The sequence below is a fragment of the Denticeps clupeoides genome, unplaced genomic scaffold (assembly GCF_900700375.1).
Source record: "Denticeps clupeoides unplaced genomic scaffold, fDenClu1.1, whole genome shotgun sequence".
Taxonomy (NCBI): domain Eukaryota; kingdom Metazoa; phylum Chordata; class Actinopteri; order Clupeiformes; family Denticipitidae; genus Denticeps; species Denticeps clupeoides.
Genome location: NW_021629784.1, coordinates 660007 through 731202, shown reverse-complemented (window position 1 = coordinate 731202; position 71196 = coordinate 660007). Strand labels below are relative to the sequence as shown.

Here is a 71196-nt window from a genome sequence, read left to right as displayed (position 1 = left end):
GTGCAAAGGTGAAGAGGTGGTGAGGTTCATGTCCATCTGAGGTGTGGGGGTCCGTGTTAAATTTAGTGTTTCGCTGATATTACAGATGAAATGTGCCAAATGTTAAGCAAGTTTTCTAGAATTTCTGAAACTAACAGGTTTTGCCTTCACTGTTTCTGCTTAATTCTGCAGTTATAATAGAAGCTTCATCCCTGGGCAACAAATAAAACTTCAGAGGTGTTTGGATTTGAAGAGGATGAAGGTGCTTGTTGATCTTACCTTGATCTCCAGTCTGATTAAATTCAGTCAAGATCATTTTCAGATTCTCCCTGAATTTCCATGTAAAAGCTCTGAAGCTCTTTGTCTGATCCTCCACATACTTCTCTCCCAGCTCCTTCACCCAGTCCTGCCGGATCTCAAACTGGTTGTTCCTACTGTCGAAGTTTCCAGTCACTTCATCATCGAATAAATTCACACCAACAAATTCAGGAAGATAACAACAACAACAACAATATTTATTTCTTATATAGCCCAAAATCACATACAGTGTGTCTCAATGGGCTTTGACAGGCCCTACAGTTGACACCCCCCACACTTGACCCTTCTGCACACAAGGAAAAACTCCAAAAAAAAAAAAAACTCTAGGAGAGAGAAAAAAGAAAGGAAGAAACCTTGGGAAGGAGTGATACAGAGAGGGACCCCCTTCCAGGGTGGAGTGAGCCTGCAAATGGTGTCAGTGCAGGGTTGGATATGATATAATGAGTCCTACGGTTGTAGGGTTGGAGAAGTCCAGGATGTATTCAGTGTCATGGTCTAGATTACGTGTCCATAATGATGTTACTGGTCCATTTGAAGATCCCTGAAGCTGTAGTTGTAATGGTGGTGGTGGCTGTGGTGACCCTCTGGTTTGTTTTATGTTATGTCCTCGTTTAGCAGTTGTCAGGAACCAGGATGTATCTGCTTGTCTCTTCACTGGGGTCTGCCAGTAGTCTGGGTGCTTGATTCCGTGTCTCGGAGAAAAACCAACAGAAGCAGCAGCACACGGTTGCACTGTACGACCGATACTGAAATTTGTGGTTATAGTGGTATATTGGTGCTACAGTGGCCCGGTACCCTAACTAGGACAGCCTAACTGGTGAATTTAACTTTTGGTACCAGTAGTGACCCCGCACCCATTGATCGGTTCGTAAGGAACCAAAAGTTCACTCAGGTACTGTGGGGCGAGACCATTTAGAGCTTTATAGGTTAAAAGTAGGATTTTGTAGTCAATCCTAAATTTGATTGGTAACCAGTGCAGTGATTGTAAGACTGGGGTGATGTGGTCAAATTTCCTGGTTCTGGTTAGAACTCTGGCTGCAGAATTCTGTACTAGCTGGAGTTTACACATGCACCTACTAGAGCATCCAGACAATAATGCATTGCAGTAATCTAACCTTGATGTAATAAATGCATGGACCAACTTTTCTGCATCATGCATTGAAATTATATTTCTTATTTTCGCAATATTTCTAAGGTGAAAGATTGCTATTCTAGTGACATTATCTACGTGCGAACTGAATGAGAGACCTGCATCAATGATGACACCTAGATCCTTCACTTCAATACTCTGTGAGATAGAAAGGCTATCCAGGGTTATTGTGTAGTCAGCCAGTTTATGCCTGGCTGCTTGAGGCCCAATTACGAGCGCTTCTGTCTTGTCAGGGTTTAGCAGGAGAAAGTTGGTGAGCATCCACTGTCTAATGTCAATTCTCTATTTTGTTCAGCTGCTGCCTCTGATCTGGCATTGCTGACAGATACAGCTGTGTGTCGTCAGCGTAGCAATGAAAGCTAATACCGTGTTTGCGGATGACGTTGCCTAAAGGTAACATGTATAGAGAAAAAAGTAACGGACCTAGGACAGAGCCTTGTGGAACACCAAACTCTACTTTACTATGTGAAGACGAAACACCATTGATGTCCACAAACTGATATCGGTTGGTCAAATATGATCTGAACCATTCAAGGGCTGTTCCCTTAATCCCGATAACATTCTCTAACCTGGCAAGGAGAATAGCATGATCAATAGTGTCAAACGCTGCACTCAGATCAAGCAGGACAAGCAGCGAGATGCGTCCCTGATCAGAGGCCAACAGCAGGTCATTAACCACTTTAACCAGCGCTGTCTCAGTGCTATGATGAGGTCTAAATCCTGATTGATATACTTCGTGGATATTGTTACAGTCTAGATATGTGCTCAGCTGCTGGGCTACAACTTTTTCTAAGATTTTTGATATGAACGGAAGGTTGGATATCGGTCTAAAATTTGAAAGCTGACTGCGATCAAGATCCGGCTTTTTAATCAGGGGTCTAATGACTGCTACCTTGAACGAACTTGGTACGTGGCCGGTGCTAAGCGACGAGTTAACAATTTTGAGGATAGAATTTATAATATTGGGTGCTATTTGCTTAAGGAGCCTTGTTGGAATCGGATCCAAAGCGCAAGTACATTGATTTGATGATGAGATTAATTTGATTAATTCATGCTCTTTAATAGGGTTGAATCTTTCTAATCGGTGGTCTATTAGAAGATTATTTTCCATGGAAATATCGGCGGAGCTATTTGTTGTTCTTTTAATCTTCTCTCCATTTGCGACAATTTTCATATTAAAGAAATTCATAAAATCATCGCTACTATGATGATATTGAGTGGTCGCATCCATTTCTGTCTTATTCCTGGTTAGTTTGGCTATAGTTTTAAACAGGAATCCGGGATTATTTTTGTTTTTGTCTATTAACGAGGACAGATACGTTGATCGAGCCGCGCTAAGTGCCTTCTTATAGTTAAGTAGGCTCTCCTTCCAAGCTATTCGGAATATGTTTAATTTACTTTGACGCCATTTGCGTTCTAATTTCCGGGCGGTCTTCTTAAGCGAGCGCGTGTGATCATTATACCAAGGAATTAAGTTTTTATCTCTTACTATCTTCCTTTTGAGGGGAGCGACTATATCTAACGTACTACGCAGTGTTAATTCTAGACATTTGGTCACTTGGTCAAGTTCAGCGGGGTCTGACGGTGAGTTTATCAGCGTTGATAAATCTGGTAAGGTATTAATAAACCTCTGTGCCGTACTTGATGTAATTGTCCGTTTGTCTCTATAACGAGGGGGATTGAGTTTGTTGTGTTTGATACATATTTTAAAAGCGATGAGGAAATGATCTGAGACCATTTCAGATTGCGGAAGAGTAACTATATCTTCTATATTTAAACCGAAGGTCAACACAAGATCGAGCGTGTGACCACCTTCGTGAGTAGGTCCTGTTACATGTTGGTTAACTCCAACTGAGTCTAATAAAGACAGGAATGCGGTTCTTAGTGAGTCTTCTAATTTATCACAGTGGATGTTAAAGTCGCCGACAATTAGGGCTTTATCCACAGATACAACTAAGTTGGAGACAAAGTCTGTAAATTCACTAAGAAACTCAGAATAAGGTCCAGGGGGTCTATAAATAATAATCAATGGAATGGATCCTTTATTCCTGTAGTTGCTGTGTACAATTCCTGTCCAGGAATGAATCACTGTTGGAGAAGAAACAGGAAATTTAGTAAAGCAGCAAATGAAATTGTAATAAAATCATCGAGTTGTAAGAACAGATCAGGGCAGATGTTGAATTTTCTTGTTTATTAGACATATTTTGTGCTGATGAATCCCGATCCGCCAAGGTGCTACTGAGTATCGTCCCCACACACTGCTCCCCGCCTGTCATGGCTGCCCACTGCTCACCAAGGGTGATGGTTAAAAGCAGAGGACACATTTTACTGTCTCACCGTGTGCTGTGCTGCAGTGTTTCACAATGACAATCACTTCACTTTCACATGGTAGGAGACCAACTGATTTAGTCACTTCTGTGCCCCCCCAACACCAACGCCCTGGTAAATCCTAATTCCTTCTTGTGCACTTGACTGAAACCATTTCCTCACTACTGGTTTGTGGGTTCCTTATCACGGTCCCTTCATAGGGCCCTTCGGCTCGAACCGTGATCCTCCCGGTGAAACTAGTCATCAGGAGCGGCTTGGCCCCTTATTTAAACCCACCGGATGCGGAAGTCACCAGACTCCAACACGTAAACCGAGGTGTTTCCCCTCGTCTGGGGTTTTATGGGTTTTTTCATTTTGTGAGATATTTCACAGTGACCGTGGACCGGAAGACTGAAAAGGGACATCCACACACTGTAAACCCGAACAGTACTACTAACTTGTAAAAAATGAGAACACCATAAATAAAATCGGTTACATAGTTTATTGAACTTAAAACTATAGCATTTTTTGAACAAATGACTTAACCAAGATGGCTGGCACTCATGCGAGGCTTGACGCATGTGAGAAGATTTGTAAGTAAATGTTTTTTAATCTGCTTTTTATTTTATCATAATAACTATATCTTTTAAACATGTTTCATGTTTGGCTTTGCTGTCTTTTTACCGGTATCAATAATGTCGAAAGCTCCACAAGCGTCTCTGCAGTGCTTTGCTTCGCTTCATAACTACAATTTTTTAACCATTAACCCCACTGCCATATTTAATTTATATGTCACGGTTTACTTTTTTTTCTTCACCCTATGTTTTTTTTCTCCTCCGTGGCACCTCCCGGGCTCCGTAGCGACCTGTTCTGGAAAATGTGAATTTATGCTTGCCTTCAGCTGTTAATGTACTTGCGGCTAGCTGTAACTTTTATCCATTACGTTAAGGATAATGACACAACATTAGCAATACATTGGAAAAATAGTTAATAATAAGAGTTGTGAAAACTAGGGATGGTAGAGACACCAGCAAGCTGGCATTAACATGTACATATTTTTGGCCTTGTAGGCTAAAGTGGATGCAGAGTCTGTGAATGTGGTAAGTATTTTTTTTTCGTTTACTTTAGATATTTTTAACAGCTTCACACGCAACCCTGCATTGAATATTACTAATACTAATACTAATCAGACATAATATAATAGTGTGCGAATAACTTTAATTTCTGTATGTTTAAAAAATGTTAATAAATATGCCATGCCTGTTTTCATCAATTGTTTTTTTTGACCTCCAGACGACGACTGACCACAGTTATAATAGTTTTTGATTTTTCATTAGTTTTAATTTTTATTTCGTTTAGATTTTTTTTTTTTTCAAATTCAGTTAATCAAATGAATCAAAATCACCAGAGGCAGTCCCATAGCCTTATCCATCTTAGCTCCGATGAGGTTATTGACTCTTGCAGCTCCGGGTGTTTTGAATTTTGGTTCGAGTGAAGTGGTGAACTTTTTGAAGGTAATCGAGTCACACAGTCGTGTAGAAATTCCAGTCTTAATAAACATATTTACCAATGCTTCTTCTCATTTGTGGTGTTCCTGCGTATTTACTAGCCAGCAGCTACTTGGTCCATTATGGATGCTGTAGTATCACGTTCCTTTCCCATGTTACCTGGCCTGGCTACCGCTTCTCTTTCGGGGGAGGGCGGGCGAGAGGCTAGCTTGTTCAGGTACTCTTGGTTCGCCTTTTTGTGTGAGCTTTTCAAATGGACTTTCAGATTCGTAGGGTTTTTCCCCTTGAGAAGTATTCCACATATTGTATCACCTGCTTCTACAACAAGGCACTTACTTTTATTTTTGCCACTGTCATAATCAAAGAAATCCCAAATATCTTCCGCTTTCTTCCGACTTTCGCTGCAGCCATCACGCTAGTCGGCGGTGTCACGGACAGACTATGGTTCACATTGCCACAGATATTGCAGTGAAAGTAACTTTGACTGGACGACCAGAATCAGTGGATAATTTAATCGCCATACTGCGAGAGAAAGTAAAGCCAAGACTGGATTTTGAGTTTACCCTGCAGTATGAGAATGCAGATTTTAATGGACAACTGAGCTGTCTGATTGATATTCAAGAGTTACCAGAGAAGGGAACACTCAAAGTTGTTAGATCAGAATATGATGCCAGCTCACTTGCAAGTTCTGATACAGAAATCCTTCCTCATGTGCCTTTAAGCGAGCGTCGGAAGACCTGGCCTGACATTTTTCCTGTGCCTACCTTTTCCTATGAAGTCGAGCATGTGCTTGAACAGGGAAATATTGCCTATGACAGATCTGGAAAGGCACTGAAATTATCCAGGGCCCAAAAGCACAACATCCTACAGAGCATGGCATCAGTAATCCATGGTTTCAAACCTTACCAAAGTGACAGGGATGTGGGTATGGCAGCAGAGGCTAAAGTGAAAATGGATGGTATGGATGGAAGATAAGCCTTAAATTCAAAATAGGCAATTACCGTACCATGCTAGCCAGATCTGGATGCCTGGAGGTGTCGGTCAACACAGGCAAAAGAAGTAAGAACAATCCTGACAAAGACCCTCCCCACTCCAACATAAAACGAGCAAGACGAGCAGAAGTGAACTTCCTTCTAAACTTCCCAAAGAGACAAAACCAGGCCAGTTTGGAAGAAATAAGATTAGACATTCAACACAAAGTTGAGAAGAGTGAGAAAAACCTGTTGTTGATAGATAATGTAATGCAGATGACATTTTCCCTTTGTTGCCAAGAGATTGTACAGGAAAACCCATTGTTGAAAGACTTCCTGGTGAAATGGCCAGCACTTCAGATTGAGTCGCAGGTTGTCAGGATTGACGGATTGACAGAGCCGCGTTTATTTTGTGTTTCTTTATTATTAGTAATAAAATCCTGTTTCCCGAATATCCTGCCTCTGCGCTTCCCCCCCCGTCAGCTCGCCGGTGTGACAGAATGTCGGAGCTCCACCCAAGAGTGCAGAGGCAGAAAGCAGAGGAGAAAAAGTGCCGCAAATGACACAGCCCGGCACGCGGAAAGTGGACGCCAGGGGAGAGACGTGACAGCCGGGACTGGGACGACACGGACGAAGACGACGAGAGCACTGGAGACGCGAGTTGGCCGGTCGGGGCTGGGACGGCTCCGCCCATCGCGCCCATCCAGAATCGTTGTGAGGTCCAGGGGTGTGAGACGCGACAACGGCGGCGTTCCTCCAGCGAGGAGGTGGGCAGGCTCCAGCCCGAATGGCCAGAGTACTGCCCATGGGAAGTGATTGCGCCATGGGTCTAGGATGTCCGCAGGGTGGACGACCTTCGGAGTCACCAGTGGGAGGACACGGATGACGAAAGTGACGTGGATTTTCCCATCCGAGATCGTCGCGACGTCCGCAATGACCCACGGGATTTCCGGGGGTATGAGGAAGACGAGGGTTACACGGATGACGATGAGAGAGACGAAGACGCGAAATGGGCTTTACCCAGCGTTCCCGTCCAAGATCGTCACAAGGTCCGTGGAGACCCACGTGTGAGGACATCTGGTGGAAGAAGCTGACAGGAGGTCGCCAGCCAGCCACTGCGCTGCCGGGACTGCCTCGCGGGGAGTACGCCTTCCCAGCTCCGGTCGCAGACCCGCCTTCCCTCTGCCCGGACGTTCCCCAGCTGAACGGTAACGCAGCACCAGCGTCCCCGCCTGCTGGTGAAGACATCCACCACCCTCCATGCCACACACCCACCACCATCTCCAGCTACATGCCCAGTTCTGTGTGGGACCTACAGTCAGGTCCATAAATATTGGGACAAAGACACAATGTTAACATATGTCCCAATATTTATGGACCTGACTACTTGTTATGACTACTTCAGTGGGGCAGCAGGTACATGCAGGTACAGTGGGGCAGCAGGTTTCTAACATCCTATGACGTGTACTTTGCTGCTCTTCCCTCCCTCTCAGACACGGATAAGATAACCACCATCCTCGCGTGTCTGTCTGGGCCCGCATGCAGCAGGGAGACAGACTGAATGGGTTTTCAGGACTTCCTGGAGAGACTGAGGGCGGTGTTTGATTGGCCAGAGCCTGAGCCAGGGATTGAACTCTGCCCCTCCACATACAGTGCCGGTCAGGATCCGGGGCAAGAAGACCCAGCACTGGCAGGCGGTGAGAAGGTCACGCCTCCCAAGATCCTGGCTGTGCCATCTGAGGAGGTCCCGGAGAGCCCAGAGAGGGAACCAGATGACCCTCTCTTCTGTCTGTCTCTGTCTGTGTGTGTGTGTGTGTGTGTGGCATTTGTGTCTGTATGTCGCCTCCACTTCCATTCTTTTTGTCCACCAGATGGCAACATAGCCACGGAGCCGAACCCCAGGAAGGAGGTTCCTGACCCGAATGTGCTGGTCCAAGGCGAGGTGGACAAGCCCCAAGGTACCCCTAAGTCCAGCCGGGGGGGGTGCTCCCCCAAAAAAATTTTTTGGGGGGGTGGGGTGAGTGGGGAAGCGATGGAGCTGGGTCCTCCGGTAGCCGGTGAGGAGGGCGGGCCAGGCATGGGCCTACGTCCGCCTCCAGAGGGGTGGAGTGACATAGATTCCCCTGGTAGCCATGAGGACCCAGCTGGGACAGGCAGGAAGAGGGCCTGCTTGTCCCAACGGATGCAGAAGGGGCTAGCCAGATGGTCTGGCAATGCCCTCCCCTTGGCACCAGGGGCATGCAGTGAGAGGGACTGCACGTGCCGAGAAGGCATCAGCCTGGGGTGCCTGGGACCGCCTCCCTGTGCGGTGCAGGGAGGGAAGCTCTGCCAGCAGGGACGTGCAGCGAGAGGGGCTGCATGGTCCCAGAAGGCACCAGCCTAGGGTGCCGTATGTGGTTGCTGTATGTGGTTTCTGAACGCGCGGTGCAGGGGATGACACAAGAAGTGTCAGAGGGGACGTGCGGAGACAGGCCCTGCAAGTACCCGGATGGATCCGGGGCAGCCATGCGGGACCACACCAGGGAGCCAGCCCGAGGGACTCGGGCCGCCACGCCTGACCATGCCGGGGAGCCAGCCCAAGGGACCAGGTCCTCCAAGGGGAGGATACAGCAGGGCAGGAGCCCTGTGGTTTCCGCCATCTGCCCCACCGCCTCCACTGATGGTACTGCTGGGGCTCCGAGGACGTAGCCCTTGGAGGGGGGGCTCTGTCAGGATTGACGGCACCTGGTTTTATCACCTATGCCCAATCCGGACAGCCTATAAAAGACTGGAACTCCGCCCCTTCTGGAGCTCCGACATTTTCGTGGACTCAGTCATGAACTGGACTTCCGTTGGTGAATGTGTTTATATTTTGAGATCTGGCAATTGGCACACGCCTTAGGGCTCGTTTGTGGTTTTGTGTTCTGTTAGGTTCAACTGTTTTTGGCCACAGAGCTGCGTTTATTTTGTGTTTCTTTATTATTAGTAATAAAATCCTGTTTCACAAATGTCCCGCCTCAGCGCTCACCCCCCCACCCCCGTCAGCTCGCCAGCGTGACACAGGTAAAACAAATGTCAAGTACAGCGGCTTGTAGTGTGGTGGTGTTGGTTGTAATGTGTTTTGGTTTTTGCTGACTGGTGCTCGGTTGGTGGGTCCTGGACTAAATGAACACTAACTGGCTATGTTCCTACCAGGGACTGGTGTGTTGAATCAGCCTGGTTCTCAATGACTCTGATGGACTAATTAGGGGAGACTGGGTATTGGTTGTGGGTAGGTTTGTATGCCTTATAAATAGAGCCCACCTTGCATCGTGAGGGGGGCGGAGAGAACGGAGACGAGGAACCGGAACTCGTGACGTCACCAGCGGCGCGAACGCCGGCGATGCGACCAGACGCCGGACCGTGACCGGCGGCGTAATGGAGGGCGAGTGGCCAGCGGCGCTACAGCCAGTAACCGACAACGCGAGCTAAGTACCCCGCAAAGGGACGTCGGAGTTGTCATTTCCGGTTAACGCGCTATTGTATGTGGACTTGAATCATCCCATCTAGCAGCCCGACGGTGTTTGTGTTGCAGCGGGATCGGCGTATAGCGACGGTGGCCGACGGAAGAAGGAGGGCGAAGTGGGCGTGTTCGCGGGATCCATGACTGCGTGATCCGGCGCAGCTGCGGAGTTGAGCGCTTGGAGACCGACGTGTGAACACTTCCGGTTTGACGATTCGTGCGACCATTCGTTTCGTGGGTTTGGGTAGACTAGTTTTCATACTGGTCGGGGGGAGCAGACCAGTATTTTTAAGATAGGTATTTTTATATAGGTATATGTATTAGGTAATTAGTAATGCTGTGTGTATGGGGGTTAAGATAACCAGCCTGGATTGTCACCATACTGATTTTATTACCCACCCAGCCCTCTTAAAATGTGCATTTGTGGTGCTTCACTTGCGGTTTGAAAACATGTGTTTGGTGTGATTTCTGATGAATTGTGGGTTTGTACATGTGCTCTGAATTGTTGTCATGATTTGCTGTGTGTACCGGGGAGGGTGGCATCAACCCTGCAGTACTAGTGAGGTGTAACCGTTCCTGGCAGTGTTATTCTCATACGCCCCCAACATGCATCTTGTCTGATTTTATTTAAACAACAAATAGTGTACTGTTTTGAATTATACTTTACGTGTTGCCTGTGTCTGGGGTGGACAAAGTGGGAGCAATAAGTAACCTTACGGTCACGACACAAACAAACTTGTCAGTTTTGGAGAATAATGCTTAACTTCTATCAAGATGATTGTATTGTATGTTTCTCTAAGGCTGTTTTGATGTCATTTATACATTTTGTGTAGTTATGATTTGTTGGTTTTGTGCAGAGTTTCATCACATCACAAACACCAATCTTCGAAACCAGTAAACATATCTAACCAATGTTTACTTAAATCTTAGGTTTTACAGTGCAGATGCAGCACCGTCCCTGAACTGGGGGTCTCAGCGCTTGGTCTGCTGGTTTATTTTTTTTGTGTATTTCTTGTCACTAAAACCCCTTTTTGTCCTCAGTCCGTCTCAGTCGTGACCGATTTATTCCCACAGTAGTCAGGTTGTGAATTTCCACTCAAATACCGACGTGTGAGCTGCTCTGATTACAGGATGTACACAGGTTAGAGAGGAATTTAATGCTGAATAATTTTTAAAATATAGATTTATTTTTAGTGTCTGTAGCTTCACACCTCACCGATGTAGCATGACAAAGAACATTATTTCTAAGGAGCAGGACATAATTTGATGCTAAATCTGACATTGCACAGAATTTCTTCTAAATATGCAGAAAAACTTCTGCCTATTACCAATATAATTTCAGAGTTTTAAACCATCTGATTCTTCTTGTGCTAGATATGTCTAGTATTGTAATATTTTTATTTATTTATTTTAACAGAGGGCACATTTTAGGAAAGTTGCAAATTTATTTTTGACCAACTCTGATCCTTACTGCATAGTTGTTAAGTCTGATGTTCTTAATGCCTGCTCTGTTGTGTGTTTCTTAAAGATGACTTTTATATCTTAGTATCTATTGATGTTTATGCATGATGTAAATGTAATGAAAAGTTTTCATATGTCAGGTTTTTTATTTTTTTTTTTTCTAAAGTTAATTTCTATGATTTCAGTCTGATTGTTATTGACTTTAGTCAGTGTTTCTGGAATGAGGTGGAGATGGGAAAAATGTCTTAAATGCAAATGTCATGAATAAAATTCCATTACTGAAGTATGTATTGTGGTAGAATTGTTTTTATTTTAGTCATTTTAATCACAAGTTTCTAGATTAAATTTCTGACCCATTTTGGGTTTCATTCAACCCAGCAACGTAGTCATTTTTAACTAATAGTTGGGTTAAAAAATCACAACCCAGCATGCTGGGTTAAACATGTAACCCAACTTGTTAGTCAAAATAACCCAGCCCTGGGTCAAAAAGGGACCAACCCAACACTGGGTTATTTTGACCCAACAAGTTGGGTTACACGTGTAACCCAAAGATGGCATGGGTAACCCAAATTGGGTGTTTTTTTTAACCCAGCAGTTTTTAGAGTTTATTAAATACTTATTTGAACGCTACAAACCAGCGATTCTGTAAAATTCCCAGGGGTTTGTGGCCAGAAAACACTACAAAAATATGCTGAAAGCATTTGAGAGCGATGCACACTTTCTGTACAGCTCTGCATACAGTGGCCTTACTAATATGCTCCGCATCCCCGATATTGTTCAGAAAGCTTGATCGTGCTGGGTGGACATCCTTCGGGAGGCATCAAGGAGGGCCGACCGCCCTGATTTCCAGGGCTTTCGGCAACCACGGATTAGCTGACGGACCGATGGGACCCTGCCTGTGGGCACCTGGTGAGTGAAGATGGTGGGTTGATATGACAGATTTCAAAGGGGCTATGACCGGTGGCGGAGGAGACTTGCAGGTTGTTTGCCAGCTCCGCCTAAAGGAGAAATCCCGGCCAGGTGCGTTGATGTTCCGACGCAAAGCACCACAGGTATCGTCCCAGCTGTTGGTTGGCCCTCTCCACCTGGCCGTTGGTCTGGGGATGGTAGCCAGAGGAGAGGCTGCAGGTTGATCCAATGAGGCGACAGAATGCCTTCCACACAGCTGAGACGAATTGGGGTCCCCAATCGGAGACTATGTCTTGGGGGAACCCATGAAGGCGGACCACGTGTTGTAGCACAAGGTCAGCGGTTGTGGCAGAGGATGGTAGGCTGGGCAGGGTGACCAAGTGGACCGCCTTGGAGGAGCGATCCACTATGGTCAGGATGGTGGTCATACCATTGGCTTCTGGGAGACCACTGATGAAGTCCAAGGCGAGGTGGGTCCATGTAGGGACAGCCAGGGCAACCCGAGGAGGAGTGGTGAGGTGATAATCTTCGTCACAAGAAACTGGGTTTTCTCCACATGGGAGTCAAGCCGGAGTTGCAGAGGGACCGTGCGGTGAATGATGGGTCCTGAGGAGACCGGATGACCATCCACGGAGGTAATTGTGAGAGGATTGGTGAGGAGTTCCAGGGCGGTAGTAGCCTAGTGGGTAACACACTCGCCTATGAACCAGAAGACCCGCTTTCGAATCCCACTTACTACCATTGTGTCCCTGAGCAAGACACTCCATGGGGGGCTGTCCCTGTAACTTTTGATTGTAAGTCGCTCTGGATAAGGGCGTCTGAAGTGACCACTTCTATTTACCAGAGGGTATCAATTTGATTTACAATCACAAATTTTCTGAATAATTGAAGCTCTTCCCTTGCAACCATATGGGTATTTGGGTCGTAGTTTTCTAGTTTTTTTCTGTCCATTGAAAGTTTTTGAAACTAAAGTACTGTGACCCACTTCCATTCATTTAGCCAACAATTTTAACAACAACTGACATTTAAGCTTAGGAAACATAAAAGTACTTCTTAGTTTAAAGTGTGTGTAGTGTATTTGGAGGTTAAAAAGTTCCCTTGAGCAAATAATGAGCAGAATGGTCATTTTGTCAGATGAATAGCCCTAAAACTACAAGTTCATCAGGGGTTACACACATTAGGTCAGTAGAGAACCCTGTGGAAATTGGTTGTATCTTCCTGCATTCATTACAGTTTATAACGAATGATGATTGTAGAGAACATCAGAGTCACTTAAATATGGGCAGAAGTCAGAGCTTCAGGTTTGTCACTGCAGCTCCTCCCATATGGCCGAGGTTTCACATACCAGCACGGTTCAAATGAAGTTCTTATAAATAATAATGTTTACATTTTTGTTATTGTTATATGATGATAAACTATGAGCTGCTGTCATACAGTGAGCAGCCAACAGGCCACATGAAACGGAGGAATTATATTTAACAAGACAGGCCCAACATAACCTTGATGTTAATAAATGTACAAACAACATTGTTGACGTGCACATTTGAAGCGCTTCATTCTGGCTTGAATAAGAGCTTTATAAAAAGTTTAGTCCTCAGCACCAAAGAGTGAAATGTTCTCCACCACACTTTATTATAAACTGGTTCTATAAACACTTCTATCAAAGGGACTTTAAAGTAAGAAGACTGATGATTCTGTCTAGAAGCTCCTGTACCTGCACTGTTGGTCCTAATCTTCTCCTCAGTCAGGATCATGTGGATTGGGTCTCCACTCTTGTGCTCCACCACACACGTGAACTGGTTCTTCTTCCTCTCATCAGGGGTCACTTTGAGTTCTGCACGTTTCTGGAAGGTTCCGTCATGGTTGGGCAACGTCTCACCAACATCTACATCTTCATGCAGGTCCTGTCCATCTTTCTGCCAGCTGATCATCACCTTATCAGGGTAGAAACCTGTAGCGTGACAGACCACTGGAGAGGAGGGGTCTGTCTGCAGCAGAGACACCTGAGGAGGGACTAGAGACAGGAAGAGAGGAGGGGGACAGGGAGAGAATTTGGAAGAGAAACAGGATGTCTTCATATCAGCAGATCATTCAGCAACCTCCAGATATTTATATATGTTCAAACTTATAGATGATTCCTGTGTAAGTTTTGTCCCCGTTTTACTGTGTTGTTATTCTTTACATTATCACGTCTACTGGATGTTTTTTGCTTATTTAATGTATTTGGGAACAATGTTTATGAAGCAATAAGAATAAGAATATTTTCTGATTTTAATCATAACACATAAACAGTTGTTCTGTGTGCTGCTGTACCTTTTCTCTCCAGACTGATCTTCCCGTACTGAACATACTTCTTCACCCAGTAAATACATTCCTGGATCAGGTAGTTCTTGGTATACTCAGCAGTAGCCCCATCCCATTTCTGTTTGGTGATTGCAGCCTGTGGAACTGGAGCTACATAAGATGTGCTCCTCAAGTCCAGTGAGATTAAATCTGCTCCATCGTAACCAAACTGACTGTATCCATCTGTAGCTCCAGTCTCATCATCCAACTCACAGCCAAACATCTTCTGTACAGTGTGGATTCCTGTAAAGAGAAAAGAAGACAGAGGGGGAGTTTATATCTGTGAAGTGGGTTTTTACTGAATTTTCTGGGTGAATGTGCAGATCTTAGTCTGTTATAATATTTACTATTTCATAATAAAACCACAACTTATGTTTAGATTAGGGCTGTATACCTTGGAGAACCTGGTGATACGATACATACCTCGATACACAGGTCACGATTCGATATGTACCTCGATACAGAGCTGTCTCGATATGATTTGATACAATGTGACACGATTCGATACGATTCAATAAAAATACATGGGCCAGAGCCAATTAGTTAATGCTGAACACATTTACCCAAACAGAACCCAATTTATTGAAGACAAAAGTGCATTATAACAAAGTGCATTTTGCTTAAATATTTACAACTTTAAGTGCTCTGATTAATTGTACAAAATTGTATTAATCTGGAAATTACCACAAGGCAACATTTAACTTTCCAAGGGTACAGTCTGAGCTCACACAAGCACAAAATCTTCTTATTATTATTCTTAACTTCTTATTAAATCTTCTTATAATTCTTTTTTGTGACACCATGTACTGCCATAACATATTTCACTATTAAATCACTTAAATGCTATATCTTGCTTTAACATTTGGCACAACAACAACATGAAGTGTACTAAGCTCAACATGAAGTGTACTAAGCTCAACATGCTTTGAGCTTAGTTGTTAGGTTTATCTGTCAGTATAACATTTACTAAACAAAGAGAAGAAAGACACAAAGCATTTGAGTCCGTTTTACTTGCAAGGAGAGCGAATGGAAGTCACGCCTTACAACAGGCTTCCAAAAGCTCTGGCGTCCTTCATCGCATCTCCTTCTTTTATTTGGTAGGTTTATTAGGGTTCACATAAAATCACACCATACTTCTCTGTGCTGTTACAATATCGCCTGCCGTAGAAAAAACGCACTCTGAGGAGACACTAGTCCCTGGAATGCACAGGTACACTTTGGCAAGGCGTGACATTAGTGGATATTCATTCTGGTGCTATCTTTCCACCAACTGAGTGGACTTCCCTCAGCAAGAGACAGGGGTGGTGCCTCCTTGTACCTTGACATCTCCTCTTCTGCCTGGGCTTGTGTGGTTCTGTGTCTCACCGCAGGACCTGCACTGTAAGTTGAACCAAGCAGATCAGCCAAACAGCACAAGTCCTTTTTCTTCTTGGGTGGTGGGCTGGCAGGAATGTCATCCTTGTCTTCCACATGATTGTCCTCCTCTCCTGGTATCACTTCAGCCTCTTCCTATTATGCAAAATACAGATTTTTTTTATCAATAAACCCATAGTTAATTCAATAAAGAGCATATTCAAAGACATATAATAGTTAGTTTGCCTCTTATTTAATGCGATCAACTGACAAACCTTTACAATATATTGTTTTGCTAATATAGTGCTTTACATTAAGTATATGTTTGAAACCATTTAGTTTTTTTAAGCTCTAACATACTATTATGAATTTGAAATTATGAACTGAATATTTCGTTTTATTACACTTAGTGTGTGTATATATATATATATATATATATATGTGTGTGTGTGTGTGTGTGTGTGTGTGTGTGTGTTTGTTTTTTTTATGTTTTTTAACCATGTAATGCTAATGTTAATGACACAGTGAAAGGGCTTACCTGAAATAGTTCTTGAATTCTTCGAGCTTCTGCAGTGATTCTCAAGTATATTTCCTCTCGTTCATCATCAGGAAGGAAGGGCAAAGCTTTGAATCTTGGATCGAGTGCTGAACATACATACATGGTCTCTTTCTGCTGATCCATGAACCTCTTGCTCAAATCTTAAAAAAAAAAAAAAAAAAAGTGAAGTGATTGTCACATGTGATACACAGCAGCACAGCACACGGTGCACACAGTGAAATTTGTCCTCTGCATTTAACCCATCACCCTGAGTGAGCAGTGGGCAGCCATGACCAGCGCCCGGGGAGCAGTGTGTGGGGACGGTGCTTTGCTCAGTGGCACCTCAGTGGCACCTTGGCGGCTCGGGATTCGAACCGGCAACCTTCTGATTACGGGGTCGCTTCCTTAACCGCTAGGCCACCACTGCCCCAAAAATCAGGGGAGAGCGCGAACGCAGTCCCCCACTACCAGAAATTATGCAGTCGAGATTCCCACATTTGGGGAATTCGCAGGGGTCAGCACAGCCGAAGTGCAATGGCTGAGCCTCGCCCTGGGTGAACCGCCTTCTTGATCACGGTATCTCCCCTGCCAGGTAAGTAATCTTGGCAAATAGCCGCTTTGATTTCTTTCACTATCTCACTATCTGCTTTGCTCTCTTGGAAATCTTGGATGAGCTGAGCATGAAGAGGGGCCACAACTAACAGTGTTGGAGAGCTTTCTTTTGACATTACAAGAGTAGCAATCTTCATGGGCTTCACTGTATCCACTATCTCTTCTGCAGATGTAATTTTCGACTCACATAGGGTGCAAACTTCTTTCTCGGTTTTCCTAAGCTTGTTGGACAGAAGAGCAGCGGAGACAGCGGGTTGCTGCTCAAGAAAGCGCTCGAGCATATCATGCGCGCTATTCCAGCGCGTCACGACATCGGTGATCAGTTTATGTTCAGGTAACTCGAGCAACTTCTACTTCTGTCGAAGTACGTGGCTGGCTGTGGTACTGCGCTTAAAAAAGGTGGATATCCGTCTAACACGTCCCAATAAACGAGCGACAGCAGGAAGCTTCAGTGCACGCTGCGAGGCCAGGTTTAAAGTGTGAGCGAAGCACCTGAAATGCAACATACCGCCGTTGTCAGTCACAATAGCTGGGTCTTTGGATACGAGGTCCCACTCCTCCAGCGCCGCTTTCAGTAACTCTGCAATGTTTGACCCCGTATGGCTCTCGTACATGGCTCGCGTTTGTAAAACGTGTGACATCAGTTCCCACTCCTCGTCAACGTAATGGCAAGTGATTGTAACAAAAGCTTCCGTGGCTCGCGATGTCCACCCGTCACAAGTCAGTGCCACTCGTGGGGCAGAACTCAGGGCTGACATAACATTGTCTTTGTCATATATTCTCGGTACTGCTTTGTCGGTCATGTAGCTGCGGGTAGGGATCACGTAACGGGGATCTAACGTGTTGATCATAAAGTGAAAGCCTGTGTTCTCGACAACACTGTAGGGACATAAACCTTTGCAAATATAATGCAGCACAGACTCCGTAACCTTCTGTGCACGGACTGAGTTAGATGGAAGCTTGGATGTTGCATTGTCCAAAGTAGTTTGCGTGGGGTCCCGTGTTTTTTTGGGCTGCGGCGAAGCTAGTTTGTCTGCATGGTGTCTTTGCAGGTGGGCACGCAGGTTAGTTGTATTACCGGTGTAGCGTATAGAAGTCTGGCAATGCTTGCAGATTGCATTTGTTTTATCGATCCCTTGGTTTCCTTCCTTTGCTTTAAAACCAAAATGTGTCCAAACATCTGCCTTTAGGGACAACAGCGCTTCTAAAATCTTTGACATCTTCCATGAGTTTTTTAAAACTCGCGGGCGCTGCTGCGCCCCCTAATGGCTGGGCGGAGTATCGATACTAAGGGCTAGAATGTCGATACTGTATCTTTTTTTATTATATCGGTATGTATCTAAGAATCAATATTTTGAGCACACCCCAAGTTTAGATGCTTTTCTTTCGTTTTTCTGTCTTCTAAATAAAGTCTCAAGGGTCTCAAACTGAAATACTGCTCTCTTAATTAAAGATGGAAAACTAACTCATAACAGGAAAACTAAAGTTTCCTTGAATGATAAATGTGTAACGTTCAAAAATAAGCACAAAAGATCACAAATCTTCTCCTTCTCCAGACAGGACCCTCCTGCACTAGGGTCTGAACAATAAAATGTCTTTTATTTAACTTCTACCTGTGAACATCTCATCAACACATGATGCTGACACACATGAAGAATCTGTTTCTACCAGTTTCTGCTGCACATGAAACCCAGATCAGTGTATAGAGACCACAGTTCATTTATCTCAACCTTCTCACTTCTGTTCGGAGTTTATTTGTTTGTTTTATTTCTATATTTTGTAATTGCTTTGCATTTTTACAAGTTTCTGTCTGGTTCAGGGGTAAAAGATGAATTGTGTGCTGAGGAGCTCTAGTCTGTGAAGCTCAGACGTAAGTTGGTAGTGAAATAAACTGACCTGTTCCTTCTGCCACAATCAGTGTGTTATGTTGCTCAGCAGAGACACTGATCATGGCCGTGTTTCAGAAGGCGTGTTTCAAAAACCTAAGACCAAAACCCAGGGTTCAGTTGCCGAGTATTCAGTTTCCAGGGAAGATCCTCAAGGGGAAGCGGCGCACCGCCAGTACCCGGTGATAAGTCCAAGATCCAAAACAAAGCCGTTCTTCGGGTCCGTAGCCGGCCCAATGCACCGGATATTGGACCCTCCAACCTCGGCAACATAGTCCAGGATCCTCTTGGCCGTGTAAGCAGGACCTCCGTCAATGATCTGGGGCAGAGGACGCTGAGGGAAGGTGACAAAGGGCTTGAGACAATTCACATGGAAGACATTGGACGTTGGGAGTTGGAGACGGTAAGTGACTGGAGTGAGCCGGCTGAGGATAGGGAATGGTCCAATGAACTGAGGGGACAGCTTGTGTGACTTGGTGCAGAGATGGAGGTCCTGTGTGGAGAGCCACACTCGCTGGCCCACTGGGAAGCTCAGTCGATGTGGGTTGAGGGAAGGATCGCTGACTGTGCTTTGGACCAGGCTGACAGCACCAGATTAGTTGAGGTCATGTAGGACTTCATTGTCAATCTGCTGAAAGGCGGTGGGTGCATTGCAAAGACCAAAGTGGGTTACCAGATAGTGTCTGGTGGGGATGATGAAGGCGTCACAGATGCGGATCAAGTTGTAGGCTGATCAGAGGTCCAGCTTGTTGAAATAAGCTGCACCCGAGATGGCGTTGAGGGCGGTGTTTGTGGTGTTCAGATCTTGATGGTGATTATGTTCAGGCCGCGGTAGTTGATGCAGAGTATCAATCGCCCATCCTTCTTGGCGACAACCCTGTTGAACCTTGTGGTCTCCAGGTTGATGTGGTGGAAGCTGTGCAGCCTTGGTGGTACTGAAGATGGCCGCCAAATCGGGATAAAAATATGGGACAGAGGTGAGAACGGTAATGAAGGTGACTGATCCTGAAGATGCTGTCAATGGCAGAACAGGCCCAACTCCAACACCAGGCTCAAAAACTAGGAGAGGTGGGTGTCATGTGTGGACAGCCAGAAAAAGGCCAAGAGGAGAGGTGATGTGACGACGGAGGTGACCAGGAAGCTGATGGGAGACACATGGGACTAGTGTGGTGTGTGTGATGGGTGACCAAGGAGGAGAAGGACTGATCTATGAAGTTACCTGTGGCCCCGAAGCTGATGACAGCAGAGATCTTCTGGGATCTGGCCGGGCTGGACAGACAACCTTGTGGTGAGTGGGGGGTGAACAGTAGACACTCAGGCCTTCCTGATAGCACCGCTCTCACTCCATGGCTGGCAGGCCAGACCGGACAAGCTACATGGGTTCCCCCAGGTGTTCAGGCGGGTTCTGGACTGTTTTGGATGGTGACGGTGGAGGTCGAGGGGTTCACAAGGACTGTGTTATTAAGCTTGTTATTAGCAGCAAGTTTCTTTTCTTTTAATATTCAGGACGTGGGAATATTAATAAAAATCTGTCATATTTTATACAGAAAGTGGGGAAGTTGAGCTTCTTTCTATCAACGGGTCTCAAGTCGCAGTTTTCCAGCAGATGATCTGGATCTGATAGACACCATCAGTAAAAGATCTTCTCTTTCTCCTCCTCACTTCTTCTTCTACTGGAGGAGTGAAGACCTCACGCTTCTCTCCTCCACACACTCCTCTATCTGTGGAAATGAAGCTTCAGTGTAGATTTTTCTCTGTGTGTCCGTGTTGAGGGCCAAACTGAACAACAGAACAACAGAACAACGTGACTGCGAGGAAATCCAACCCTCCTCCCAGTGATCAGGTGCTGTGTTTAACCACGGCAGACGTGAGGAAAACTCTTCACAGAGTTAACTCACGAAAGGTTGCTGGACCATACAACATCCCTGGAAGATGCTCAGGGAATGTGCAGACCAGCTGGCAGATGTTCTCAACATTTTACTGAGTACCGCTGGTTTTCCAACAAGTCTCAAGGCCACCGTCATTGTGCTCAGGTCTAAGAAGTCTTCAGTGTCGTGTCTCAATAACTACTGTCTCATTGCATTTACACCCATCATTAGATTAGATTAGATTCAACTTTATTGTCATTACACATGTACAAGTACAGGGCAACGAAATGTAGTTTAGGTCTAACCAGAAGTGCAATAAGCAGCAAGTGCAGGATACAGTTCAAATAAGTTATATATATACATAAAGTGATATGTGCAGGAGTAGTACAGCGCAGTGATTATCAGGAGTGTATGGGGGGGGCAGAGGAGTTCAGCAAGGAGACAGCTCTGGGAAAAAAGCTGTTCCTAAGTCTGCTGGTTCTTGTCCGTGGTAGCCTGAACCGTCTGCCTGAAGGCAGGAGAGAGAACAGGCCGGGTGGGAGTCCTTAAGGATACTGCGAGCGTGACGCAGACAGTGCTTCCTCTGGATTTCCTCAATGGATGGAAGTGGAGTCCCTGTGATGTGCTGGGCATCATGATGAAGTGCTGGCCCACTGGGGGCAGTGGTGGCCTAGCGGTTAAGGAAGTGGCTCCGTAATCAGAAGGTTCGAATCCCGATCCGCAAAGCACCGTCCCCACAAAATGACACATCACTTCACTTTCACTTCACCTATCGTCCGAACCTCACCCACCTGGACAACGATGCACAACTCCAACCACATCATCAAGTTCACAGATGACACTCCCTTTTATATTCCCAACCATGAAAGAGGCCAAATTCTGCAGAAGGATGGTGCTCCATCACATACTTCCATCTCCACATCAAAGTTCCTAAAAGGCGAAGAAGATCAAGATGCTCCAGGATTGGCCAGCCCAGTCACCAGATATAAACATCACTGAGCATTTAAGGATGAAAGAGGAAGCATGGAAGACGAAAGAAGAATATGGATGAACTCTGGGAGGCATGCAAGACTGCTTTCTTTGCTATTCCTGATGACTTCATCAATAAATTGTATGAATCCTTGTCAAACTGCATGATGCAGTCTTTCACACTCATGGAAGTCATACAAGATATTAAATTTGGTTCTCACAGCACCACTACTTCATTTTCTGACATATTTTTGTATTTGCAATAAATTTGTTCAATTTCTGTATAGGCGACAAACCTTTTGTCTTGCCAAAATTTGACCTTTCTGTCTTGATTAAATGATAAATCTTTTTTCAGTAAAACTAATCCATTCATTCCCTCACATTAAGTTATCTATTTTTATATTCAATTTCATATTCAGTCACATCAGTTCTCCAATGTCAGAACAACAGACAGAAAACTGATTTGCAGTGTAAGATTTAATTTTATTATCTTGTTGTCATGATCCGGACCGGCAGGGGTGACTCCGGGTCCGTAGTTCAGACCGGAGTTTCATGTTCGTCTCGTGTAATGTTCCCTGTCGTATTTTTATATAATTGTATAAAGCTATCCTGTTCGTGTCTGTTAGCCGTCAGGTCACTGTTTGGTGATGTTCCCTTGTCGCGTGCATTCTGTATTAAACCCCTGTCCTGTGACATCGTGTGTATGCGTCCTCCTTCCTCCATGTCCAGCCCATCGTGACACTTGTCTTGTATGATTATGGACCTTTGATTACACTAAAAATGACAGTGCATTCAAACTATATGAAGTTTAAATAAGATATTTAACTGATAAGATTTATCCAAGCAATTTGTTATTTAATACCAGGATTAGATTTTTACTCACCACCTGACTGGTTAAAACACTCCATCAGTGTTTTAATAGCAACTTTGAAGGAGGGTTCAGTTCCCTGAGAAATCTGGGTATTTCTGCTCCAGTACTCTGGTCCTACATTATTCTTAATCCAGTCCACCTTGGGAATCGCTTGCCTGATGTTACTATCATAGTAGTCAAACTGCTGTCCATCCATCATGCCGACAGCAGTGAATTCTGGGAAGTTAATTCCCTGCATCACCGCAGTGTAGAAGCACTGCAGGGAATGAGAACCTATAAATTTGTAAATATTAAACACATCTAAAATAATTAGTAGAAATATAACCACAAGCAGTGATTAATGGGCCCTTGCAAACATGGTGCAATGCTATGTGATGTGATGTGATTGTGCAACAATGGATGCATGCAGAAGGATTTTAGCAAGTTCAGTTTTCAATTAACTGTTCCTCTGCTTCTGTGAGAGAAATCCCCCCTGCTGCTCTCCAGCACACTTAGAGAACAAAGTAAGCCCCGCCCTTTTTAGCATGGAGGAGGTTTTATAACTTCACAAACACAGAGACTCACACACTGGGACCTGCAGTCTATGTTTCACTCAGAGACAGAGCAGCCTGACTTAGTAACAGGTGAATTTAACACCACCACATGGCAACACCATCAAGATTTTTGACTAGTGAAATGTTGATCTTGTAATGTTTTTACATAATGTAAAACATTAATATTTGTTTAAATGCATTTTTCACGGCTTGTACCCTGCATTTGAAATGGGCAAGAAACTGTTCAATATGGAAAAATCCTTAGAAATACTTCACAAGGAACATGTTCTGCACATAGTGACAAAATGTTTTTATTTCTCAAAAAATTCTGTCATTTTGTTACTTTGCCATTTCAAGACCATTTGTATTATCAAAAAACGCTTTGCAATTTAGCATGGTGAACTTGTGTTCTACATATAAGTCTTAGTAAAGTGGCTGATGGAGCAGGAGGTCTTAATAATGTCGCCGATGGAGCAGGCAGTCTTAATAATGTGGCTGATATTGCAGGCGGTTTTAATAAAGTGACTGAAGGCGCAGATGGTCTAAATAATGTGGCTGGTTTAAGATTGTGTTGAATTACAGTGTTGCCAATGGTTCTGTAGTAGTACCCCTTGTAGGGCCCGCTTTTTAAAAAAATGCTAACAATGCTAAAATTAGCATTCAATGCATTCCTATGGGGATTTGACCCTATTTTAGCGTTAATAGTTCGGCCACGGTCATTCCGATCGCTTATAAAAGTAATAGCACAACTCACTCTGCTTATGAAAAGCAGAGTTGCAGCCTTCATGTTGGCGTTTATTCCAGCAGCGAGATGAACCCGGACAGGAATTTAACTCCTCGCCGTCTGGCGGTTTATATCTGAGAATCTGAACCAATAGAATCGCGCAGCAGGTCTGACGTCACTTAAAACCAGGAAGAACTGCAGAGTCTGAGGTTTAGTCTCGAAACTGAAAGCAACGTCCTGAAAAAAGCTGGTCACTTCCAAACACTTTATAACATGATATTTTACACTCTGTATTGTTGTCCATTTTGTGTATTTCATTAAACCCAATTAATGCAAAACTAAATTCCAGTTTGAAATAAGGGGGTCATGGAGCAAACATGTCTTTTCAAATCTGTAAAGTGTGGCACATAATAAACAATATCTTAAAATATCTTGATAATCTGTTGTTGGAGGACATGGTATTTTTCTACACTGATTACTGAATTCACACCATCTATTATATTTTAAAAAAAATCAATAGATTTTTAATAAATACATACCTAAACATATATCTGTTTGGATGTCCATCTTGTCGCAATGCCTTATTATTTTATTTGATTTGAATACGCATGTGCTAAATGAGTCGGTTGGATGTTCCTTTTCTAATTGTGCCTCATACTGTGAACTATGCATGAACATGTAATCTCTTTTTGTGTAAATGTTAACAATCTTACTAAATGAGAGCCACATCTATATCTGTGGTCACCAGGTTGGTGCGCAAACCGTCTTGAGGTCAGCTTTTTAATTCTGTTTTATTTCTTCTTTGGTCAAGATTACATTGATAGTAGGAAGGTAATAATGTTGTTTTATTTGTAAATACGTTTATTTATGCACAGTGATATTGAAATGCATATTACAGAAATTACAGAACGGCAACTCAGCACTAGAGAAAAGTTTAACTAACAAATTATATAAAACATCGAATTAATCTGAAATAAAAGGTAAAATAAATCACTTTTTTCAATATAAAGTTTAGCTGGTTCGAGCTGTATATAGTATAGCAGGTAAATGCCATTTTCCCTTCTCCGGCTTCCATTCTCCATCATCACACACATCCATCCTGGTCAACTTACTCCAGCCACCTGTTCCCTCTGTTCTTTACTGAGGTTCGAGTGGAAATATTCTGTTGTCTCATGTTGCCACCTTGTGGTAATGCTGTAAAACTGCAGCACAGTGAAGACAGAATTCTACTGTGTGCTTGGTAAAGAAAAATTATTTTGACTGCTATTCAGTTTTACTGATTTACATCAGTTATAATTCACTGTACACCACACATTAAACCATCACCATTGGTGTGGTGACAGGCGCCCTGGGAGCAGTGTGTGGGGACGGTGCTTTGCTCAGTGGCACCACCTTGGCGGCTCGGGATTTAAACCCACTGAGGTTGTGGGTTCGGGCTGAACAGTTTTGTATGTTTCTATGTATATAAAAAAACTGTAGCATAACCGTACATTGAAATATGAACTGCGCTATTCTGTGCTGTAACTAGCCTGCTGCAGTTGACAGCGAGTGTCCTTAATTTTGTTTAAGTGGACGTGGCTTTAACACCAGTGTTGGGTGTAACGCGTTACTTTACAGTAATAATATTACTTTTTTTGCAGTAACTAGTAGTGTAAGGCATTACTCGTCTGAAAATGGTAATATTATTACAGTTTTCCCGAGCTTGTTACTTGCGTTACATTTGCCAGTAGCACCTTCATCACACACAAGGTACACAACACAGAGAACAGAAGGGGAGGGGGCGTGAACGGAACAGTGATTGGTCTGGGTTTGGCACGAGGGATCATTTACCATCACCGATTGGTCGACACCCGCAAAGACAGATGGGAAAAATGGAAGCGTCAACAGCGGCAAGCTCTTTTTCAGAGGAAGGATCCCAGCAACAGAAAGCTAGTTTCGACGGGAGGAGATTCAGTCATTATTTTGAATATGGCAGGAAAATAACTTGACGGTTAAGTGCACACTCTGCCCGGGGAGAAAGCTGCTCTCCACCGCTGGTAACTCTACCTCCAACTTGAAGAAGCACCTGCAGTGACAGCACGGACACATCAACCTCGTTGCGAAGCGACAGTGACATGAACGAGCAGCCCAGAAGAAGTTTGGACTTGTTATAAATTGACAATCAAATTGATTGATTCTTTGCACCAGACGGTGTTTATTAAACATTGAGGAAGTTAATACTTGTTTGTACTTGATTGCACAAGTACAGTTGTTTGTAGTTATTTGTGCTAGACAGTGCCAGTCTGTTGTTGGTGTAATAAAGACCCTAAAGAACACTCCTCCTTTGTATGTGCTCCCTCCATCTGATGCATCTCAGAGTAATTAAGAAAAAAAAAGTAACTAGTAATATAACTAGTTACTTTCTCCAGGGAGTAATAAAGAAATATACATTACTTTTTTTTTAGAGTAATATGTAATATATTACTTTTTTGAGTAACTACCCCCAACACTGTTTAACACATTAGTTAGCATGATTGTCTATCACACAGGGACATCAACACAATACAATATTCAATACAATGGTAACAAACTCAACTATGCATAAGACAACTTGAATAAAGTTCGATCACATCCTTGAATGGCTCTGCCCAGAACAACGTCTGATGAGCGCACACCATCCAGAAATATTTAGTATATTTCTGTGTAATTGCTTGTTTTAAGCAGCAATTGTATTTTACAGCAAAATAAGTTGGTTAATAATGATTCCCATATTGTAATGATTTGTGGAACCATTTTTTATACTTCACCTTGTCACCATAGTGGACCAACTGGTCTGGTTCTGACAGTTCTGGATGAAGTTGGTTACTGAAGGTGTTTCACCTCACTCCTTCCTGTCTGTGTATGATCAGCAGGAGTCTTCGTCTCTGGTGTAGAACGGCACCATACGGCCAGATACACGAACAGTGCCGTCTGCATCACTGTGCAGCAGAAACAAATGTTCATGAACATTAAGGAGAAATGAAATGTTCCTCTAATGATAGACGATGTAGGTTCTGTTTCATTTCCTATTTCAGGTTGTCCAGCAAAGTTCCTCCTGATGTCACTAGAAGAACGTTTCTGCATGTGAGGAACATGTTAAAGTCTGAAGCAGAAATTAAACTTACTATGTGACCAGAGGTGCTCCAGAGTTGTTAGAATAAAACTCTAAAAGAGTAGAAAATACAAATCTCAAACTTTAAAATTATAAAGCTACACATTCTAATTAGAAATGATTAAAATGAAATAAAATGTTAGCATGTTATTTGTTAAAGATATTTTAGACCTTTTGTCAGGTGAACAGAGATGAGTGTAATACTCACATCTGGCCTGCTGGTAACCTGTATAAAAGAGAAGAGAAAGTATTTTAGTATTTTACTGATTAGTAGTTTCCCCACATGACACCATGTTTGGTGTAGAAGTTACTGATGTTGTTTGCTGTGTCTCTCACCTGATCTTCTCTTCACAACCTTCACAACACCAACAACCACAGCGATGAGAATGAGAGCAGGAACCACCAACCCAGCAACGATGCCTGGAACATTATTACCTGCAGTAAAAGATTTGTGTAAATTACTTTTATACTGGACTGTGTGGAGTGTGTCCTGGGTCAGTGTGGTGAGTTTGGATTTATGGCTGTAATATTTATACAGAGCTAAGTTACACTCATTATACAGTTTCATATGAAAATTGTACTAAAATCTCTACCGTCTCCAGAGCTTTTTGGCTTTAATTTATCTCGTAACAGCAAAAAAAAATATGTAAAATTTATGTAAAATCAGCTCTGCACAGCAGTTCTGCATGACACAATTAATTAAATCCAGATACACGTACATTTATTCTTACATCCCAAAGGATCTAATCATTCCGCACAAGGACAAAATATTTAACCAAAGAGCGAAAAGTGCTGTTTTAATAGCACTTAATGACTCTTCACCTTTATTAAGTACAAAATGTGCTGTTGATTAGCTGGTAGAAGATCCTATACCTGCACTGTTGGTCCTGATCTTCTCCTCAGTCAGGATCATGTGGATTGGGTCTCCACTCTTGTGTTCCACCACACAGGTGAACTGGTTCTTCTTCCACACATCAGGGGTCACTTTGAGTTCTGCACGTTTCTGGAAGGTTCCATCATGGTTGGGCAACGTCTCACCAACATCTACATCTTCATGCAGCTCCTGTCCATCTTTCTGCCAGTTGATCTTCACCTTATCAGGGTAGAAACCTGTAGCGTGACAGACCACTGGAGAGGAGGGGTCTGTCTGCAGCAGAGACACCTGAGGAGGGACTAGAGACAGGAAGAGAGGAGGGGAACAGGGAGAGAAACAGGACGTCTTCAAATCACAGATAATTAAAAAAACACATTTTATATTCAACACTTCAAACATTTTTGTTTTGTCAAAGTTTTCCCAATAAAAAAGAAATAATCATTTCAGTCCAAGATTTATTTGAACAATGAGAGACAGAACGATAACAAAAAAAATGCATTTCAAAATAATTATAAATTAATTCACATTTGTTTGATGGTCTTTTCCCACTTATCCGAGGTTGGGTCGCAGGGTCAGCAGACAAAGCCTGGAAGACTTCCCTCTCAACCGGCCACTTCCACCAGCTCATCCTAGGAAATGCCAAGGCGTTCTGAGGACAGCTAAGAGACATAGTCCCTCCACTCTACCCTGAGTCTATCCTGTGGCCTCCTCATGGTGAGCACCTACCCAGGGAGGCGCCCAGTAGGCATCCTAACTGATCCACTGCATCTGGCTCCTCTCAATACGGAGTAGAAGCGGCTCTACTTTGATGGGTTAAATGCAGAGGACAAATTTCACTGTGTGCACCGTGTTCTGCTGTGACAATGTGACAATCACTTCACTTTATTATTATTATTTACTTTACCCTCCTGTCCACCAGGCTAAACCCAACGTACAGCCACAGAGCCTAGAGGAAAAGAGTATGCCGACACCAGCTTGCCACCTCTCACCAAGGGCAACTCCAGAGTGGAAGAGAGTCCAGCCGCTCTCAAGCAAACTGGTTCCCAAGCCGTGCGTCAAGGTGAGTCCTACTATATCTAATCAGGACCTCTCAATCTCACACAGCAGTTCAGGCTCCTTCCCCACCAGAGAGGTGACGTTCATGTCCCTAAAGCCGGCTTCTGTAACTGCTACCTTGAGATCATTGACAAGTGCCTCCTGAGTTGTCCTGGGCTGATTCTAATTATTCTTTAAACTCCACAAGGTGAGGTCTTGGTGGAGATCAACGGAGATTGTCAGTTACTTTATTGATCTTCCATTTGCGAATAATCACACCAACTGTTGTAACCTTCTCACCTAACAGCTTGTGCTGCGTTCTTTCTTCTGCGTTGTATATTTTTCTTTGACAAAGCGACACCACAGAAAGCACATAGCGCAGCAAAATCATGTACCCCTCCTTCCTGCACCTACATACAATATTCAACACTACATAAACAAATAAAAGAGTTCTAATATCTAATTCAATAATAATAAAAAATGTTCTGCACACCAACCCTGCATCCCTCTCACTTCCCATGAGACATGTCCAAGAGGACAAACCAGGTTACCGGCCCACTAAACCAGGGTCACCCCCCACCCCCCCAGTGAAGACGTGGGCCCCCCACCACCTTAGAAACAATGAATTAACTATTACCGGTGCCTGATCATTTCATACACTGTAGGGGTGAAACGATACATAAAGTAGCGTAGGTTTTAGGTTTTTCCTGAAGTTTTTTTTTTTTCTGTGCAGGGTTTGTGGTCTTGCAGGGTTACAATACACAAAACATTTATAACTTTTTTCTTTTGTTCTGTTTGTTTTTATATTGTTTTTCTCCCCTCATTCTCTATTATCTTTTAATTGAGTTGCAGAAGAAAAAGTGACTTCTGGTTTTCATAAAATCAATAAAATCAAGCGTGATTTTTGTTTTTTTTGAAAGGTTTTTAATTTGCACTGCTTGTAATTATTGATCTGTGTGAAAGTGGAGTGATTGCCATTGTGAAACACTGCAGAACAGCTCATGGTGACACAAAGAAATGTGTCCTCTGCTTTTAACCATCACCCTTGGTGAGCAGTGTGTGGGGACGGTACTTTGCTCAGTGGCACCTCAGTGGCACCTTGGCGGATCTTCTGATTACGGGGTCACTTCCTTAACCGCTAGGCCACCACTGGCCCAATTTTTGTATTATTTATTTAATTTATTATTTTACTTTATCTGTACAGTATGTGGGTTCTCCCTCTTTGTGTTACCAAGCTATGAGCCACAGGCCACTAATTCCTTCAGTACATAAACAGTTCAACTGTTTCTCTGTCCTGCTGTACCTTTTCTCTGCAGACTGCTCTTCCCGTAGTAAATGTACTTCTGTAGCCATTTGTCACATTCCTGGATGTGCCAGTACATGTCAAAGTCATCATCACCTCCATCCCATTTCTGTTTAATGACAGCTTGTTCCATTGCAGCAACCAATCCAACATTCTTCATTTCCAGTGGTATCATGTCAGTTCCATCATAAGCACTCCGATCAAAATGAAATAACTGGATTCCAGTCTCTTCATCCATCGAACAGGAACATATCTGCTGCAAAGTGTGCACTCCTGAGAAAGAGAACATTTCAGTAAAAAAAAAAGTTATATGAGGATTTTAGGAATTCAGATACACAAGTTTTTACATTTAAATTTTTTTGTAACTTTGTGTTTTTTTTTTATTATGCTAGACACTTACGCAGGTTAATGTTGACTTGTGTGCCCCTCTGCAGTTTGAGGCGCTCCTAGGCCACATATCAAGAAAAGCTCGCACACACACTACGTTTACGCATCCACGCGCATCTACATACAAAGCTCGCACATACATCACCTTTTCTTGGCATATTCACTTTTTTTTTTTTTTTACACACACACTATATTCTACAAAAATGTAATGTCTGACGTGCATGAAAAACTATGTGAATGCGTGCATGGCAGAAGTAGTGTGTGTGCAAGACTTGTATATTGATGTATAAGGACTACATAGTGTATGTGCAAGCTTTTCTTGATACATGGCCTCATACTGCGGTACTTTGTATACAGTGTACTGATGGAAGGTTGTGTTGTCATATCTGCTCACTGCTCACAAGTCTTAACATGAATCCATTTTTGCAAATGCTAAATTGACTATGGTCACCATGTGTCAAGTGCGGAAAACTGATCCTGCATGTTTTTGGCTAGTCATCTGTTTAAAGACTTTATTCAGTATGTAGTAATGTCAGACATTTTGGATGCTTTTTTGAACTGTTTGTAGTTTAGAACTCCATCTCCAACCCAAGTGATAAACATTTTATTCTGTAAAGAACATATTTGTATATATTGCATTGCCAAACATATTTCTAGTGATACATTTATTTAACATTTAAACACACACACTGATAACATTATGCTCATTACAAGGATTTAGCTCAACCATTAAAATGTAATCTTAAAATTCTGATTATTTCGACAGTTTTTAGCTGATGGTGCTTTTTGATCTTACCTCCTGTGTGGTTGTGGTAGATTTTAACAATTTTCATAATTTCCTTGAGTATCTCTGTAAGTTCCTGGAATTTTTTTGTCTGATCCTTCACATAATTCTCTCCCAGATTCTTCATCCATTCCTGTTCGCTTTCAAACTGATTTATTTTACTGTCAAAGTGTCCTATAATTACATTTTCAATGATAGTTTGAGCCCAGAAATCAGGAACAGAAGGTATTCCTGTAACCACTGTGTAATGTGTTTCCAAGGAATAATTCACTGTTGAACAAGAAACAGGACATTTAGTACCACAGCAAACTGAACATGACAGGTGACAATCACCTGTCTGTGTGGATCAGTTCCCTGCAAATCCCTGCACCACCAGAACTATAAAAGGACGTACCTGAGAACATAACCCTGCAAATTCTCATGCACATTTAAAAACGTTCTAGATGTTTCCTGTGACCTGATTTTGTTTAACTACCAAAGTCCTGCTCCTGCTTGTCTGGACCTGCTCCTGCCTGCCTGTCCCTGCTTTCTGTCTGTCATTTTGCGTTCTTTGTCCTGTTTGGAGCCGTGTCCTCTTTGTTTTCTGTGTTTGTTAAAAAATAACCATTTTCCATTTTTACAACACTTGCACCTGGATCTTCTGTTCCCCACTGTGACAGTAGCTGTTAATTCTCATAACTTGCACTTTTAACATTTCTGAACAAATACTTTAGAAACTTGACATTTATGAAAATATCACTGGATCTCATGCATAGTATATTTTATGAAGAAAACACGTCAAAAAGTGACTTATTTTAGCTTGTTCTGTTGTAGTAATGAATTTCTGCATGCATCAAAAACAATATCAATCATCAATATTTTTATAATACATATATATACATTATAATACTTTAACAAAAGCGGAGGAAGACGACGAAGACGATGTACCGCAAAACATACATAAAACCACAAACCTCCAGAAGAAACACTGATGTTTAGGACCAGAAGGAATAAAAGCAGCAAGATCATTTTTAATTTCTTTTCACACAATGACAGCCTGTAGATCCAGTAAATGTGAAAAACACTTCAGCTCCCCTGTTCACTGCTGCTGATACAGAGCCGGTCTAACCAGAATCCTTTCTCTGCATACTGAGATTTACTCTCTCAGCACGCTGGCGCTTACTTGTGTGTAAATAGCTCAACAGGATGGTTCATTTCTGTAAATGTTTATTCTTTTCTTTCGTGCTTTTAGGGTAAAAAAGTGGATCTGTTTTTTTTTTTTATCAGTTTGTAGTAAGACATTTAAAATGTAGGACGTTGTAGGAAGGTCGGGTGACATATTTACATATGCATGAAGTCAGCAAGGATATTTGCAATAAGTTAGCTCAGCAGAAAGAGGAATGAAGGATAAAGTGGATATGAGGCTCCTGTTTGCCTAAACATGAATATATTGACTTTTGTGTCTCTGAATCTAACACGGATCAAGTTCTTATTCAACCTCCCAGACAGTTTCTGATCCTGACTGGACAAATCCTGCTCTCTGTGAGCATTTTTATTAGACAGAAGCTGGGAACATGAATACAAACATGCAAACAGCAAAGTAGTGTACCGTTTTGTTGTTTCTACAGTACACATTTTCTTAAAGTATTAGAGAAATCTGAGAAAAAAGTATTTAAAGTCTAATTTCCCCATTGAACCTGTTAAAACATCATATTAATAATTGAAGTAATTTTTTTAAATGAGTGTCATTTTCACATGCACCACATGCCATCACTTGGCCCCTGTGTACAATTCAAGGGTGTAAATAACTGGTACTGTGACGATGTGCAATCATTAGCTGGATCTTAACTGGTATTTGGGATCTTAACTGGTATAAGTGCTGAACAGATACAGTGTGATGATGAATATTTCAGGTTCCTCCATTTAACAGTTTGCCTGTATGATATAGAATGGTAGTCGATTGTCTTTTTTTAGCGGTTTCACCACTTCCTGGTACTCCTGATTATTCGCTACCAACATTCAAGCAAGTCTGCTGTTCACTGCAGGCACTTTCTGTACAAAAAACCTCATTTGAAACCTCATTTGAAGTGCATATTTCAAAAAGATAAGTGTAGCGATCACAGATGGTCGATCTTCAAAGAACCTTTTAACCTTTGACATTTACATATAAATTACAAACCTGGACCCTCAGCCTGATTGTCCCGTCTTCCCCCACTGTCACAAACATGATGCTAAACAGACTGGGTCTGCAAACTGCTCATCGGGGCTCCAAGCTTCAAAGCATTCCAGAGACCTCCTGTCGGGCTCCACCCTTGCAATACACACTCACGCACACACTTAAACACATTCTCTGTATGTTGTGCTAGGAATATGTGATTATAAGTGGATCCCGTATATGCACGCGTTGTGTGTACGTTCCCTTGTATGAATTATACTAGTTACAACTTTCTATTTTGCATTAGGTAAACTCTAATTACCTATAATTAAGTGTATAAGTGTATCTCTACTTTCCTACCTCCTAAAGGTCCCTTTCTTGGTGTCAGAAGGAACTTCTCCTTATTACTGAAACAGTGATGCATACTATGAGGTCACAAAATGCATCATACAATAAGGTAGAAATTGTAACTGCAATGAACTACAGTTTCTCTCTGGACCAGCCATAAAAATTCCGGTCAGTCGTAAACCCAGACAAAGGGAACTTCTCCCGCCAAAATTTCACACTTGTGATTGGCCATTCAGGCCACATGATGGGCGTGCCAGAAAGCATCAAAAAGAGCGTCACACAGGCACGCATGGCTTAAAACTTTTTCTTTCTCCCGAGACACTTTTTTCAACACTTTGTTAAGCTCACCTCTTGGGCTTATTCTTTGGCAAGTTTACCTTCAAGGAGGACTTCCAGCTCAAGATCTAAAGGTTGAGGATCGTGACCCTACCACATCAGGACTCTTTTGCATGAAACAAGGACCAATGCAAGTAACTATTTAGATGCACGTTTAAACCCCTTTTTAAGGTGAACTTTGATTCTCTGACGATTCTCATTAGGCTGTGGTTAATTGATGTGTAATACTGCCATTCTCTTTTCATCACTTTCCTTTACCCTGTATGTATATGTTTGTCTAATTGTTGTATGTTAGCTATAGCCGTGTTTATTAAATTCTTTAAATTCACAATCGTTTGTTTCTGTGTGCTGCGCACATCTGGAGTCACTGAACGTTTGACCCTTTAAGCTACATGCTAAATTACTGCTAGCACGCAGAGTGGGAAAGCTACCTTTCCTGGCAAAAGGGGGGATAATCGTTCCCAGAATTGATAAATAATTATATTATCTGCTCCGTGGACGGACAGATCAAGTAATTGTAACATTAATTCTGCTACAGTTTATCCCAAAATCTAATCTAAATGTTTATTATTAATTTTAACCAGTTATAATTAATTATAGATATTTCCTTTTGAGCTAATTCGTTACATAAGAATGGTTCATATCTGTGTAATTTCTTTTGACTTGACACAGAACTACTCTAACTAGAATCCAATTATTCAATTTCAGTTTGCATAAATCTTTTTTCTTTTTCCTGTTTGCATGCGTGGGGTTACACTGAAATGGAGTGTGAAATCCAGCAGTACCATCAGTGGAGGTGGCGGGATGGACTGTGGCAACCACAGGGCTCCTGCCCTGCTGTATCCTTCCCTTGGTCCCGCGTGGCGGCCCCGGACCCTCGGCCTGGCTCCCCGGCATGGTCTTGCATGCCGGCCCCGGACCCTCGGCCTGGCTCCCCGGCGTGGTCTCGTGTGGCTGCCCTGGACCCTCGGGCCTGCACAGAAAAATCAGGGCCGATCCATCCGGGTACGTGCGGGCCCTGTCTCCGCACGTCCCCTCTGACACGTCTTGTGTCACCCCCTGCACCGCACAGGGAGATTGTTCCGGAGCCTCCGGCGACTGTTCCAGGCACCTCAGGCTGGTGCCTTCTGGGACTATGCAGCCCCTCTCGCTGCACAGCCCTGGTGCCAAGTGGGGGGCATTGCCAGACCATCCGGCTAGCCCCTTCTGCGTCCGTTGGGACAAGCAGGCCCTTTTCCTGCCTGTCCCAGCTGGGTCCTCATGCCTACCAGGGGGCTCTATGGCGCTCCACCTCTCTGGAGGCGGACACAGACCCATGCCTAGCCCGCCCTCCTCACCGGCTACCAGAGGACCCAGCTCCATCGCTTCCCCACCTACCCTCCCCTCAGGAGGAGTCCCCAACCCGAACTGCACCCCCCCAAAAAATTATTTGGGGGAGCACCCCCCCCGGCTGGACTTAGGGGTACCTTTGGGCTTGTCCACCTCGCCTTGGACCAGCACATTCGGGTCAGGAACCTCCTCCCTGGGGTTCGGCTCCGCGGCTGGGTCGCCATCTGGTGGACACAAAGAGGGGAAGTGGGGGCGACATACGGACACATATGCCACGCACACACACACAGACAGAGACAGACAGAAGAGAGGGTCGTCTGGCTCCCTCTCTGGGCTCTCCGGGACCTCCTCAGGGGGCACAGCCAGGATCTCAGGAGGTGCGACCTTCTCGTCGCCTGCCAGTGGTTGGTGTTCTTGCCCCGGATCCTGACTGGTACTGGATGTGGTGGAGGGGCAGCGTTCGATCCCTGACTCAGGCTCTGGCCGATCAAACTCCGCCCTCAGTCTCTGCTGGAAGTCCCGAAAACTCCTGTCGGTCTCTCCCTGCTGCCAGAGGGCTGCGCTCCAGCCCCATGCTGATCCAGTCAGACACGTGAGGATGGTGGTGATCTCATCCGTGTCTGCTGCCCCACTGAAGGGTCCTGGGACCATTGGGCTGTCCCACACGGGGCTGGGCACGTCGCTGGAGATGGTGGTGGGCCTGTGGCGTGGGGGGTGATGGACGTCTTCTCCAGCATGCGGGGGCGCTGGTGATGCGCTGCCTTTCAGCTGGGGAACGTCTGGGTAGAGGGAAGGCGGGTCGGCGACTGGAGCTGGGAGGGCATCTTCCCTGTGAGGCAGTTCCGGCAGTGCAGTTGCCGGCTGGCGACCTCCTGTCGCCCTGTTCCACCAGCTTACGCCCGCATCGCTGTCCTCCTCCTCGCTGTTGTCACACCTCTGGGACTGACGTGGGTCTCCACGGACCTCGTGACGATCCTGGATGGGCGCGATGGGCGGAGCCATCCCGGCACCGACTGCCCAAACGGCGTCATCCTGGTCGTCGTCCGTGTCCACCTCGTACCCCCGGAAGTCACGTGGGTCATCACGGACGCCGCGATGATCTCGGACGCGCACGCTGAGCGGAGCCATCCCGGCAACGACCGCCCACCGAAAATCCACGTCATCATCGCTCTTGTCATCCGTGTCCTCCCACCGGTGACTCCGAGGGTCGTCCACCCTGCGGACATCCTGGACCCATGGCGCGATCAGCTCCCATGGGCAGTACTCTGGCCATTCAGGCTGGAGCCTGCCCACCTCCTCGCTGGAGGAACGCCGCCGTTGTTGCCGCTTACACCCCTGGAAGTGATGTGGATCCCCACGGACCTCGTGACGATCGTGGACGGGCACGATGGGCGGAGCCCAACTCGCGTCTCCCGTGCTCTCGTCGTCGTCATCGTCCGTGTCGTCCCAGTCCACGGGGAGCCTGGCCAGCAGAGCGCAGAGTTCCTGGCTCGACATGCCGAAGATCGTGGGGTTCGCGTCCTCTGCGCTCGCTGCCCACGTCACTTCCTCGCTGCTGCCCACGCCATAGTCTTCGCTCCGCCCCCTCTCCCGCCGACGTTGTCGCGTCCGGGTTTCGCGGATTCTCTCGGGGGTGACGTCATCACGCGGTGCCGCGCACCACGGCTCGTCGGGGAGAAAACGCTCCACCAGAACGGGCGGCGCGTCTCTCTCCCGGCACCCGCGTTCGTCGCGCTGGGCTGCGTCCTTCGTGACGTTTCTTCTCTGCTGTTTACCTCTGCGCTTTTGTGTGGGTCTCCGGCATTCTGTCACGACTACGGACTTACGGGGGAAGGAAGCGCATAGGTCTGACATGCTGGGAAGGGGTTTTTATTACTAAACAAACAATAAACACAAAGAAACAATGGCGCGGTGGACAAAAAGAATTTAACTTAACTAAAGAACAAAAAGAAACTCAAGTTCATGTTCAGGTCCACGAAAATGCCGGAGACCTGTAAGGGGTGTTTAAGCATTTAATAACATCCGGCATTTAAGCGCTGTCAGGATTGGCCACCGGTGTTGGGCACAGCTGCAGTCAATCCTGACAACAATCCCCCTGCCTGTCTACCTGAAGACAGCCTTAAAGGCAGGAGATGGGGGCAACAGTGGAGTGGTCATAACCCCCCCAATAAAATCACCTGTTGCCCCAATTAGCAATAGGTTCAGTACCACATATATGCATAAAATAACTTTACCTTTTAGTTTTACTCGGTCCAATACAAGAAGTATTGACCATATATATATCCCCCTGAGGTGGCAGTAAGAACTGCAGTAGCAACTGATGAGGAAATAACATCCTGGGGATAAAAGTGGAAGCCGCACAAATGTCCCCCCATAGATACTCCCTTAAAAAGTGCCCACTAAGTGGACACAGCTCTGTATAGGGTGCACCGTAACTCCCTCTGATGGGAGCTATTTTGAGCTATTTTAGGGGGATATCTGTGTGTGCAGGTGACTATTACTGTGCATAATTATTAGGTAAGTTAACAAAAATCAAATATATACCCATTTCAATTATTTATTTTTACCAGTGAAACCAATATAACATCTCCACATTCACAAATATACATTTCTGACATTCAAAAACAAAACAAAAACAAATCAGAGACCAATATAGCCACCTTTCTTTGCAAGGACACTCAAAAGCCTGCCATCCATGGATTCTGTCAGTGTTTTGATCTGTTCACCATCAACATTGTGTGCAGCAGCAACCACAGCCTCCCAGACACTGTTCAGAGAGGTGTACTGTTTTCCTTCCTTGTAAATCTCACATATGATGATGGACCACAGGTCCTCAATGGGGTTCAGATCAGGTGAACAAGGAGACCATGTCATTAGTTTTTCTTCTTTTATACCCTTTCTTGCCAGCCACGCTGTGGAGTACTTGGACGCGTGTAATGGAGCATTGTCCTGCATGAAAATCATGTTTTTCTTGAAGGATGCAGACTTCTTCCTGTACCACTGCTTGAAGAAGGTGTCTTCCCGAAACTGACAGTAGGACTGGGAGTTGAGCTTGACTCCATCCTCAACCCAAAAAGGCCCCACAAGCTCATCTTTGATGATACCAGCCCAAACCAGTACTCCACCTCCACCTTGCTGGCGTCTGAGTCGGACTGGAGCTCTCTGCCCTTTACCAATCCAGCCACGGGCCCATCCATCTGGCCCATCAAGACTCACTCTCATTTCATCAGTCCATAAAACCTTAGGAAAATCAGTCTTGAGATATTTTTTGACATTTCAGCTTGTGTGTCTTGTTCAGTGGTGGTCGTCTTTCAGCCTTTCTTACCTTGGCCATGTCTCTGAGTATTGCACACCTTGTGCTTTTGGGCACTCCAGTGATGTTGCAGCTCTGAAATATGGCCAAACTGGTGGCAAGTGGCATCTTGGCAGCTGCACGCTTGACTTTTCTCAGTTCATGGGCAGTTATTTTGAGCCTTGGTTTTTCCACACGCTTCTTGCGACCCTGTTGACTATTTTGAATGAAACGCTTGATTGTGCGATGATCACGCTTCAGAAGCTTTGCAATTTTAAGAGTGTTGCATCCCTCTGCAAGATATCTCACTATTTTTTACTTTTCTGAGCCTGTCAAGTCCTTCTTTTGACCCATTTTGCCAAAGGAAAGGAAGTTATGCACATCTGATATAGGGTGTTGATGTCATTAGACCACACCCCTTCTCATCACCTAATATGCTTAATTGGTAGTAGGCTTTCAAGCCTATATAGCTTGGAGTTAGACAACATGCATGAAGAGGATGATGTGGACAAAATACTAATTTCTGCACTCCCTGAAGACCCACAGTGCCCTTACTGTTCAGACCAGATTAAAGCACCTCTCCACGTTCATCGCAACAGGTAGTGGAGAAAGGGAGCGTAGCTCCAAAGCTAAAGAACTGATGGATGTTAGCATAACTGTTACAAGAATTTTCTTTTAATAGAAATAATCCACTTGACTTATAAGACAAAGTTGAGAAAGCTTTTATTCTTGTACAAGGAGGCAAGTCAGCAGAGTGGTATAGAGTTGTTTGGCAGTCTGTTCCCTTTATAAAGTAGACAACAACAACAACATTTATTATACAGCCAAAAATCACATACTTTCCACTAAAGATGTGTATGTGTGTATGTATGTATGTGTCAACATTTATGTAGGTGGTTCAGGATTTGAACTGACAACCTTCCAATTACGGGTCTGCTTCCTTACCCACTAGGCCACCACTGTCCCATTCGCAGCCAGAATCAAGCGTTTCCTACCCTCTCTGATGCAGTCATCAACATTTGCTACAGACACCCCCACCTCTGGTCCACCTCAGACTCCACCCCAACCATGGAGTCCAGCACACATACAGCTCATGGCTGCAGCATGTCCAGTCCAGAAATTATTTTTGTACAGCCCAAATTCACAATCAGTACTTCTCAATGGCCTTTACAATATCTACAGATATAATCACTTATACTTAGACCCTCTCTGGACACAAGGAACAGCTCCCTAGAAACAACTCACATGGAGAAAAAATTGGAAGAATCCTTGGTATCGTTCCAGGGTAACAAGAGCGTGTAATGGCATCAATGCAGTTAACGCTAAATTAACAGGAGTCATGATTATAGACAATTATTTCTAAGACTGTCCATGCTGATGATGCTCAGAGTAGGTGGGACCCGGGGCTGTGGTGGGGCCAGCTGTCCATGTCCACACTCTGGTGGACTCAATATTGGACCCTGGAGGTGGTCTGGGCGCTTGATTCAGTGCCTCGGAGAGAACAGACAGACACAGCGGCAGACGGTGACATTGTAGGACTGGTACAGAAGTACGTGGTTGTGGTGGTACACTACTGCAATGTCATCAGCTCAAGGTTTGTCAAGTCCTGCATGGATTGACTGTGTGGGGTCATGCTGTACATTTTCAATCTGAGCCTGAAGTTGTGGGGAAAGCACAAAAACTTGTTTGTGCACAAAACCTTGTTTGTGCAAAAGATTCCACATTCAAAGGACCACAATAGCTACAGACGGTGGCTCTGCCATCCCACCAGGTGAAGGCCCTGGACTATGGGCTTTATGGGCTGGTCAGACCAACGAACAAATGAATAAATAAACAAACAAATAAAACATTTCTGCTTACAAATGCCCGTAAATCAGCTGTTCAGACCACCCTTGGCGTGAAGGAAGAAATAGTTCCTGTATCGGCAGCTCTGATGTGCAGTTAGTAGTTTGACATCTGCACAGTCTGCAACAAGGTGAAGATTATGAGAAGAATCTGATGGCAGGTCCATTTTCCTGTCTTGTTTGGTAGCTGCATCAAACCAGGCTGTGATGGAGGAGCAGACTGTGGAGTAGAGCTGGATCTGCAGGTCCTGTGGCAGCCTGCTGTTTTTGTTAAAGACTTCATGTGTGCAGAGAGGCTCAGCAGCTGCATCAGACTCTAGCAAAGTAGATGCGTAGTGTTTAAAGCTGAGAAATAACAGAAATTACATTTTAAATGTAAACTTTTTAATGAATGTAATACTCAAACCTGGCCTTCCAGTTCTCTGTATAAAAGAGAATAGAAATGATTTTTGTATTTTACTCATTAGTAGTTTTCAACTTTGAATGCACGTGACGATCCCGAGCCCTGGTCGAAAGGGTGGATCGACCCCTAAAAGACAGAAGGAAGAAAACTGATTAGTAGTTTCCTGTTTGGTGTAGAAGTTACAGATGTTGTTTGCTGCGTCTCTCACCTGATCTTCTCTTCACAACAGCGACAATCACAGCGATGAGAACGAGTGCAGCAACCACCGACCCAGCAACGATGCCTGGAACATTATTACCTGCAGTAAAAGTAAAAATCACTTTTATACTGGACACTGTGGAGTGAGTACTGGGTCAATATTAACATGTATTAATAATAATAATCTTCACTGGGCCACCTGAATTTGACAAATTCTTGTCAAAATAGTAGTACTTTAAATTCAATAGTGAAGTCTGAGTCTAGTTGTAATATTATAGTAATATTCTTTTTTTTGGTCTTATTCTGTGTTTAATGTGTAGTTTGAACAGCACCAATTATACATTCTTTGAATAGTGCAGTAGATTATTAAAATTCAGTTTCTTACATGTGTCACTTCATCTATGTTTTGTGTTTTAAAAAATGTTTAGAGGGGTTGGTGGAAATGTCCTCGTCCTCGTCTTCCTCCGCTTATCTGGGTCTGTGTCGTGGGGGCAGCATCCCATGTAGGGAATCCCAGACAGCCCTCTCAAGGCGTTCCCAGACCAGACAGGAGATATCATTTCTCCAGCGTGTCCTGAGTCGACCCAAGGGCCTCCTGCCAGCAGAACATGCCCAAAACACCTCCCCAGGGTTTCTACTCTGAGTCCCTCCCGAATGTCTGAGCATCCTCACCCAATCTCTAAGGCTGTGCCCGGCTGCCCTACGGAGGAAACTCATGGTCATGAATGACCTATGGAGCATTGGGACGTAGATCGACCAGTAAATCGAGAGCCTTGCTTTCTGGCTCAGCTCCCTCCTCACCATGACAGATCGGTTCTGCCCCAATCCGCCTGTCGATCTCCTGCTCCCTTTTTCCCTCACTCGTGAATAAGACCCCAAGATACTTAAACTCCTCCACTTGAGGCAGGACCTCTCTCCCTACCCAGAGTTGGCAAGCCACCCTTTTCTGGTCGAGAACAATGGTCTCAGATTTGGAGGTGCTGATCCTCATCCCAGCCGCTTCACACTCGGCTGAGAACCTACCCAGCAAGAGCTGAAGGTCAGAGCCTGATGAAGCGAGGAGGACCACATCATCTGCAAAAAGCAGAGATGAGATTCTCCCGCCACCAAACACGACACCCTAGGCTGCGCCTAGAAATTCTGTCCATATAGGTTATGAACAGAATGGGTGACAAAGGGCAGCCCTGGTGGAGTCCAACCCTCACCGGGAACAGGTCCGACTTACAGCCGGCTATGCGGACCAAATTCACGCTCCTCTGGTACAGGGACTGAATGGCCCTTAACAAAAGCCCATGGGTACTCTGAGCTGTTATTTGGAAACAAGAGTCAGGACCCTTTCCCCGTCTCGAACCCGCAGGGAAGCTACCCTCTCGTCTCCCAGGGTAAACCCCAACAAACAGGCTGAGAGTCTTGGGGCTAAATAAAAGCCAACCCCAGCCCTCTGCCTCTCACCCGGAGCAACTCCAGCAAAGGAGAGTGTCCAACCTCTCTCAAGGACTTGGGTTCCAGAGCCAATGCTATTTGTCGAGGTGAGTCCGATTATATCTAGCCAGTACCGCTCAACCTCTTCCACAAGCTCCAAGGTTTTTATTCCAGCTCGCCGAATTGGCAAAATAAAACCATAATTATGAATGTGTTTCTTTGAACTGCTCCTGTAATGCCCGGCGTTCCCGGTGGCGCGTAAGGTGCAGATGGAACTGAAGATCTTTGCCCGAACCAGACAGGTTTTTACACTGACTTGCGCAGTAAATGCAAAAATTGTGAGAAGATGCAGAGTTGAAATGGACTGTCCATTAAGTTTTTAATAAACTTTGACATGATGTTAATAAATGTATAAACGACACATTGTTGACGTGCACATTTGAAGCGCCCAGCTTCATTCTTGGTTGAATAAGAGCTTTATAAAAAAAAAATTTAGCTTTAATTTAATCCTCAGCACCAAACAGTGAAATGTTCTCCACCACATTTTATTATAAACTGATTCTATAAACACTTCTAACAAAGGGACTTTAAAGCAAGAAGACTCATGATTCTGTCTAGAAGCTCCTGTACCTGCACTGTTGGTCCTGATCTTCTCCTCAGTCAGGATCATGTGGATTGGGTCTCCACTCTTGTGCTCCACCACACAGGTGAACTGGTTCTTCTTCCACACATCAGCGGTCACTTTGAGTTCTGCCCATTTCTGGAAGGTTCCATCATGGTTGGACAATGTCTCACCAACATCTACATCTTCATCCTGTCCATCTTTCTGCCAGCTGATCTTCACCTTATCAGGGTAGAAACCTGTAGCGTGACAGACCACTGGAGAGGAGGGGTCTGTCTGCAGCAGAGACACCTGAGGAGGGACTAGAGACAGGAAGAGAGGGGGGAACAGGGAGAGAATTTGGAAGAGAAACAGAACATCTTCATATCAACAGATCATCCAACAAACACTCAGTTCATATTCAACAATCTTCAAAAATTTTAATCTATTTAAATTTGTAGATGATTCCTGTGTACATTTCTCTGTTTTACTGTGTTGTTAGTAAATGTTATTCTTTACATTATCAGGTTTACTGGAATTTTTTGCCTATTTAATGTATTTGAGAACAATGTATACAATGCAAATGTAAAAAAATTATAAGAATATTTTCTGATGTTAATCATAACACATAAACTGTCTCAGTGTTTGTGTTTCTTGTTGTTCTGTGTGCTGCTGTACCTTTTCTCTCCAGACTGCTCTTCCCATAGCGAACATACTTCTTCAGCCAGTCAATACAAGTCTGGGTCAGGTAGTTCTTCCAGTACTCAGCTTCAGCTCCATCCCATTTCTGTTTGTGATGAAAGCCTCTTTAACTGGAGCAACCCAAGATGTGCTCTTCAAGTCCAGTGAGATAAAATCTGCTCCATTGTAACCAAACTGCATGTATCCATCTGTAGCTCCAGTCTCATCATCCAACTCACAGCAGCACATTCGCTGAAAAGTCTGAATTCCTGTAAAAAGAGAGACTTTTAGAAAGTTTTACTATTATTATTGTTTTGCATTCATCTGCTGAATTTCAAACTGGAAAATAGTTTTTTCAACCATGTATTGATAAAAATCTTCATGCTAAAACTTAAAAGAGAAACTCTTTTCTGTTTCTGTTTCGTGTTAACCTGAAATTAATGTGGAATAAGCACAAGAAAATCTGAGAGCAGTTCAGTCATACTAAATGTATTTCAAATAAGAAATAACGGCTAAACAATAATAGATATACAACCAGGTTTAGATTTCTACTCACCGCCTGACTGGTTAAAACGCTGCATTGCTGTAACCAGACTGGCTTTGTATGCAGCTTCTTCTCCCTGAAGATTCTGTGTTTCTCTGGTCCAGTATTCTGGTCCTTCATTATTCTTGATCCAGTCCACCTTGGGAATCGTTTGCCTGATGTTACTGTCGTAATACAGAAACTGTTGTCCATCCACCAGGCCGACAGCAGTGAATTCTGGGAAATTAATTCCCCGCGTCACTCCAGTGTAGAAGTACTGCAGGACTTAGACTATTAATTAGACTAATTAGACTATTAAATGTAGTGTGTGAATAATTTGAGATAAAACACATTAAACAGATAAATAAAATACAAATAACTACTGTATGTTATTAAATATTAACACAGTGGACGTCTACATGATGGGTTTGGCTGACAGCTTCAGATCTCAGGCTGTCAAGCAACAATACTGATTCATAATTTAATAATTACTGATTATGGGTGGTAGTAGCCTAGTGGGTAACACACTCGCCTATGAACCAGAGGCCCCAGGTTCAAATCCCACTTTGTGTCCCTGAGCAAGACACTTAACCTAAGTTGCTCCAGGGGGGACTGTCCCTGTAACTACTGATTGTAAGTCCCTCTGGATAAGGGCGTCTGATAAATGCAGTAAATGTGAATGATTCTGATTGGCCACAGAGGCATCAAACCTGCACAGGTATGTGAAGAAGGAATGTAAAATCAGCAGTATTCAACACATAGAGGAGTATAATTTGCTGAGCCTTGACATAAATCCATCTGGCTACTTCTGAAGTGACCACTTCTATTTATCAGAGGATAACAATTTGATTTACAATCACTAATTTTCTCATCAGAGTGTGTTGTCCGTTCACAAGAGCATAAAAAGTTAACGAAATATTAAAACTCCACACACAGTCAGAGACACATTTATATGAATGTATATATGAACCATTTATAAAAACACAAACCTCCCAGAAGGGGATATATTAGAATGACAAAGACTTTCATTGGTCACATCGCCCCGGAAGGATCAGATCCTCACGTGTTACAGACGCTGGGCCAGTAGAGAACTTTGCGGAAATTCCTCTTATTTTCTTGTGTTCGTTACACAAGTTTAGAACCAGTGATGATTGTTTGAGAACAATCGCGTCACTAAAATCTGAGTAGAAGTCAGAGCTGCAGGTTTCTCACTGAAGCTCCTCCCTCAACATTCCATGCTTTGTGCTCATTCCAAGCTGCCATATCCAGCCCCGCCCATTATATTTGTCCACCAATGGGAAGCTCTGGCTATTTTAATAACGCCAGGATGCACTAACTAATATTTTTTAACTACTGGGATGAGAAAAGGCACATTAATCAAACGACAGCTACTGTTTACTCGATGTTAGTTACAGAAGCAGGTTACAGACTTTCTTTGAATGATACAGATTTCTTTGAATGATTATGTCTCCTATGGTCACTGAATATATTTTATATGTATTTATTTGGTAAAGGACTACTTACACTTGCCTAATTGGTTATACGTAGTTATAATATAGTGGATGTTAAACTAAGCATTACGAAGTGAGATATGATGTGTGACTAAAGTTGGATGAAACAGATTAGAAGAACATCAAAATCCATCATGTCCATGTCATTCTACAAATTAAATCTACTTTAAAGCAAGATTTCACATCGGCGCGGAAGTAAATGGAGAAAACAGCCAACGAATCAGGATCTGAATGACAGGGGGGTTCTGACCAATCAAGAACGAGTGGGCGGGACTGGCCTAAGGCGGGCTGGCCGTCTTTAAACCTGCAATGAGGCATAGCTGGGTGTTGTTTAAATAACAGATGAACCAAGTTTTTAAAATAGAATATTTTATTTATTATATTCATATTATTTTAATGTTTATATTAAATTATGATATATGTAATTATAATAAAAACAGATTAGTGGCAGTGTAGCAACCTTCACTGGTTGCACACAATAGACAGCAGAAGGCTGGTTATTGAGTGCAGGAGTGTTTGAAGGACCTCTCCGAGGTGAAATGCAGCCACAGAAGCAGCAGGAATCAAAGAAACTTTACTTTTAATTCAAGAGAGTGTCTTCAAACATGACAAAACTCAGACAAATAATACCAAAAGCAGCTAAAAAGCTTCTGTTCCAACAGCACAGACTTGACAGGACAGACTGGCATTAAAAAAAGAAGCACAGAATGTAGATTAGAACAACACAAATTTATTAATGGTTGCATTAAGATCATCCACATATGTATTACAGTCAATAGTCAATATTGAACAAAACATGAAACTGTCAGGGGACCAAAACATGAGCACGTGTTGGATGAAACGAGAAAACCCCGGTATGATTGGATGCAAGGAGGCACGTAGTTTCCTCCGGTTTTATATGCAAACTAGAGCCGGCGTGAGCCGCAACACCACACATATGTTGTTGTTCGTGTTTTAGGTTGAACTGGGGAAGGGACAGGATGAAGGGGAAGATTGGAGAGGTGAGGAGATGATCAGGATCGATCTTACGAGTTGAGTTGAAGAAGGAACCGAGTCAGGTGGACGGATGTCAATAAATGACTGAGCGGCTGGCAGTGGCCTTCTTGCCAATTTATAGGAGTCACGTTACCTCATCTCTGTGTTGCTCCCGGTCACATGGATGGAATCATGTGACAGAAACATAATAAAAGACAAGTAATTTAGAAAATACATAATGATTCATCAAGTTTGTTATTATTTAACATTAGTTTAATCCAGTAAAAAGCCAAACTCAGCCAAATTCAAACTCAAACTCAATCCCACCAAAACTGAACTAATACTCTTTTTGTACTTTTTTTACAACAGCCCTCAACCTCGGAGTAACAATAGACAAGCAACTTTCCTTCTCGAATCACATCAGCAATCTCTCCCGCTTATGTAGAGAAAGTGAAAGAAAGTGAAGTGATTGTCATTTTGATACACAGCAGCAACCTCTGCATTTAACCCCTCACCCTTAGTGAGCAGTGGGCAGCAGTGTGGGGATGGTGCTTTGCTCAACCACCAACCTTCTGATTACGGGGCCACTTCCTTAACCGCTAGGCCATGACTGTCCCACAATGTAGATTCCTTCTCAACAATATCAGACAATATCCGTCCTTATCTGTCAACACAGGCCACCCAACTACTGGTTCAGTCCTTAGTAATCTCACGACTGGACTACTGCAACTCCCTTCTAGCTGGTCTACCACTATGTACCATCCGACCTCTACAACTAATACAAAATGCAGCAGCACGACTGATCTTCAACCTTCCCAAATTCTCCCACACCGCCCCTCTGCTACGTTCCCTCCACTGGCTCCCAGTAGCTGCACGCATCAGGTTCAAAATACTGATGCTGGCCTACAAAGCCAAACATGGAGCAGCACCATCCTACCTCACAGCCCTTATTACACCTCGCACTGCACCTCGTTTACTCCGAGCCTCCAGTACTGCTCGCCTGGTCCCTCCATCTCTGAAGGTAAAAGGAAAACATTCATCTAGACTCTTCTCCGTCTTGGCCCCTCGGTGGTGGAATGAACTTCCCCTCGAGGTCAGAACAGCTCAGTCACTGAGCACCTTCAAACGACAGCTCAAGACCTTCCTCTTTAAAGAATATTTAGATTAAATTGTAATTTTCTTGTTGTCGAACTTTGTGTACAGAATCTACAACAGAGTGAATTAAATAGATGTATTCATAGTTGGGGTCCTAGTGAACCGGAATTGATCTCTTCATCGATGGTAACTTGAAAGCACGTTGTAAGTCGCTCTGGATAAGGGTGTCTGCCAAATGACATAAATGTAAATGTAAATGTAAGTGTGTCCCACCATGTGTGACATTGTCTGTGTTTGCCACCATGTGTGCTGCTATTTGGGTTGTACATGGCCAGTTCACCCTGATTACAGGAGGTTCTGTTAGAACTTGAACTTTCCTGGACTGTGGATGGATTAAATTTAACCCAGAGATCAATAAAGCCTGACAGAAGTTTACACAATTTTAAAATACTTAATATATTTGGAGACCAGAGAACCAGGGTTGTACCAGCTAATGTCACCCGTTCTTTCTACATCTACACAAAACATACTAAAGAGAAGCTGTGAGTAAACTCACTGGAGTCTTTTTGAAACACATATGAGTCTATAGGATGTTCTCAACATAATCTATTATCACAGATCCATATAGGTAAACACATTTAAGGATAAAGATTAGGTTCTGGGTTAATTAAGATAATGGTATTTATAGATCACTCACATGTTAGTTGTACAAATATACACACCTCTATTAAAATTACAGGTTTTGTCACAACGTTTCTGACCTTTATTATGACCTATAACCCGTACAATTCAATTTAAAAGCCAACAATTCTGAAGGGAACAGAAAAAGACAACTAAACCAAAATAATGTTTTTGATTAAAGATTATGTTTTTCCATAAGTACAGTGTACAATGTACAACCAATTAACATTTATCAGAACAAGAATGTATCATCCCAATAAATATATACTTGCCATGATCCGATCCAGCAGGGGTTACTCCGGGTCCAGAGTTCAAAACGGTGATTCATGTTGGTCCTGTGTCATGTTTCCTGATTGTTATCACATGTGTATGATTGTATAAAGCTGCCCAGTTCGTGTCTGTTCGCCGTAGGGTCATTGTTTGGTGATGTGTCCCCTGTCGTGTGTACCATGTATTAAACCCCTGTTTCGTGACGTTGTGCGTATGCATCCTTCTTCCTCGCCATGTCCAGCCATTGTGACAATATGCTAAATAAATAATACTCTAATTATATACTGTAAAAAACACATCTAACAACTTGTTAAAAGAGGTAGAGGAATATGGAAAAAAATTAATTTGTACAAAAGAGTAAAGAAATGTTAAAGGGCCTGATGGAAGTCACCATAAGAGCACCATAATGTTAAACAGTCTTATGGCAGTGGAGTAGGAGCTGCCACTGAATTGTTCAGCCTGGGCTCTGAATGTCCCAAGATGCCCTTCTAGTCATGTTTCACATTACATCCAGTCCACAATCTTTCCATATTCTTATTTCATTGAACTGAACTATGTAATACATTCTGCTATAAATGCTATATGAGACAATATAAAAATAAAAAATAAAATAAATAAAAAATTTCAGTTCAGCAATTAATTAATCAAGTTGAATTGTGATCTAAAGATCCCAAAACATGTAGAGGAATTTGCTGAAGATTTGATCAAGCAACTCAAGCAACAGTAAATTATTGTAGACAAAGTTGTTTATAGTAATACACAATGAAACAACAGCCAGCCAGTCGACAGATCTGCGTCCTTAGCCCCTCCGAGCCTTCGTTCTTATACAATTCTCGTATCTTTAGTCACGTCATTAACAACACCAAAAGACCCCAAGGACTGAAGAATTTGTGTATGTGCTTGACCTGTTACCTGTCTCAATAATTTGTTTGTCTGTGTTATCTAAGTTTTTCTGCAGCTACGGCTACTTACAATATGTCAGGGGCTTGTCTAAATGATTTGCGCTCCCTCCCAAAATTAGCAAATTTGCATCATAGTACATTTCTATGACTTCAGTTTACAAATAAGTGTTTAAAATTTAAGTGCATAATGCTTACAATGTTATATAAGTCTCCAACAAGCATCTTACACACAGAGTTAGACCCATAGTAAAAACCTAAGTTTAAGCGTGAAAGCTCAGTGAATGTAATCGCACATCTGTTATCATAACACAGCTCCTGCCTGCTGAGGCCTGGCCAGTAAACAGTTCTTCGAATTAAGCATTGTGCACCCAGCTTGTGATAGTTGGGCACAAAACCACCCCTTTAGACTGAACTCAGGTGGAGGGTCAAGGCCCACAAACATACAATGTGATTCAAAATATACCATAAACACTGTAAATTGTGTGTCATGGAACTATGTGCATTTATGTAGTTTTTATTTGTTTGTGGCATAGTACCATGGGATTTTTTTCTCTATGCAAGCCTGCAAAACATGGATCATGGACACTCCGCAAACACATTGCTCCTGCATAGCTGTGCTAGCTGTGAATATTGTCCTAGTGATATTATACTGATGTTATCACTAAACACTAATGTGCAGAAAATTACTGTTTTCAAAGTTCAGGAGGACTGGGGCAGTCTGATTGGCTGGTGTGGTTATTGTGTCTGTAGATGCCTCTTCTTCAGTCTATTGGATGACAAGAAAACAGAGTACCAAGCAATAAGCAAATATCACACTATATAAATTTACTCTATGGTTATGTTGGTGGAACAACTCTTTGAAATCACTGGTTACTGTGCTCTATTCTGATGTACGTTGAGGAACACGTACTGTTCCTAAATGTACACACACACACACACACACACACACACACACACACTGCTCCTGTCATGGCTGCCCACTGCTCACCAAGGGTGATGGTTAAAAGCAGAGGACACATTTTGTTGTTTCACCATGTGCTGTGCTGCAGTGCTTCACAAGGACAATCATTTCACTTTCATGTGCAGGTGAAGAAAGGGATGAAATTGTCACTAGTGGGGAAGGATAATGCCTGACATGCTTGGTTTCGTGGAGTCATCTATAAGCATAATTTGTGGAGGGATTAAGGGGATTCATGAGCCCTGCAAAAGTCAGATCCATTCAATATAACCCAACCAATACAATCACATCATTCAAATTAATAAATATATTAATTAGCTTGCATTAATATTTTGTGGATTTTCTTTATTAATTTCATTTGCTAGCATGTTTAATCATCTGGTAATGTTACTCATCACCCTGCCGAATTCTTGGTATTAGCAAACGGCTCATTTTTTGAGCTGTCTTTTGAGGTGAATAAATCTATTTTTGGTTAAACTTGTTTTGTTATGATGTTGCCTTGATCATATCTCTGTGGCTTCACCTTGTGTTGAAACTAAGAAGTAAACTACAGTTGAGAACAAATTTTATGTGTGGGGCATCTTTCATTATATTTCAACAATTAGCTGTGGACTTATGATGGCTCGCAGCTCGCAGTTTGGACTCCCCTACTGTAGATGTTAGAAATAATATGAAAATCCTACCTGTGTTTCGTTTGTATATATGCAGGCAGGGGGTGCCAATTCAGGAGGGGCCAGTGGCTCACTTTCTTCAGCAGGTTGTCTGGGACAACAGATCCCTGGGTGACAGGAAAAAGACAGAAATTATTATATTTGAAGGATATCCACTAATTGAATGTACAGGTTAGATATGGGTACAAATAAAGAAGGAACAAATGAGCCACCAATAGGGTGAATATCCAGTGATCAAGAGAATAAAGAGCACTTTCATTTTAACACTTTGGCTGAATCTCATTTTGCGTCTTTCCGAAATGGCATTTAGATTTACAGCATTTCACATTTAACCTAATCCAGATTTTAGGTGTGTCTGCAGTAGGTGGGTACAAGCAATACAAAAGGAAATAGCTGCACTGAAATCCTACGATATTACACAAGAAAGAACATGGTTTGGTACAGAATAATGCCCAGATTTGATATTAATCAGCATCCGTCAAAGCAACAAATGTTTAGATTAAAGAAAATGAATTTATTTGGTCATAATTCCCATGATAATGATTGTGAAGATAAGATAAAATACATATTTGTTGCACATTCTGATCAGAATCCGATTGAAGATAGAAAAGCAGAAAAAAAAAAAAAACTAAATCTAAACAAGTGTAATACTCACCTCTGGCCTTCTTGTAATCTGTATAAAAGAGAAGAGAAAGTATTTTAGTATTTTACTGATTACTAGTTTCCCCACATGACACCATGTTTGGTGTAGAAGTTACTGATGTTGTTTGCTGCGTCTCTCACCTGATCTTCTCTTCACAACCTTCACAACACCAACAACCACAGCGATGAGAACGAGAGCAGCAACCACCAACCCAGCAACGATGCCTGGAACATTAATACCTGCAGTAAAATATTACTGTAAATTACTTTTATTCTGGGTTAGGGTTAGTGTATGGAGTGAGGAGTGTGTACTGGGTGGATTAATGGGGGTCATAGTGACATTCGTAGAGAGTTTGTAGAGAGTCACACTTACACATTTACTACTATGGGAACAAATCTTGTGAAAAACAAACAGACAAAAGAATGTAAATCATTCATATCAGCATGATCTGACACTACAGCTCATACTGACAAAGTCATCATGCAACAAACTTAAATATACGTTCATCTCAGCAAATAACTTTTTTAGTGGGATTTAATATAAAATGTGTTGATTAGCTGCTAGAAGCTTCTGTACCTGCACTGTTGGTCCTGATCTTCTCCTCAGTCAGGATCGTGTGGATTGGGTCTCCACTCTTGTGCTCCACCACACAGGTGAACTGGTTCTTCTTCCACACATCAGGGGTCACTTTGAGTTCTGCACGTTTCTGGAAGGTTCCGTCATGGTTGGGCAACGTCTCACCAACATCTACATCTTCATGCAGGTCCTGTCCATCTTTCTGCCAGCTGATCTTCACCTTACCAGGGTAGAAACCTGTAGCGTGACAGACCACTGGAGAGGAGGGGTCTGTCTGCAGCAGAGACACCTGAGGAGGGACTAGAGACAGGAAGAGAGGAGGGGAACAGGGAGAGCAAATTAAATTAAAATGAACAAAGAAAAATAATTGATATTTTGAATTATCAACAGAAACAACTAAAGATCTGTTCACCACCAGTTAACTCAATAGAGTGTGTGTGTGTGTGTGTGTGTGAGACTGCACTGGGTGGAATCAGTGTATACAAGTTGCCTTTCTGCCTAGTGGATCTTTTTGTTTTACTTTACTTTACTTTACTTTGCAGACACTTTTATCCAAAGTAACTTACAAGGAGAAGACACCAGTAATTCTCATTCAGTTTTTTGTACACTTTTCTATTTAAGAAGACTTTTGTATTTATTTATTTTGTATTAATATTTTCTTTAATTCATCAGTATATGGCTTCCCACTCTTTATGTTACAGAGTTTAGAGGTACAACTTGTAACTCTGATCCCTACTGATGTTACATATCAGTCCTGCTGTGTGTGTCTCTGTGTTGTTCTGTGTGCTGCTGTACCTTTTCTCTCCAGACTGATACTCCTGTACATCACATACTTCTTTATCCACTCAACACAATCATGTTCCAGGTATTTCTTCCAGTATTTAGCTTCACCTCCATTCCATTTCTGCTTGATGATTTCTGCCTGTGGTCTTGCAGTAACCCAATCAGGGTTTTTCAAATCCAGTTTTATAAAATCTTCTCCATCATTACCATACTGACTGTATCCATCTGTAGCTCCATCTTCATCTTCCCACTGACAGCCGTACATGTGCTGTAAAGTATGAACTCCTGAGAAAGAGAGAATTTAAATCAGTAAAAAGCTCTATGATCATCCTTAGTTTTTATGTTTGTTTGTTGGTTTGTAGTAATGTCACTTTCTGACATTATGCATTTAATGTAAATAGCTGGTTTATTACATTACATAAATAAATAACGATTTAAGTTTATATAAATCTGTCATTAAATATTTTACTGTGTAAATTCTGTATAATTACTGCATCATATATAATATAAAGATGTGGAGAGTGTACATGAACTCGTATTTTACTTCTTTTTACAAGGACAAACATCCACAGTGAAGATAAAGTTAGTTTTACAGGGGAGGTTACACACCAGCGGGACAGAATAATGTGTGTGTGTGTGTGTGTGTGTGTGTGTGTGAGAGAGCAGGCAGAAAATGTACTGTTTTTCTGTAAGTAAAAGTGAAGTGATTGTCATTGTGAAACACTGCAGCACAGCACACGATGACACAACGAAATTTGTCCTCTGCATTTAACCATCACCCTTGGTGAGCAGTGGGCAGCCATGACAGGTGCCCGGGGGAGCAGTGTGTGGGGACGGCGCTTTACTCAGTGGCACCTCAGTGGATCGCTATTGTCAGGATTGACTGCAGCTGGGCTCATCACCTGTGGCCAATTCTAACACATAAATGCCAGAGAATTCCACCCCTTCGGAAGGGACGGCATTTTCGTGGACTTTAGTGCACGGTTGTGTATTTTCAGTTCTGGCAATCGCCACACGCCTGCGGGTTTGTTTTAGTTGATTCCTCTTTAGTTCCCATTCTTGGCCACCACGCCATTGTTTATTTGTATTTATTTATTGTTTATTAATAAAACCCCTAACTAACTCAACACACCTGAACAGGCATTATGTACACCAAGATGTGACTAATACACACACACACACACACACACACACACACACACACACACACCACAACTAAAACTCCAGGGGTGTTTGGTATGAAGATGCTTGTTGATCTTACCTTGATCTCCAGTCTGATTAAATTCAGTCATGATCATTTTCAGATTCTCCTTGAATTTCCATGTAAAATCTCTGAAGCTCTTTGTCTGATCCTCCACATACTTCTCTCCCAGCTCCTTCACCCAGTCCTGCCGGATCTCAAACTGGTTGTTCTTACTGTCGAAGTTTCCAGTCACTTCATCATCGAACAAATTTACACCAACAAATTCAGGAAGATCCTTTATTCCTGTAGTTGCTGTGTGTAATCCTGTCCAGGAATGAATCACTGTTGGAGAAGAAACAGGAAATTTAGTAAAGCAGCAAATGAAACTGTAATAAAATCATTTTAAACTGATGCCTTTGTTTAATTTATACTCAATAGTCGAGTTGTTAGAACAATTCAGGGCGGATGGTGAATTTTATTGTTTATTAGACATTTTTGTGCTGATGACAGTGCACATGGTGGTGGCCTAGCTGGTAAGGAAACTGGCCTGTAATAAGAAGGTTGCGGTTCGAATCCCGATCCACTGAGGTGCCACTGAGTAAAGTACCGTCCCCACACACTGTTCCCCGGGCGGCTGTCATGGTGCCCACTGCTCACCAAGGGTGATGGTTAAAAGCAGAGAACACATTTCGTTGTGTCACCATGTGCCGTGCTGCAGTGTTTCACAATGACAATCACTTCACTTTCACATGGTGGGAGACCAACTGATTTAGTCACTTCTGTGCCCCCCCAACACCAACGCCCCGGTAAGTCCTTATTCCTTATTGTGCACTTGACTGAAACATTTCCTCACTACTGGTTTGTGGGTTCCTTATCACGTTCCCTTCATAGGGCCCTACATCTCGAACCGTGATCCTCCTGGTGAAACGAGACGTCAGAGCGGCTTGGTCCCTTATTTAAACCCGCCGGATGCAGAAGGCACCAGTTTGGATATGACCTGTCATCCAAACTCCTCACATCCATTACTGTAAAACAGTTGTTGTTATTTATTGCCTTTTGTTCCTACCATTGAGTATTTCTTCCAAGGTTCAGCAAGCCTTTAACTGCCCTCACTCATTATAAATCGATGTCTTCTCAGGTGCTGTGGAACCCTGATGCAGAGCAGGCCCTCTTAGCTTTAAACAGACTCCCCACCCACATTAGGCCTCCAAAATTGTGACCGTATCACCTCTGTTCTCCTTCACTATGTCCTTTAGCTGATTTTTCATGCATTCTTTTTTTATTTATTTTTGGGAGGTGCAAATTTTTGAGTAAAGACGAATCGGGTGCGTAACGGATTTTGGATGTTACTGCTATGGTAGTCTTGGATTTTCAGCATGACTGAGGATGTGTTTCTACGCGGGTTTTTGATGCAATTTGGATGTTACCTTATCGACAACTGTTCATTTCATTTTTATTATTTACAATTTTTTTAAGAAAAAAAAAAAAAAAAAAAAAAAAATCTACGTATGTACATATCTACATACAAATGGGCTGCGATTTTGACCCATGGGAAAACACATGTCTCAACAGGGGGGTTGGTGGGACTGGTACAGCTACATATGGCTTTAGCCTATATTAAAAAAAAAAAAAACATTGATACATGCTTGATGTGGTAAAAACAACAATTGGCTTCTTTAAGTGTAGCAAGCAGCTAATGTCACTCAACAAGATTGCGTGCTTTGTATGGGGCCACGACCATTATTACAGGTAATAATGTCATTGATTGTCGTTGCAGAAGTTGGGATCAAGTTTGGGATCAGGTTGTTTGATCGATTGCCCACAAACACCACCGGGTTGTGTGTCTTAGTAACCCTTTTATTACCAGTGTCCATATATCCAACAACAATAAGTAACCTATTATTCAAAATAGACAGCCTGGTGCCTGCAGACTGGCACCAGACGAAGCGGTCAACCCCGCCCTGGGAGAAGCTAACAGATCCAACTTACATAGATGCAATTGGGGTTCCCAGGGGGGTGCCTGACGAATATAAAATAGCAAATCAAATAGCAGCGGGATTAGAATCAACCTTGTGTTGGTGGTGTACGATTAATAAGAACGTAGACAGGATCAACTACATCCATTACAATGTTCAGAAATTAGGAAATTGGACACAAGACGGTTTTGAGGCCGTGCATGGGCAATTATCCGCCACTCCCCTAATGGCTTTTCAGAACAGAACAGCGCTTGATATGCTCTTGGCTGAGAAAAATGGGGTTTTGCGCCGTGTTTGGAGAGCAATGCTGCTCGTTCATACCAAACAACACAGCTGCGGGAGGCAGTCTGACATTGGCCATTGACGGCCTGCGCACCCTCAACCGGAAGATGAAGGAGCATTCAGGGGTGGAAACTACGATGTGGGATTCCTGGATGAATGTATTCGGGAAATACAAAGCCCTAGTTCAATCTGTTTTAACATCTATGGCTGTATTTGCAGCAATTCTGACCTTGTGTGGATGTTGTTGTATTCCTTGTCTGTGCAGTCTTGTGAACCGTCTCATCACTACGGCCTTATCACCCAGGGAGGTTGATCCCACACAGTTATACCCGCTCTTGGAAAATAAAATCCACGATGAGGGCTTTGAGATGTCCATGGAGCCCAGTGACTTTCAGTTGAGCCAACTGTTCCGAGAATCTATCTTCGAGAATTGAAGCAACATCCCTTTGAGTGTAAATGTATTGCTCGGTTTATGAACTAATAGTCGAAAATCCTACCGGAAGAGGGAAGTACTATAGGAAAAAAAAAAAAATAAAAAAAGTTCAATACATGATAAACAGGGGGGAAATATTGGGGGACATATGCTTGACTCATTATGTTTTAAATGTATTTTTTGTTGTTTTAATTCTGTATTTCCTGAATTTATCAGGCTTTTTGATGTTTTAATTCTGAACTTCCTATATTTATCAGGCAAGGTGCTGTTTGGATAAGGCTGGAAACGACGTTCGGAAATATGGTGACTTATGGTGATAGGATGGTAGAATATGGATCTCTCAGCAGACTTGAATCTGCTGATTCAATGAAAAAAAAAAAAAAAAAAAAAAAAAAAAAAAGGAGCAACGTTTTGAATCGGCAGGGTAGCGTTTATTCTGTCCTCTCCTGAACAGCGACACCACGTTTTTGTTCTCTTGAATGCTTGGTTGGTTGCATTGTGGTTTCGATTCGGTGCGTCATGTGGCCTGTTCTCAGCACCGTACTACAGTCCCTATGTGGTCCAGGACAGCATTATCACTCTGTGTGATAATCACGATGTTTTCCTATTATTTTTATTTTCTTTATTCACGATTTTTCTATTATTATTATTGTTGTTGTTATTATTAAAAAAAAAAAAAAAAAAAAAAAAAAAGATATATGTATATATCACTATACTCACGATTTTTTCTATTATTATTATTGTTGTTATTATTAAGAAAAAAAAAAAAAAAAAAAGATATATGTATATATCACTATACTCACGATTTTTTCTATTATTATTATTGTTGTTATTATTAAGAAAAAAAAAAAATATATATATATATATATATGTATATATCACTATACTCACGATTTTTCTATTATTATTATTGTTGTTGTTATTAAGTAAAAAAAAAAAAAAAAAACAGGAGATTTAGAAAAAGGTATGATACATGATAAACAGGGGGGAATTGTTGGAAAATGTATATAAGTTATCATGCTATTAACCTTTACTACCTTTTTGACATATATATCCCACATGTACTAAACTCTATTAATCCTTTTGACATATATATATATCTCGCATGCATTAAACTATATTAATCTTTTTAATATGCGCACTACATTGAATCATTAGTCTCTTCAGAAACTGGTGGGCTAAAGGCTGTTTGCAGAACAGAATGACCGCGACTTGATAAGAGGAGGCCTGCAGCCGCGGAGAAGCAAGAAAAACAAGAAGACCTTGGCGATGGAGCGTCTACCAAAGAGACAAACCTACATGCAAATTATAAGCTTATTTGGTGTGATCCTGTGATGAATGTACCGCCCTATTATTGAATAAAAAGAGAGGAAGCGGAAGAGACGGCAGAGCTTTTTGGAGGCTGCTGTATTGGTCGTCTCTGATCGCTCTCCTTGCAAGTAAAAGAGCTCAACTTCTTCGTGTCATTCTTCTCTGGTTTATAAGTGTTGGAACGGCGTACAACTCTAACACCCCCCAACACCAACGCCCCGGTAAGTCCTTATTCCTTATTGTGCACTTGACTGAAACATTTCCTCACTACTGGTTTGTGGGTTCCTTATCACGTTCCCTTCATAGGGCCCTACATCTCGAACCGTGATCCTCCTGGTGAAACGAGACGTCAGAGCGGCTTGGTCCCTTATTTAAACCCGCTGGATGCAGAAGGCACCAGAGTCGTCCTCCAACACGTAAACCGAGGCATTTCCCATCGTCTGGGGTTTTATGGGGTTTTTTCCGTTTTGCGAGACGTCTCACAGTGACCGTGGGCCTGAAGACTGAAAAGGGACAAGTGTCCCCGTCACATCCACAGTGTCATGTACGTGCCGCCCCCCCAACACGCTTACCTTCCCCAGAGTATTAGACTGTGTGTCCGTGTCTGCGTGTCATGTCGGGGTGCCCTGGTAAGTCCCAATTCCCTTATGTGCACTGGGCGTGTCTGTTATCACAGTCCTGGGTCGTGGGTTCCTCAACACGTTCCCTCCCCAGGACGGTGACCCTCACGGGGTAACGAGCGTCTAATCCGCCTCGTTATAAAAGACCCGCGTGATCCAGCGTCTACAGAGCGGTTCTCCAACGCGACCTCCGGAGTCTTGTCCCCTTTGTGTCCGTGGAGTGTTTGTCTCACGACCCTGCCTGACGTCTCCCGCAGGAGCGATCGTGAGAGGGGGGACACCCCGGACAAGCGCCGCACCAGCCCGAGGGTCGAGTGGGATTCCGTGGCTTGGTTTATGGCTTTTTTTTTACATTTCCCTGGCTTTTTGTTACAATAAACTGTTCTTCCCCTGACACCTGGCCGTCCATCATCCTTCCCCAGCAAGACACACAGACGCAGAACCGTCCCTGAACTGGGGGACTCAGCACTTGGTCTGCTGGTTTCTTTTATTGTGTGTTTCTTGTCACTAAAACCCCTTTTTTCGTCTTCCGTCCGTCCGCCTCAGTCGTGACAGATTTATTCCCACAGCAGTCAGGTTGTGAATTTCCACTCAAATACCGGAGTGGGAGCTGCTCTGATAACAGGATGTACATAGTAGGTTAGAGAGGAATTTAATGCTGAGCTGCTCCTAAAGCCACTCGTGTTTGGTTCGAATAACCGTACAAGTAGAATATGTTACGTTTGGTTCTTTCAGTTGTCATTATATATATATATAGAGAGAGAGAATATACAGAGAAATATCTGCCTATTACTAAAATAATTTTAGAATTTTAAACTGATCAGATTATAATTATCAATGTATACCACAAATATGAGAACTAACATTACTCTTTAAATCTGGCCTTATATGGATGATATTTTCACGCGAATATGCCACGTGTTGCCAGCGTTGCCGGTTCGAATCCCGATCCGCCACTGAGTAAAGCACCGTCCCCACACACTGGTCCCCGGGCGCCTGTCACGGTGCCCACTGCTCAACAAGGGTGATGGTTAAAAGCAGAGAACATTTCGTTGTGTCACCATGTGCTGTGATGCAGTGTTTCACAATCACTTCACTTTCAAGAGTATTCACGGTGAAATTATTATTAAACCCTTTCACTCTTTTTTAAAGGAGTGCTAATACAGGAGTGTATCACAAGTGACAATCACTTCACACTGAACTTTAATAATAATTTATTAGAATGGAAACATACCTCCTGATGCAGGATCCACAAGTAGAAGGATAATTGCAGCCAAGATCTTCATTTTCTAACTCGCTTCACTTCGTATCGGTCAGATCCCCGGTTATCCTCCGACTGATTCAACTTTGCGGAAGTTCCTCATATTTATTGTCTCGTCACAGAGTTTAGAACCAATGATGATGGTCGAGAACATCATGAGCGTCACTAAAATCTGGGTAGAAGTCAGCGCCGCAGGTTCTTCTTGCAGCCAAAACGTGACCCGACGTTCACTTTCAAACGTGGTTAAAATGATCTCAGGGAGAGGAGGGTCACCTGGCGGGGCGGAGGGATACCTGGCGGGACGGAGGGTCACCTGGCGTGGTGGAGCGTTACCTGGCGTGGTGGAGCGTTACCTGGCGTGGTGGAGCGTTACCTGACGTGGCGGAGGGATACCTGGCGGGGCGGAGGGATACCTGACGTGGCGGAGGGATACCTGGCGGGGCGGAGCGTCACCTGACGTGGCGGAGGGATACCTGGCGGGGCGGAGGGTCACCTGGCGATTACGATTATTAATGCCTCGATATCGATGCATCACGATGCATTTTACTAAGTCACATGTCGCTTTTAATTACAAGAGTTAAGTTCTGGTTCCTGGTTCTCCTGTGTGGACGCTGTGATTTGCTAAAATGGTCTGTGCTCAAACCGCGCTCACCTGACACTGCAAACGGCAGAAAAATATGGAATCAGATTTGTGGCAAATTGTTTTGGAAACAAAACCTTTCTCATATCAAACGAAAATACGACGTTCAAATGTCAAATAAGAGGTTGGAATTTTGACATCATGCGTTTTTGCCTACATATTTTAGGAGGAAAAGTTTCATGGAGAAGATCTTTTTTAATCAAAACAGTGTAACAGATTGTTGAGATACGTTACAGATACGTCTGTAAATGTCTGTCTGCCCCCTCCTCCCCTTTCCTGAACCCTGAACTTCACACCCTGATCATGTTTTCAAGAATACTGTTGTGTGCAATAGATTCTGTTTTTGCATTGAGTTGTGTTACAGTGGTGTACATGCAGAATTTTTATATAGATTTATACTCTTCATATGAAAGTCACTAATCTAAAGGCCTAATCCAGTGATCTAAGAAGATCCGTTACTGTAACGTTTCTAAAAATATGCATTGGCAGTTATGAAACAAAGAACCTTCTCACAAACTGAGCAATGTTTTTAATTGTTTTGCTGTAGTGCGTAATGATAAATGTATAGTGTTCACATTTTTGAAAGCTTCGAGCTGGTGTGAAAGTTTGAGTTTTGAAATGAGAAGGTGTGGATGTGTTTAGACATTGGGGAACATGGAGGAAACGTTTGTGAAATGTGTTTTATAGAAGGGGTCAGTCTGGAGGGTGTGTGTGTGTGTGTGTGTGTGTGTGTGTGTGTGTGTGTATATATATATATATATATATATATATATATATTCAATAATTCCATAATTAATTTCTCATTGTCATTGTTATTGGCTACTGTACATTTTAAGATGATCAAATGACTTTCTGTTTTTTTGGATTGTTTACACACTAAAATTAAAAGTACACTATTACGTGTACACTAGCACGTTGTTCACTATTAGCAAAACCTTACACTCAAGAAGCAAAACATGTTGTATTTGTTCCATTTTAAATCCAATGCTGTGCCATCATGAAGATTGTGTTTTTTTGGATTGCTTAAGCACGATTTTCAAAACAGGGCCCGTGTTTTCAAACCAGTACTGACACCGAGGAACAGTGTCCGGCAAAACAGTGTAGCTCAGTGTAGATGTAGTACACACATTACAGTACAGTAAAAGTATGCAAGATCACACTGCTAAAGTGAATACAGACCTCTGCATAATCATGCCGCAGTCCTTTCACCCTTTCGGAATTACGCTCAAAAGGTGATACATTTTCTTCATTTGAATATGTTTTTTTAGGATGCGCGGCAGTGTTGATATTGAGACATGATGGATATCGTTGGAACTGGCATGGTTATTGACAATGTTAGCTTGGAGCTGTTCGAGTGTTATTGCATCATTGCCAAAGCCATGTTCACTTTTTCCCTCTCTTGCTGTTCTGTGAACATAGGAGGAATTTCCCCCCCGTGTCGTTCCTGACCCGCAATCCTATGTAGGAAAAAGCAGTAAACAATAGTACAGTAATTTCACAGGACAAGGTTGTACTCACAGTCCCACAGCACCAGGCCGTGGTTGACAACGTGGTCAACCAGTGTTGCACAGATCTCATTTGTCAGATTCGGTTCTCTTTGAGCACCTTCTTGTCTTCGTCTTCCTCATCCTCTTCTTCTACCTCCAGCATGGCCTTCATCTCTTCCTCTTCCTCTGTAGATTCTCCCCTTCCTCCTCCTCCTTCTTGTCCTCCTCCTCCTTTTGCAACAAGTGTGAGGTTGACAATGTGCTTATAGTTGTGCAAATATGGGTTGATGTTTTACTTTTTGAGTGTAAGTTTTGCTAATAGTTTACTACTTTTAATGTTAGTCTGTAAGCGATCCAAAAAACAAAATTAAATTCACCTGAAGAAGACTTGTACAGTACACTATACAGTTATTACATTTATGCCAGATATACTTATTTTTTCTTTTGTCCACATCTTGTCCCCAACCCGCTCCCTCTTGTTGTGCCCGGCCAGTCTGTGTCTGTGCAGTGTGAGGCTTCTTCTCTCTCACTGGGAAGTAGATCCTTGTCCCTGGGCCAGGGCAGTGTGACAGGTCATCATCACGCATCTGATGGAACCTTTAGCCAGAGCACCCGACTCTGAGTTTGGTGACGCTGGACCTCTGGAGAGGTCACCTGTGTGGCTGTTCATGCAGGTGGAACTAGAAGGACCAATGTGACTCTAAACATCATCGGTAGATGACAATAGAAAGATATTATTGTGCAAAATTCGGTACGTAAATAGTTACATGTGTTACCGGAGAACCTGGCGGAAACCCACACCAACACGGGGAGAGCATGTAACACACACAGGTCCTAGAACAGCCTTCTCGCACTCCCTGCGAAGAAAGTGCGACTTGTCCTCAGCGCTGAGACTGTGGCTGCTCCCTGCTCACTGTTCACAGGCAGCCGCCAAGAACCTGGCAGCAGAACGCAGGACCGCAGTCACTTTCCTTAAAGTACTGAAGCTTTCTTTTAGCTTGAGGAGGACAACGTTCTCAACCAAGCAACCCACCATCTAACACGTCAAGGTGAGGAGGTTAGAAAAAAAAGGACAGATTAAGACGTAACATAACGTGTTGTGGCGAGTGTCCCTGATCATTTCAAGTTTGTAATGGCGAACTCCTCTCCAGGCGAGCCCCCCCGGAGAGCTGCATCCTCCTCAACAGGACCATCACTTCCAGGTAAAATGCAGCGCCTCCATGTACCAGAAGAACCTGTTTGTCCCAGCAGTGGGGACAATGCGACAGAGGCGCGACCTCCGGAAGAATTTCTGTTTGCCTGGTAAACCGGCACCACACCCCCACTTATGTTCCCCGTTCACCCCATGATCCCTCATACTCCCTCCCCTCAGCTGGTACCCCAGACAAGCTTGAGAGTGAAGCGGATAAACATTGTTCGTCCCCGTTCACTTTCCCCTCAATTTTCTCAGGGTTCATTAAAAATTGCACTAGGGCATCCAGTCAAAAGAGAAAATGATTAAAAGAGCGTCATATCTCTTCACCTCCACAAGATGGCGCTCATGCACGGCCTGTGTGGCTGCACGGAGAGCTGGCGCGCATGCGCAGTTTGGCCGCTGTGTGGAAAGGCTACAGGCTGCGATTCGCGCCATGACCCCCCGCGGGCTGTTTCCTCACTTGCAGCAGAAATATTCTCCCTCCTGAGCAAAGGAGCGATAACGGAGAAAAAGACCCAGAGCACCACTCCCCTGAAAACATTAGACGATCATAAAAACCTGAAAGACCAGAACAAAAGACCTCCCAAGATGGATGCTTATGTAGACCGCACCATTCTGAGTGACCTGCCTGAATATCCACGAATCACCAGCCTGACTCAGCCTCCAACATTCCGAGATGCAGCGTCAGCTGTAACAAGCCCCCCCGACACGACTTCATACCTTCAAATACATACCTTCACCAATACATCAGCAAGGCCTGGGCAGATGAGAACATCCCACAGCAGTGGAGAGAGTGGCCAGCATGGTCACCATCTAAGGGTGACAAGGCCACCTGTAAATTACAGGGGCGCATCACTACTCACTGTGGCTGGGAAGGTTCTGGATTCAGAGTCTGGTTAATAATTAATAACATGTTCAAACCCAGACACAAAAGTGTTCATTTTTTAATCTAGATTAATCTCACTGTAATCTTGGAATTAATCTAGATTAAAATGGCCCATTTGAATTCTGCTGAAGCCAGGTGGCGCATTAGACCAGGGGCTCATCTCCTGTTTCCAAAATGCATCACAAACTGCTTGAGAAAGCTGTTCTACTATGTTAATTGGTGATGAAAATAAATTATGTTCAATAAGATGTACTTGCCTCGGTTGCACTCAAACATAGTTTGACGACGACTCTTCCCCTGCACTACATCAGTACTTGGCCCGGCATCCTCCGCATTAGCTAACGGATGCTTTGCGTTTAGGTGGTACTTGAGACTGGAAGAACTCCTACAGTAAACTAATTCCGCTTTGCACAAGGTGCAAACAACCTTAGTCTTGTCAAGGTTTCCATTGGGAAGCTTCTTAAAAACAAATTTTCCCTGAAGCAAACCCGGCGGCTTCATAGCTGCATCCATGTTACCACGTCACGTTTGATGTGGTCATTTCACAGTTCGAAGACTCGTTCTCGCCCCCTACAGTGCAATTCGGCTAGGTATACATCCGTGCTAAAATATCAAGGTGGAAGTCATCATAGCTTGCGTAGTATAGACCCAGCTCCCAACCCAACTTTGTGAATAGATTAACAGCGATATTTTTTTACCGCCCGATAAGAGTCACGTTAACGCAGCACGTTAACGCCAATAACGGCCCAACACTAGTTCATACACAGAAGTACAGAATCTCTCACAAGTCATGCAGCACAGAACCAGCTACAAACTCACAGACCTGCAGACAGAAGCATGCGTACTTTTAGAGGCCTGTTTCACCACGGCTCTGTGACCAAGTATGTCAGCCATGTTTACTCATACAGAGATTCCGAGCAAGACGGCTGTATGAGTATCGAGGCAACGATTATCAGACATCAACTGCGATGGAAATATTATAATCTCAGCTGGAGGTCAAAAGAAGCGCAATACAGACCTACTGAAAATATCACTAAAGAGGTGCAACATCGAGCTGGGGAACCTGGAGCACATTGCTGTCAACCAGAACATCTGGCAGCAGCTGCGCTCAGAGGGGATACAAGGACGGCCAGGAGACAACAGGCGAGGAGGAAAAATGTCTCCCAGTAACATCACCGCCACTTTCACACGTCCCACCTGCAAGAGGAGTTGTGGGTCCAGGATGGGATTATACAGCCTGAAGATTTCATCAACACAGGTTTACTTGTCATCTTCACTGCCTTTGCTGCTGATAGTGTTGATCATGCGAGTAGAAGATTCTTTTTCATTTTAATAATTTATTTTTTTCACCAGGTCAGAAGACAGTAAGTACAGTAAGTATTCTGCATGTACACACAACATTCTGTCCCAGTGGTGAATAACATACATCAAACCCGATGACGTCCACTTCTGTCCATTTCGTACTTTTATCGTGATTATTACAATGAAACACCGCTGATAAACTGTTTACATTTTGAAACCCAGGATTTTAAGTTAAAGTTAAAAATGTTAATGACAACTTTTTCCATCTTACTTTACTGGCAAAGAGAAGAGGGGAAAAAAGAGAACATTTCACTGTGAGAACATTTGTTTCAGCCACCAAACCAGACTGTGATGGAGGAGCACAGAGTGAACTGCAGTGTTGAACTGGATCAGTATTTCCTGTGGAAAATAGAACATCTGTGTTAAAGACAGAATCTGGACACCAGTAAATAAGTTTAAATAACTTACTATTTGACCAGAGACACATCAGATGCTGCTAAGCTATTAGACCGCGTATCAGAGCAGATCATAGCAGAATCTGCAGTAGACCCTAGATGAACAGAAAATATTTAGATTAAAGCACAACTATACAAATTTAGACATTAACTTAAGTTACACACAAGTTATTGTCACGGCCAACACACCTCCAGCCCACCAGAGAGCGGAAGTGAGAGCGGGCAGCGCCCAGTATAAAAGCCAGGAGACCCAGAGGAGACCCTCTTGTTTGAATTTATTCCCCAGAGAAGCTAGAATGCTTTTCCTACACCTGACAAAACCGTTCCTTATAACCACGACCTTTGTCTGTCCTCAACTTTGAGTTTTGCTGCCGCTCTTGATACGACGACCGCCTGACTGACTGAACCTCGTGACCGAGACCTTCGCCCGTCCCTGACCTTCAGTTTGCCCCCTTTGCTAAGACGATACTTCATGCTACCACCTTCCTGCCACCCAAGACGTCCTCCTGTCCAGCTCACGCTCACGAACCGTCCTCAAATCCGCCGTCTTCCTGTTCTCCTCTGCCCCGGTCCACCCAGCCTCAACCCCTCACCTCCTTCCCCGCTGCTCCCCACGGAGCCAGAGCTCCATCCCCGCCGCTCCACTCCTGTTCCCACTCACCTCCTGCCTCCCTGTCACAGACCAAACAACTCTGAAGAATGTCCAAAGCTCGTCCAGTGTCCTCTCCCGGTACGATGACTTGTTCTGCCACTCCAAGAATGTCTGCAAGTGCGTCACCAAATTCACACAGTGACAATTATGTTTAAGTACAAGTTAAAATAAAGTCTTAATATTAAGTAATTTCTGAGATGAGTGTAATACTCACTTCTGACCTTCTTGTAACCTGTATAAAAGAGAAGAGAAAGTATTTTAGTATTTTACTGATTAGTAGTTTCCCCACATGACACCATGTCTGGTGTAGAAGTTACTGATGTTGTTTGCTGCGTCTCTCACCTGATCTTCTCTTCACAACCATCACAACACCAACAACCACAGCGATGAGAACGAGAGCAGCAACAACCAACCCAGCAACGATGCCTGGAACATTATTACCTGCAGCAATGATGCCTGGAACATTATTACATGCAGGAAAAGTAAACATCAGTTTTATACTGGACTGTGTGGAGTGTGTGGCTTCCCCCTCTTTATGTTACAGTGTTTATAGTCATGACTTGTAAAATTAATTCCTACTGATGGAACATAGCAGTTGTTGTACCACATCGAAAAGGGGACAAAACACAAGTGCAATATGTTGAAAATAAAGCGGTTTTAATAATGAGAACAGAAAGATGGTCTGAAAACGCATTAAAACAAAAAGAGACGTCACGCAGCATCACACACATGTAAAGCTTGACAGGGGTGTGCGGTCACGTCCCTGCTGTTAAAGACCCCAATTACCCCGACACTAATTACGAAGCATCTGAGAGTGATTCAGCTCCAAAACCACCTCAAATAACCAAACCAGGAGCACCTCAGCGTTATATCAGTCCTGCTGTGTGTTTCTCTGTGTTGTTCTGTGTGCTGCTGTACCTTTTCTCTCCAGACTGATCTTCCCGTTCATCACATACTTCTTTATCCACTCAACACAATCATGCTCCAGGTAGTTCTTCCAGTATTTAGCTTCACCTCCATCCCATTTCTGCTTGATGATTTCTGCCTCTGGTCTTGCAGCAACCCAATCAGTGTTTTTCAAATCCAGTTTTATAAAATCTTCTCCATCGTAACCAAACTGACTGTATCCATCTGTAGCTCCATATTCATCATCCAACTGACAGCCGTACATCAGCTGTAAAGTATGAACTCCTGAGAAAGAGAGAGAACACATTTTGTTGTGTGCACTGTGCTTGATGTGCTTCACAATGACAAAGTAAAGGAAATTTTCTGCACACAAGAAACGAAGGTGCGGATTGTGGGAGAAGTTTCTTGAGAAGATCACAGGATCTGAGAAGATGCAGGATCTTCTGAAACAATTCTGCTCTCTGTTCACTTTTTATTGTGGGAAAAAGGGTGTGGAGCCCTGGAGACCAACTCCAAATAAGACATGGAGCTTCACCAAAACACAACCTGTTTCATCTCAGATAAGAGATGAGAGGGGGGTGTCCCAGACAGGTGGACTTAACAGAACTAGTTGTGGTTTACACACACAGAGATAACAGGACTAGTCGTGGTTTACACACAGAGATAACAGGACTAGTCGTGGTTTACACACAGAGATAACAGGACTAGTCGTTGTTTACACACACAGAGATAACAGGACTAGTTGTGGTTTACACACACAGAGATAACAGGACTAGTCGTGGTTTACACACAGAGATAACAGGACTAGTCGTTGTTTACACACACAGAGATAACAGGACTAGTTGTGGTTTACACACACAGAGATAACAGGACTAGTCGTTGTTTACACACACAGAGATAACAGGACTAGTTGTGGTTTACACACACAGAGATAACAGGACTAGTTGTGGTTTACACAGCTGCTGCTCACGACTGAACATGAGGTCATATGCAAACACTGAAATACTGCACACATAGTATATTTAAATAATCTAAGAGAGGAATGCCATATAAACATAAATAATTATTAATGAAGTAAACACTTTTCCTTCGTCAATCAGTTCACATTCAGACAGAGAATTTTAATCAGAAAAAGCTCTAAGATCATCATTTGTTTTCCTGTTTGTTTTTTGGTTGGTAATTTTGTCACTTTCTGTTCATGTATTTACTGTAAAGAACTGGTTTATTTACGTTACATAAATAACTTAAGATTTAGGTTTATGTTTATGATTATATAAATGTGAATATAACTTTACTGTGTAAATTATTTATAACTACTGTGGTGGAAATTCTGCCGTCTGGGGAGCTTCAATAAAGGAAGTCAACTGAACTGATTATCCAAGTTTATTTTACCGCGCACGGGGGGACCCACAAGAGAACTTCCCCCAGGCTTGATTACAGTTCACAAGCATTTATCCATCTGGTAATGACAAACTCGCACAACTTTGGACAGTGGCGCCCATCAGCGTCACAGAACCTTTCCTTTATCAGATTATGTCCAGCTTTTGCGTCAAGCTTTTGCACCAACAAGGTCAGACCTAAGATACACAGTTGTTTTCTTCTGACTGTTCCATGACCAAAGGTGAAACATGTGGAGTGTCTGGGTCTACTAAATTTTCCTTCCACACTACTTTATTATAAATAACGTGAAGATGTGGGGAGTTTACATGAACTGTTGGGGCAGTGGTGGCCTAGCGAGTAAGGAAGTGGACCCGTAACGGGAAGGCTGCGTATTCAAAGGTGCCACTGAGCAAAGTACCGTCCCCACACACTCCTCCCCGGGCGCCTGTCATGGCTGCTCACTGTTCACCAAGGGTGATGATTTGAAGAGGATGAAGGTGCTTGTTGATCTTACCTTGATCTCCAGTCTGATTAAATTCAGTCATGATCATTTTCAGGATCTCCTTGAATTTACATGTAAAATCTCTGAAGCTCTTTGTCTGATCCTCCACATACTTCTCTCCCAGCTCCTTCACCCAGTCCTGCCGGATCTCAAACTGGTTGTTCCTACTGTCGAAGTATCCAGTCACTTCATCATCAAAGACATTTACACCAACAAATTCAGGAAGATCCTTTATTCCTGTAGCTGTTGTGTGTAATCCTGTCCAGGAATGAATCACTGTTGGAGAAGAAACAGGACATTTAGTAAAGCAGCAAATTAAACTGTAATAAAATCATCGAGTTGTAAGAACAAATCAGGGCGGATGGTGAATTTTGTGCTGTGCTGATGACAGTGCACATGGTGGTGACCTAGCTGGTAAGGAAACTGGCCTGTAATAAGAAGGTTGCCGGTTCGAATCCCGATCCACCAAGGTGCCACTGAGTAAAGTACCGTCCCCACACACTGCGCCTGTCATGGCTGCCCACTGCTCACCAAGGGTGATGGTTAAAAGTAGAGGACACATTTCATTGTGTCACCATGTGCTGTGCTGCAGTGTTTCACAATGACAATCACTTCACTTTCACATGGTGGGAGACCAACTGATTTTGTCACTTCTGAGCCCCCCCAACACCAACGCCCCGGTAAGTCCTAATTCCTTATTGTGCACCATTTCCTCACTACTGGTTTGTGGGTTCCTTATCACGTTCTCTTCATAGGGCCCTTCAGCTCGAACCGTGATCCTCCCGGTGAAACGAGTCGTCAGGAGCGGCTTGGTCCCTTATTTAAACCCGCCGGTTGCGGAAGTCACCAGAGTCGTCCTCCAAAACGTAAACCGAGGCGTTTCCCCTCATCTGGGGTTTTATGTTTTTTTTTTTTTATTTTGCGAGATGTCTCACAGTGACCATGGACCTGAAGACTGAAAAGGGACAAGCGTCCCTCTGTCACATCCACAGACTCAGCACCGTCCCTGAACTGGGGGACTCTGCGCTTGGTTTTTCGTCTTCCGTCCGTCCGCCTCAGTCGTGACAGATTTATTCCCACAGCAGTCAGGTTGTGAATTTCCACTCAAATACAGAGCAGTGGGAGCTGCTCTGATGACAGGATGTACACATAGTAGGTTAGAGAGGAATTTAATGCTGAATAAGTTTTAAAATATAAAAAATATATATTATTTTTTAGCGTCCTTAGCTTCACACCTCACCGATGTAGCATGACA

The 71196-nt window shown here is 43.3% G+C and overlaps 6 protein-coding genes, 1 non-coding gene and 1 pseudogene across 7 annotated transcripts; all 8 read right to left on the bottom strand.

Annotated features, from left to right (window-relative positions):
- Positions 1-15571: 15571 nt before the first annotated feature.
- Positions 15572-21511, bottom strand: LOC114774200 (zinc finger BED domain-containing protein 1-like). Its single transcript, XM_028966124.1, has 3 exons — positions 21476-21511; positions 16319-16479; positions 15572-15936 (listed from the first exon to the last, which is right to left on the bottom strand). The coding sequence occupies exons 2-3, from the start codon at positions 16460-16462 to the stop codon at positions 15661-15663; spliced, it is 420 nt and encodes a 139-aa protein (XP_028821957.1). The 5' UTR covers positions 16463-16479; positions 21476-21511; the 3' UTR covers positions 15572-15660.
- LOC114774272 (U1 spliceosomal RNA) lies at positions 16755-16918 on the bottom strand. The gene has a single exon (XR_003744775.1). It is a non-coding gene; the product is annotated as a U1 spliceosomal RNA (small nuclear RNA).
- LOC114774193 (zinc finger BED domain-containing protein 1-like) lies at positions 17015-18531 on the bottom strand. Its single transcript, XM_028966117.1, has one exon. It carries the CDS (start codon positions 18148-18150, stop codon positions 17281-17283), a length of 870 nt encoding a protein of 289 aa, XP_028821950.1. The 5' UTR covers positions 18151-18531; the 3' UTR covers positions 17015-17280.
- Positions 21512-21606: 95 nt separating the features above from the next.
- LOC114774264 (H-2 class I histocompatibility antigen, K-K alpha chain-like) lies at positions 21607-26736 on the bottom strand (the record flags this gene model as incomplete). The annotated part of the gene is made up of 4 exons (XM_028966204.1): positions 26702-26736; positions 26568-26625; positions 22537-22780; positions 21607-21614 (listed from the first exon to the last, which is right to left on the bottom strand). Coding segments are annotated over exons 1-4 (345 nt in total), but the record flags the coding sequence as incomplete, so codon positions are not given.
- A 1133-nt stretch (positions 26737-27869) lies between these two features.
- Positions 27870-32408, bottom strand: LOC114774196 (major histocompatibility complex class I-related gene protein-like; the record flags this gene model as incomplete). The annotated part of the gene is made up of 4 exons (XM_028966118.1): positions 32248-32408; positions 31307-31564; positions 30124-30396; positions 27870-28084 (listed from the first exon to the last, which is right to left on the bottom strand). Coding segments are annotated over exons 1-4 (801 nt in total), but the record flags the coding sequence as incomplete, so codon positions are not given.
- Positions 32409-40606: 8198 nt separating this feature from the next.
- LOC114774263 (major histocompatibility complex class I-related gene protein-like) lies at positions 40607-45513 on the bottom strand (annotated as a pseudogene).
- A 4152-nt stretch (positions 45514-49665) lies between these two features.
- LOC114774192 (major histocompatibility complex class I-related gene protein-like) lies at positions 49666-60610 on the bottom strand. The gene is made up of 7 exons (XM_028966115.1): positions 60510-60610; positions 54732-54995; positions 53483-53755; positions 52252-52987; positions 52124-52141; positions 51481-51575; positions 49666-50605 (listed from the first exon to the last, which is right to left on the bottom strand). The coding sequence occupies exons 1-4, from the start codon at positions 60559-60561 to the stop codon at positions 52665-52667; spliced, it is 912 nt and encodes a 303-aa protein (XP_028821948.1). The 5' UTR covers positions 60562-60610; the 3' UTR covers positions 49666-50605; positions 51481-51575; positions 52124-52141; positions 52252-52664.
- Positions 60611-67935: 7325 nt separating this feature from the next.
- LOC114774262 (BOLA class I histocompatibility antigen, alpha chain BL3-7-like) lies at positions 67936-70831 on the bottom strand. Its single transcript, XM_028966203.1, has 4 exons — positions 70789-70831; positions 69954-70199; positions 68072-68344; positions 67936-67946 (listed from the first exon to the last, which is right to left on the bottom strand). The coding sequence occupies exons 1-4, from the start codon at positions 70829-70831 to the stop codon at positions 67936-67938; spliced, it is 573 nt and encodes a 190-aa protein (XP_028822036.1).
- Positions 70832-71196: the final 365 nt, after the last annotated feature.

Excerpts from the sequence above, each read along its gene's own strand:
- LOC114774200 (XM_028966124.1), bottom strand. The coding sequence starts at position 16,462 with ATGGATCAGCAGAAAGAGACCATGTATGTATGTTCAGCACTCGATCCA. Across the intron at positions 15,937-16,318 it reads GAATTCAAGAACTATTTCAG|GAAGAGGCTGAAGTGATACC; the intron begins GTAAGCCCTTTC and ends TTTGCATAATAG.
- LOC114774193 (XM_028966117.1), bottom strand. The coding sequence starts at position 18,150 with ATGTCAAAGATTTTAGAAGCGCTGTTGTCCCTAAAGGCAGATGTTTGG.
- LOC114774192 (XM_028966115.1), bottom strand. The coding sequence starts at position 60,561 with ATGAAGATCTTGGCTGCAATTATCCTTCTACTTGTGGATCCTGCATCA. Across the intron at positions 54,996-60,509 it reads TGTGGATCCTGCATCAGGAG|TGATTCATTCCTGGACAGGA; the intron begins GTATGTTTCCAT and ends CTTCTCCAACAG. Across the intron at positions 52,988-53,482 it reads TATCAGTCTGGAGAGAAAAG|TCCCTCCTCAGGTGTCTCTG; the intron begins GTACAGCAGCAC and ends TCCTGTCTCTAG.
- LOC114774262 (XM_028966203.1), bottom strand. The coding sequence starts at position 70,831 with ATGAGGGGAAACGCCTCGGTTTACGTTTTGGAGGACGACTCTG. Across the intron at positions 70,200-70,788 it reads CGTTTTGGAGGACGACTCTG|GATTACACACAACAGCTACA; the intron begins GTGACTTCCGCA and ends ATTCCTGGACAG. Across the intron at positions 68,345-69,953 it reads TAATCAGACTGGAGATCAAG|GAGTTCATACTTTACAGCTG; the intron begins GTAAGATCAACA and ends TCTCTTTCTCAG.